The sequence below is a fragment of the Diadema antillarum genome, unplaced genomic scaffold (genome assembly GCF_040938485.1).
Source record: "Diadema antillarum isolate AM-2024a unplaced genomic scaffold, OU_Dant_1.0 seq00000471_RagTag, whole genome shotgun sequence".
Classification (NCBI taxonomy): domain Eukaryota; kingdom Metazoa; phylum Echinodermata; class Echinoidea; order Diadematoida; family Diadematidae; genus Diadema; species Diadema antillarum.
In genome coordinates this window covers 28,906-100,994 of record NW_027271439.1, presented here as the reverse complement: position 1 = coordinate 100,994, position 72,089 = coordinate 28,906, and the positions used below count along the sequence as shown (strand labels likewise).

Genomic DNA, 72,089 nt, shown 5'->3' with positions numbered 1-72,089 from the left:
CTTTCTCTTGGTAGTCAATAGCTTATATCAATCTTGACGTGAGGTATTCTGATAGCAATGGTGACACAGTCCTAAGTGGAAAGCCGGGAGTTTCAGATTGTCAGTATTTCGTTGTTACTTCCTTCAACCTTCCATTAAGAGGATAATGCATGTACAAGAGTAACGGAACATTGTACCAAGCATTATTATGAGACTTAAGTAAGGACTAAAGACAAATTATTATGCATTTCACGTCAAATCTGATTTTATAATAATTTCTCAATTGAATTAAAATCAAATCAAGATTTGCCATTTTGACGTAAGGAAATTAAACTCTAACCTTTGACATTGCATTCTCTGTGCTATTCTTTTCATGCATTAAGTTTGTCGGAACGCGGCGTGTTTCTTGTGCGTATGTTTGTTATCATTTTTTCGTTGCTTTTTGTATGTTTTTATTCTATATATTTCTATTATTATATATCATATTTGCTATACGAGTGAGAAAAATGTCAAATTAATTTACCCATGTCGTGTAAGAACTAGGAAACACCGCAAAATAGGTACTACTTTAGGACCACTATATACGCAACTAGTATTATGTTACGGTAACATAATACTGTTTGTTTCTGGTGTCCTTTAATGGAGAAATAAGAAGAATTTTGAAATCATTTGGCACAAAGAAATGAGAAAACAAATGAATCTAGGATAGGGCAAAAAATATTCTTGATGGGAACAAAATATATTGATATTGATTCGGCTGCCATCAAATAAACTTGGTAATGGAATACTCGCCACGAACGTTTCATTTTGATAATCACTATATTTTATACTCAGTAACCTTCAGTTGCAAGACATAAAAAATTTGAAAATTAACTTAACAGAAAACACTTTCAACACTATTATGTTCACATCGTGAGCATGCACAGCGTAACAAGAAAGTAACACATGTATTGAAAGGTGCGTGAAAAGCAAACAAAATGAAGACCACGATTTTTTAATGTTATGGCCTTTCCAATGTCTGAAGGTTGTCAAGTATGGTGTTCAATAAATTGTCATTGACTCTATAGGTTTTCTCGTATACATCGCAAGCTATACATATCATTGGTTATAGCCATACATATACAAGCAATATTCGCGATCAAGTATATTCATTTCATTTTGGTTACAATAATCAATGTATTCTGAGTAATGAAAAATATCATACATAATAATTTTCAATCCAGTATATACCATCTCAAACCTTTAGTCTCAGGATGTAATAGTTTTCAACCATGGCTGTACGCAGTTTTCTTTTCTTCATTTTTTTCGGAGGGGGGGGGGATAGTTCAATATATGTATATATATATATCTTTTTTTTTCGGGGAACACACAAGTGGGGGAGCGTAGTGACTGATCGGGGATGGGGGGGGGGGGGTGTGGGAGGAGCTCCTCTCACATGAGGGAGCTTTTTCCCATTCAGAACTGAAATTCAAGGATATAGTGCGTTCTAAGTTCAGGTGGAACATTTGACGATTTTCAATAAGAAAGTAAGAGAAATAATTCTTGTTGGGAAAATATGAATGTCTAAATCATGGTATACGCGTGTATGTCTTCACAGTGTAATCCTTATAAGTGGAGATGTATAGCGCTCACCGGGTCATGTCAAAGTGAATTCGACAGTGAATGGAGTGGTGACAGAATTTAATACATACGATAATGGCATGCGTATTTTCACACCATGATGGTGAGAAAAAAATATCTAAACTTGTCGAGTGCTTTTTTAATTTACAGATCAAATGATTTCAATATCTTATACATCTAAGGCTAAAGAAAATTCAGGGTTTGAAAATTCTGGGGAGGGGGTGGAGAGGAAACTTCACATCCCCGTCTCCCCATTCCAATATAAAGAGTATGCACAGAAAGTATTAGCTAAGTCAGACATGAGCATGCCACAGGGCACTATACATCGGATCGTATATCGTATAACAATGATTACTATTATTCTCAGTTGAAGTCTGTTCAGCGAATAAAATGCCTTGAATTAAATTGTTGTTGTAAAAGCCAGTTTCGACAAATTGAAGACTAACCCATGTACAAGAGTATTCGCTCGCCGTCTTATTTTCTTTTATGTTCTCATTCTTATTTACTTCGTTATAAAGATAAAAATGACGTAATACTGATTTCCTTTCATTCGTACAGATAAACCAATTTCTGTCGGATGTGCTACAACAAAATGATGTGAATGACCTCTTTAAAAAATGGACAGAAACCTGTCATTCCATGACATTGAGAAAAATGCAAATTCTATGCATAGTACACCAATGTACGATGTAATAAGATATATTATGACGTAGCAATTTGCAAGTGACATGGCCGTCACGTGATCAAAGCAACATTTAGGCCTCAGTGCAGCATTCCGAGGCGCACGAAGACAATATCCATTCAACCTATGATTTGATTTCAAAGAAAATAATGCGTTTTTGATTTATTGTCTTTATTTTCGTTACGATGTCTGTCTTACGCGATTTGTCAGCAAATGCCAGCAGTAGTAGCGTCATTGATATTGTGTTTATCAATACTGCGTGGCTGGATGTTCTACGGGGCTGGCACGAAATGACAAAGAGCACAAAAGACTTTAACATACTAGTGATTAATCACTAGTGCCATCTTTTGTCTAAAAACTATATCCGAGATTTCCATTCTCTTTTGTACATTTCTATAACGTCATGAAGTTCGGATTACATCATGCACATTATGGACAGGGGTGCGCATTATACGTAGACACTGTTGACATACGTGAGTTCATGTAATCAGTAAGTTACATGCTTACCTAACAGCACAAAACGATCAATGGAGGATAGAATATCTTTTTATGCAATGTTTACTTATTTGACATTGCCAGTGAAATGAGCAACAGTCCACTATAGAAATCGTAAGCATGTCTCGGAATGCATCTTACTTAGCAATAACGACGAAGCGGTTACTTTATGAACCAACTTCCATACCTAATCAACAGACAAGCTCTATATTCTTTAATTAGGACTTTGGCTATACTCCGGCAGAAATGAAGACCCTACAACTGCACCTTTAGTAATATACTGTCGAAATTATCTTGTCATATTCATTCTATGTGTTTCTTGTTTATACAAAAATAGTAATACAAGTTCAAGATTCTAAGAACTCATATATAGATATGAATAAGAAACATAAAATAAAACACAATAGTGGAGTATCTGCATAACAGAGAAGTAAAATAAAACTTTTTATGGGGGGGGGGCTCAAGTTACAAGCACATAATTATATATATATATATATATATATATATATATATACACACACATATATATATATATATATATATATATATAATATATATATATCATACGTATATATTAAAACATTAAAACACTAGATTTCACTTAAAGTAGTGTTTCGTCTTGTTCCTGCAGCCATGTCATATGAGTCTCGAACTGAGATATCGCACTGTCATCGCAGGCATCATCAACGATATAAATACTGCAGTCGCTGTCGGTGACGAGCTCGGTCGAGTGTGACGTTGAAGCATGTAAAATTTTTGAGGGACAAGTAGGACAAACAGAGATTGATGTCGGGGTCAGTGGTTCAGTACTACTACAGGGGTCGTGGCTAAGACCGTGGTCGTCACTTTTTTTGTCACATTCAGAGGTCACGCTGATTTCACGTGCAGTTTTCTTGTCAACTTCAAGGGACAGGGGTGTCTCATGGCCTTGACAGTTGAGGTCGTAGTACTCTCTTCCTTTATTGACCGTCGGGCAATTATCAGCCTGATTTTGTGTGGGTTTGCCATTCTCAGCATGAGTTTGCAGTTCTAAGACGTTCGTTAAAATTTCGTCTCTTAACGAGGATGATGACGCGTTCTGGACACTGTCTTGGACGTCAGTCTGGCAGTTGTTGTTGTTGCTATTCTCCTGACAGATTCGCCGCAGCTGGTCGATACTGAAGGAGCAGTCTGAAATGTTTCTGCTGTGACGTTTTGGTGTAGCCTCGTTCATCTCGATCCAAGAAGGTGTGTTGAACCCGGCGGAGGAGGGAATGCCTTTCAGGTATGTTATTCCAAAATCAGACATTCTTTTCTGCATGTTCTGAGAAAACCGTCGCTCTGATGGCGTCATGACACAACAAATGGAATGACGGGGGTCGCACGCCTCGAAGTTTTCGAGAAACCATTTGGTTTCTTCGACGTAGTCGTAGACAGTCAAAAGTTTGCGTGCAAGCTCTACGTCCTGCTCTCGTAGTTCGACCTGCAAGATGGAAATAAATAAACATATTTGAACAATTTTTTTTTTTTCAGAATAGTCACAGTAATAACAACGTCAACAGTGACAGCTTCGGCTTTAAATAGCAATTAACGGCTGAACGGCTTAACAGCTTACAATAGTAATTTGGTCAACATACTTGATAATGTCATAACGGAATGAAATTCATTTCATTCCCATCAAACTAAACACATCTTTTTTTTCATCAGGCATATGAGATAATATAATATTTAAGAGCGAAAAAAAGGACAGTACTTTTTTATGAACTTAAATAGTACAATCTGATAATTACGCTAGAATTGGAGAGATCTACTAAAACGTTTGGCTTGTAATGGTAGAACAAAATAATACAAAGCTTTCAACGAACATGTGAACGAAGTGGATAACCACATCAGAAATCATAGAAATACAGTACAATATAACAATTACATTATTATACACTGCTTATCAAATTTTGCTGATGGTGAAAAGGGCGCAGTTGCTAAATCAGCACCTAGAAATAATGGAATATCTATGATCAGTCCTTGTTAAAGTCCTTTCTTTCTGTTTATTTTGCCTGACTCAAGATACTATGTAAATCTAAATCACAAGACATGGCCTTGTCAAGGAAAAGGTAGGTAAGAAATTGCCAGTATGGCCATTCTGACATGAACATTCGCGAGTCCAAACGAACACATTTTTAGTGTTCCACATCAGGCGCGACCTTCTTTCACCCGTCACGTTCGCGGCACAATAACCCCCGCTGAGATTTTAAACTGCCACATAGCGTGGTCTAGATAGGGCAGGGGGATTCCCTTGTGAGCCCAACGAGTTCAGTAAGTGTGTTGGTACAGCAGAATGCAAATGCGATGTACGTCTTGACGAAGGATGTGAAGTGGGTGGTTGCCACTGAACTCCTGTGCCGGTGGCGACCGCCGACTGGTGAGCCGCGCGACGTATCAAAAGAAATAATGATACTATAATGAACTGTTAAAAGTTAAAAAGAATGATACAGCACAAGCACCACCGCCAGAATTTCAGGTGTTTGAAGACATGTTGAACATCTTCTTTTTTTTTTCAAACAAACGACTTAACTGGTAACTGAACAACATAGCAAACTAAATGGTATTCACATTAAAATCTTTAACATTATTGTATACAATGTATATTAGCTTATCCTTATCAAAATGAAAAAAAAATATTATAGTCATATGCGAAATACAAAATAGGCATACAAGCTGACCGCTGAAATCACATAACAACATCTTTAACACAAATTGCCCAGTGAGTCAACATGCATTAGAGTGTATACATGTTTAACTACAGCTAATAGAAGACTACGTATTGGTAATGTGCAGCATATTATGAAGAGTTGGGGATGGGGAGGTAGAGAAAGACTGGACCTGTAGCGCTGTATGACAAGTACGATATTTATTCCCAATTCTTCAGTAGCGTGGCAAATCGCCTCAGGTGGTTGTTTTTGGGGTAAAGTCTTCGTCGACTCAGGTGCGAGGTAGTTTGAAATTGACTTGAATAAGTATTTTGACCTCAATTTGTATCCTCCTGTAAAGATATGCCTGTGGGTGTGATTAACTAACATTTCTCAGTTCCCATTTAACGAGCAAGAGCAGGAATCGGTGCAATCAGATTTTATCATGCGACAAATGATTCGAGATTTTTTGTTCCTTTTTGTGACCCTCCCCCGCAGATACCCCGATCATTCTTTATAAACCTCGATGAATACTGAGTATATACTTGATGTCATTCATTCACTGACTATAGCTGGGGGTATTTTCTTTTCCGTATTTTGGATTTCTTAACGTAAGCACCGATGCGCTTCGATGAATGCATGCATGCATGTGAGCAGGGAGGTTTTTCGTCTCACCTCCCTGATGTGAGCTAGAAAAAAAAAATCCCCCAGTTGGACTATAAATTAGTTAACTTTTCAATTTGAGTCAAATGCTAATCGTTGTATATAACTTTGGCTACGTGTTTGTTCTCATCGTCAACAAATTTTAAACCTTGGTGAGCATTGTATTATTGATATCTACAGTCGCTATATAGGCACTGGATGACAGCATGCAGAAAAAATACTTTATTACTTACTCTAAGACCAAAAGCATTCAATTCACGTATAACAGTGTTCAAATTTATGAGCTTTCATCCTCTCTGTATTGATGGATAGTCTCTCGATAGGAAACGTCCAATGGCGGCTATAATGCAGATAGGATCTCAGGAGCTATACGAAATTGCAGTTATCGATTTGAGTCTAATAAAGCGACAACACTCATGCCTTGTAAAACACGAAGCAAACTGTTTGGAGATAGAGATCGAGAAAGAGAGCCTCGCATTTATCACGTCACACCTAATTGATCATGGCATTGATGTTTGCAAAACCCATTTATCAGCATCATGACTGACGTCATAACCTCACTCCTTTATTTGAAATCGCTTGTGGATATATGCCTGCATTAACTTCATCCATAGCATCTCATAAACAGTGTAATAGACAATGATATACATTCCAGACTTTTCAAACAAGCTTATACTCACATATTCAGGAACACGGAAACACAGATTGGCTTATGGGGCCTAGCTCCTCGAATTCTGCAAAATTTATCTAGAAATCACTCGGCAGACAAAACTTTTCTTTCAGACAGTATGACTCGACGAAATGCTCGCTAAAATTATAAAAACTCTTTTTTTTCACATGACTTTGAAAATCAAAACGCTTCACAGGAATAATCGTTGTATGATATAAACAATGATATAGCTGTCGCATATTATCTTAGGTTTATACTACACTGAGTTGCAAGGGGCTAAACATAGTGCATATGCTTTCGTAAAGATGATCCGTCTTTGTTCAGGGGGGGAGGGGGGTGGCAGACAGGCCATGGCAACAATTTCCTGTACATAAACATTGAGAGCAACACCAATACTAAAATCTACTACGTGGAAAATAGCGCTGGTTACGACTGAAGGTTGGTATTGCATCCAAATATTCGGAGAGCGGATTAAAAGTACATGTACATGTATATAGCATGCAGACAAATTATACATAGTGTTCAATAGTGTACACCTGGCAATAATACGTTCATTAGCATGATTATTATGAAGAGTGTTCGCAAAAACCGATAAGTCTATTTTTGAAGATTTCGAAGTACGGTCTCTGCCATAAAGTACAAAATAATACCTTTTAAATGATATATTGATCACTATATATAAAGGTACATTTTTGAAGTTATGGTCAAAAGAAGCAAAAATGTTCTTATTATTCTCTTTATTTTTCTTGACCTTTAATCGCAAATATCTCCATTTGGCAAATATGGACTTATCAGTTTTTGCGAACAAACTCTTCATATCTAAACAGTGAAATGACCGTACGAATAAGCATTATTGCCGGATGAAGGACCATAGTGTCATCATGGTCATATAAAATGGTGAAAAATGTTAAAACATTGAACGCACTGTGCATGTGACCGTTGTGGGCATTGTATGGAAGCTAAACACTCGCTTCACAATTAATTTAATTATATCCACATTTGATTGTAGGATCCTACAGGTCTCCATGTTATTACGGTGATCGATATCTATATAGCGTACTCTTAATTGAGTCCTATTAAAATCCCCTTGAACAGTGCATGTTATTGGCATTATTATGTGATGTGATTAACACGACAGACCGGATGTATGAAAGTAATAAATACCATTTGATAAGCAGAACGCTTACTTCATCGGAGAGAACCTACATTATTAATCACCTGTACGAGAAGAATGCTCCGTCCATTTAATGATGCATTTACGCTGGCGAACAGGTGATATGCCTCTGTTGTAAAGGGAGCTTGGTAATAATGTCGGCCCAGTAAAACAGCCTGTACAAGCCTGTGTCTTTCTTTGTGTATTGTAACCTGTTACTTTGGTCTTTGTTAATGAATGTGAATATACAGCATAGTTTTCTTATAGGATAAAGTATGCATGCTATAGTTATATAGCTGAGATTGCAAACAAAATCGTCAATTACGCTGATATTCGAACGAATAATGATACAATGTATAGGCCTACCTGTAGGACCGTTATTTTGTTGTTGTTTACTTTGTTGTATTGTTTGTCTACTTTCCCTTTGTTGTCTGTCTAGACATTGTATTAATTTGCATTGGTTTGCTTTTCAGTACTGCCCAATTGCAGTCTGGTATTAATTCAATTAAGTTAATGACATTAAAGGGATGGTACAGTATTGGTGGAGATGAGAATTGGGCTTTTAACTTTTTGCGAGATATCAAGAAAACACTTATGAAATAGTACAGAGCATACCATTTTAAGAGGAATTCAAAGTTTATTTGACGAATATCGGGTTTGGAATGACTGAAACATCCAAAAACAAAGTAAAACAAAGCGATCGTAATAAAGTGTGGGTCCCACACTTTATTAGAATCGCTCTTTTTTGGATATCTCAGCCATTTCAAAACCAATTTTCATCAAATAAACGTTGAATTCCTCATAGAATTACATGCTCTTTCATATTTCATAAGAGGTTTCTCATTATCTCACCAAAAAATATTAGAAACCTGAAATTAGGTCTCAACCAAAACTATACGATCCCTTTAAATTGTCACCCCATGACCAAAGCTTCAGATATATACCTTCCCTCTTGTGCAGTTTTGTAACCTTCATTCTTTCGCAGCTGTTCAGGTGTGTTCACTCATTCCATCCCTCACCTGATTCTTTAGTTGAGGTCAGACAGGCTTATGATGTGATCATCTGCTCCTACTTCTATCATCTTATGCTCTCCTTTATATATTTGTTGATGTATTGAATTAGACAGCTCCACTTCACTGAAGTCGTCTATTCCTTTTATTTCACTGGTTGTCGTAGATAATTTGAACATAAACTATGCAAACATCGTTTATGTAAATCATCTTCATTCGGACGTTTGCTTGCTGAGGGCGAATTGCCCCAAGAATAAATCAGAGCACTATAACCAGACTTCATCGACTTCAGTTCGTCTTATTTGCGTCATCTCAGTTCTCTCAACATTTAAGTTATCTCCCCTTCTTCAAAATAGAGCACGTCTCCAATAACTTCTCAACATCTAATTACAACACGCTATACTCGGAGTATACTTGCTAACTACAACTTTACGTGCATGTCTGATGCCATGACATTTGCGTAACTGCTGTATAGCTTTCATTCTTTCATTCTTAATGAAGATTGCACCATGGGTTTAGTGTTCTCCCTCCACCTCTCCGTCTCTTACATACATAGGGTCACCACCCAACGTATGCAGGTTTTAATTCCAAGGAGTAGGAATACTTCCCATTGACAGATTGAAGATAGAAATTATCATAAACCATCAAGAGCGCAGATCACACATGCATTTCCGTCCCAAATCATCAAAACATCTCATAATAGTTCACATCATGTTTTTTGTTTTTTTTTTTCTTATACAGCCCACTACGCTGATATTTCAGAAGTTACTATCATCGTTTCAAGTAGGCCCTACAGTTCTTTTTCTTTGTTTAATTTTGTTTCGTCATTTCTATTGGTGCAAAGTATATAGTTTGCACGTCAAAGTACATCCATTTTGATTCTGTTTTGCTCTGTGGTCTCTATCGACGGGTCATTTCTACCCTCTGAGCACCAAATTACCGAGATAGTGTTATATTCAGACTGATATATACGACAAATTTGCAACAAGCACGCCATATAAAAATTAGCCTCTTTGTTTTTAAGCTGAGAAAGACACAGTGAGCATGGTATAAGGGCGCACCTATTACAACGTATTACTCAACGAAGTTTTCGTCTGAGTAACAACAGTGATGGACACATTCATTGGAAGGGTAACATCTAGAAGAAAACTAAGTGACTGAGAAACCTATTAAAAGTTCTTGTTCTGAAAAATCTGTTATGTGGACACTTCATTTCCTCGAGGTTTATCTCCCTGTGACTCATTTCGTCTCGACGTTGTAGTTCTCTTATATACAATTATGCGTTTATTATTTCAAATTGACAGTGAGTGAACAGTGATTCCATTATAGTGACGCTTAGAACCCCCCCCCCCCCCCTCCCCACCAGACAACCAAAAGGAACAAAAGGGATTATGTTCAACAAATTAATTGCGTTTTTTCTATTGTTATCCGTTATATGAATTTATTCGTTTTAAACATTGCTTGTGTGTTTTTTCTTTCTTATATGGGTTGAACAATTTTTAAAATTACGTTCCAAATTTCAGTGCCTCAGTAGATTGATATCTCTTCCTGCATAATCTATTCAACATTGAGAAATGGTCATTAGAACTAACTAATAATGCCCAACTGGTACGAGTTTGGGAAATATTATATTTGTTGGACGCACAAAGAAATGAAGCACCAAAGGATTGAATAACGCGTACTCTTGTCGATATGTGTGTCCTTTTTAAGACAATAACATTTCAAATGTTTGATCTTTATCCATTGTCATAGGTGGTAATTGTTAATTTTTTCCGAAATATTACGTTATGAATAAGAATAAAACTTAAATGATTTAAATCATTGAAACCCCATGTTTTAAACGCAGTTCAGGTGTATATTGTCTGGGCAAATATGAAAACAATCTCGCATCGGGTTTACATTTGCTATATATCCCAGCACAATAACTGAAGCTTCCATAAGTTCGCCATTGTATATAGATATAACGACATATTTACGTCTTTCGACCATCGCTTATATAAAAACTCTGATCAACAAGTCAAATATCAATTCAGTCTATAGACGTTTGCTAAATTGTTTGTTTGGTTATTTCGAGAACATCAGGGCTCTTCAATTGATCTGCACTACAATTTGATACGGACCATGCAGAAACATGGACTAACTTCAGGAAATTGAAATCATGATGTGAATTCTGACCCACTGTTTGAACATTCACAACCGGCCATTTTGTAAATACTGTTGTTGTTTTTTTTTAACGGAATGTCAAGTCGCTTATAGAATACACGCAATTCATAAAATTCATAAAGGACCTTTTTTTTTTTTGCCTTTCACACAGCTTGCAACAATTATGCAAGAAAAGGAGAATGCAACCAAAATAACACGAGGAAGTACACTATGTGCTTAATAGAATAGCGAATGAATGCCTACAAGTGAGACTTTGATTGTGTTTTCAAAGGACACTATGTCTGCTGGTTTTGCACTTTATAATATATGCCATTTCGAGCAACGGACATTGCCCACATAATAACAGTGACAGAATAATTTGCGCACACGGAAATATATCAACATTCACTAAATCGATGAAATCCGGGAAATTCTCCAGTAAAGTATACCTGCTGACTTCCTCAATAAGATATTGTATACCCACTATTTCCGTGCATACCCTTCCGTAAATTGAATTGAATTGCAAACCTCACAATCATTTGCACAGTGTTTACGTTTTCAAAGAAAAAAAAGAAACAAAAGAGAGAACAAGGGCCTCCGTTGTTAAAGGGACATTCCGGACGATTTTCATAATTTCACATCATGTTATATAGTACATAAATCAACAGCTCCATGTATACATTCTTGGAATTTGTTGTGGTCCTTGAGCAGAGAAACCAATAAATTGAAAATCTCAAACAAATTACACTGAACAGTGTTGATGACATTAGAGCCTCATATATTTCAGAAATGTAGCAGTGCAATTCCATCACAATACCACTTGCTCAACAAGTTCACCTGTGAAGAATCTTTGCATGCCTTTTTCTTTTGTTCTGCTTCCGTGAGCCCCAACTTATGCATTCTTATGGTGAGGCTGCCATGTCATCGTCCTTGTTCATTGCAATTTGTTATAAATTTTGAAAACATTCTCATTCCTCATCCCAATCACTATAAATTCTGAAACTCTGTACTCAGTTTAGCTGATTTATAGTTGTTCAGATGTAAAAGTCTGAAAATCATCTGGAGGTCCCCTTTAATTCTGCATTGCTTATTTCAATCAGTCACCTCTTCGGCGAATGGTAAGCAAGCGTGATAACAATACAGCAAGCTGATCATTACGAAAATACAAGGAAGGCTTGGTGAATCCTGGCGAAGTAATTAACTTGTACCTCTGCTGCCTAGAGCAATCATAATGAGGGGCGAAAAGGGACACGAGGGAAGGAAATAGCAGCTCAGTAATGATGACATAGGAAACATATTGTATGTGTATGATAGCCATATACGTATATATACATAATTTATATGATTTATCATACATATTATGTTTATAATGTGTGTGTATGTGCGTGTGTGTGTGTCTGTGTGCAGTGTGTAATAATACCTAAGATCTACAGAAGAAGAGATTGAAGAAATATATTGTAACCCCATCACCCTCTCTATGCTGCGACGCCAAGACTTCGTGTCAACTGTAATACTCAAGAGTCAGTATACCGTCCTTCAAAGATACAGTCATCCTATGATAATAGTAGCATAAGCTTATAGTTCACTGTGGAATGTCACCATAACAGTGCAAGTAAGGTTAATCAGTCACTACAGGCTGAAAGGAACTAGCTATCTTATCTACCTTCAATTATTTTCATGCATCTCGTGTTTGTTCTATGTCAATACAACTCAGTCTATTATCATAAATTATTTCGGTGAATCAGTTCCGCAACCACTGTTGACAGAAGTCATATATTGTGTAATCTCTGTTCAATACATCACTCAGACTGTATAAATTGTTTATTCGCACAACGACGTGCGTTCTGGAAGATGTCTTGACAAAGGGAGTTAAGACCATGGATTACAGACACTATAGTATACCGTTGTCGTCTTAGAGGCATAGACGCTTGGTATGAACAAGAGTCAGTGACAAGGGGATAATAGTGATAACTACAACATCGACAACGATAACAATAAGTGTAGGCCCTACATAAAATAGTAAAATACACGTTACTGCTCTTCCTCATACTGTTCTACCACTCCTCTCCGTCGTCATATCAGTTGGGTATTTTAGGATAAGTAACACATTTGGAATCTATACGTATCTGCATGGTCGATTGCTTATCCATAGGATTATACATTAAATGAAGAAAATTCAATAGCCAAGTTTGTCCATAATAGTTGTATGCGTCACAAGGTGTGTCCAATAAGTGTAACTATGACAGGACTTTGCCAACAAAGAAGCAGCAAGCGGTGTAATTCACTTCTAATCTTTCTCTATACATTTTTACGGTCTGCAGATATCGCAAACAGTTCGTGATGCTACTCGTACTTTACGAAAGCGTATGATGATAGGCCGGCTAGTTTCTACCTTAAATCCTTAAATTAAATTGTAATCATGTTCACATGCATTTCAGCATATGGTAAAGACAACTGCATTTGACATTATAATCTGTTTACATAACATCAACAGCATTTCCATAACGATATGTCCAATGTGGGAGGAGATGCAATTAGAAAATTAATATGTGTGAAATCAACCGGATCCACACCTGCTCAACAAATCTACACGCATGTGTGAACAAAAGTTTAAGGTGTATCCGGCATGTTCCTCGGTCTGGAGAAGCTGTATGCTGCGGACATACTGGCTTGCTGGTTTTGTCATTGATGGAGCTATGCGATCACTAATTTGCACCACCATACATCAGTCTCTCGCCGGAAAGGTTACTGAGATGGTGGAAACAATAAGGATTGGGGTATATTGTATAATAATGTAAACCAGACTTGTCAGCATTGCTATACCGACAGCGCAAACCGGAACAGATGAAATCCAGCTAATGACATAGCCTCATTTTAATCGCGCCCGTGTGAATGTGAGTCGAACTGTTACACATGATATGATTGTATTTGTAATGTTAAAGGACCGGAATTTTTATAACTATACATTTTGATATCAGTGTGACACGTGTCACTAGTGAAATAATAATGTCAACATTTGCAACCATTGTTAACGTTGTGACTGGTAAATTGGAATTCGATTGCAAGTCTTTGCGAAGATTTCACTAGAAGTTCATTCTTAAACGTGTTTTTGCAATAATATCTAACACGTTGACGGTCAAAAGTGTCCCATGAACGATGGTTAAAGTGACATGCCAGTCACGTTCAAGCTGAATTCGGCAGATCAAACTCCAGCAAATACAATCTTAGCATTACAGCTTCTCTGAAATCGGACATGATTAAGAAATTCTTTACTTAGATATCGAAGCAGACTAAGGAGGTTCATTTTTCTGAAAATGCGGAAAGATTGTTTGACATTTGCAAATGAAATTATGATGAGAAAATATTCGACACAGAATAAGAATAATGGCGTGGCCATGACAGTTTTTGCTTTGTTTGGAGACTTGCTGTATAGGATGCAAAATGGATATACCGTACTCATATATGCTGAAAAGATTTATTTGTTTCTTTCATGACCATTGCATAATAGAGGGTATCATCTAATGTGAGTGCTTGCAGGGCTTTTACATACGTAGGGCCTATACGTAAACCACAAATTTTCAGAGCTTTTACACGGAAAAGTATAGTTCCAACAAAACTTAATCTATAACTCATATACTGACTGCAACTGTTGCCTCCTTCCTTTTTCAGAGAAATTCTGTCACCAGATCTGGGTGTCCACATTTGTCTTGCGTGTATTATGTTTCATACATCAGTAGTTTTTAATGTCTTCCATGCACAGCTCATGAATATAGCAGGTGTACACTAGATTTGCTGGTGATTTCGAAAACCATCAACTTAGATATCAAATCAATGGGTTACAAGAAAAAAAAAAACAATTTGTCCCGAAAAAATAAATAAAAGCAAACGCAACAACAATCAATCGTATCTGTCATGTTTATAAGATAAGTTGATAGATAGCTTTGTCTTCATGGGATTTTCGGAATGTCCTTGACTTTTAATCGACAATATCGTCAAAATAAATGTGAATAGACGTTGAGATTTTATCAGAAATTGTCACACTGCCAAAGTTATAAATGGATTTGATGATGATGACACCCCATCCCCCATTTAGTCACGAAAAACGGTTCTGTATTTCCTCAGAAAGTTCAGGTGTTATTATAGGCATTGGCGTATGTTATGCAAAGGAGAGGAAATATCGGTGATTTCATGTTTCACAAGCGATGGGTATGCAAGGCAGGTTAGGGACGATTTCTTTTTCGTTTCGGTCACACACAGTCATAGCTTAAAATGTTGCACGTTCATTAAGAGAATAAGAGTAGATATACACGAGTATTCTGAGGCTGTCCTCTGTAATGGTTAGACAGTATTTCATTTCTTTATTACGATTAACAAAGACAGTCATTCACTCATGATGAAATTACACCCCCCCCCCAAAAAAAGGAGGCAATAGTAAGACTGACTCAAAATATGCCATGAATGTCTTGTTTTAGGAGAGAGGATACACAGATGCATAATAAAGTCATATTATTTTTATGTTAGTTTAAGTTTGCAGTATGAAAATTCATCTTAGGAATTAGTTTTGTGTGCTGCAGTATAACCGATTTCATTATGATTGTCTACTTCACCAGAAAGTTCGATGTTTATACAAAATCACGCCTATAAAAACGTCAAACAGATAAACAGGTAACTGAACATTCATTACAGTTGAGGGATTTCTAAAACTCACCATTGATTGTCTGAGACGTTCAATCTTTTTCGATAAGTTGGACAAGCCATATTCGTCGGAGGAAGAAGCAGTTGAAGCGATAGAGACTTTGTCTTCGACCGAGGTCTCACTCATTGAACAACCTGAGTCAGGACTGCGTCGAGTATTTCTGTCTTGCTCATCATCCAAGTCGATGAGGATGTCGTTTAGGCTACTTACACTGACGTCGGCTTCGTAGTCCTTGTTTGACACGGAAGGAGGACCAACTAAGTCGTCTCTACTACAGATGCCTCCTTCTCCCCTACTATCCTCGAGTTCAGCATCGTCTTCTTCAGACGTGCAATGTCTGTTTGAATTATTAACTTTCATTTTGGTCGACTCCGGTGACTCGAAAAGACAAGGATCTGAGAGAGTTGGACTGCCTGTCGTCTCATGCGGTAAAAGGAGGAATCGAATACATGGAGGCATTGGGCCGAACTTCGCCTCAGCCTCGCCAAGCACTTCATCCAGAGGTATAATCGACTCTTGGCTCAACGGTTCCATCTTGTCAACCATGACCATTTTCTCTCTTTTCCTTTAGCTGTCGACCAACGCATAAAATGCGGACTTTGAATAATTCCTGTAAAATTTCCGCCGACTAAGCTGACGTGATGCACAAGTGCGTGAGTCTGCGCCTTATCACGAAAGATGCAAGCCACTTCCGAATCCTAAACACTGTTCAGGTCTCTCTGATCGTATGACGATATTCAGATCTGGATAAAACTTGGCGACCGATTACAGCGTTCGCTTAACTGACGACCTATTCGGATGTCATTTCGTGGTCTAGCGCGAACTGTAAATGACATGTTTTTCTCTACCACCTGCTCGAATGACTGAGGCAGCACCACTATTCAGTCTTTTATCTACGTGACAACGCACAGAGTGCATAACATCCACTTCGAAGCTCGACGTACTTGCACTGCGTATTAAAGTCAGCGATTGAGCTCGATGCTCCCGCCTATAAATCACTCTATTTGCTCAGCGTGTATGCTTTCTCGCTAATAACGTGAGATAAATGCTGATATGACGAGGGCCGACTAATGTATATCGCTATACAGATACGGATACCGTCAGCCAGAGGGACTAAAAAACGACGGAATGCATGTTGCTATAGTGCTCGACTATGCTATGCAGCTTTGTACGGGGGTCTCCTCGCTGGAGATCTTTCTGCCACGCACCAAAGTGGCGTGTTCTAGGTGCGCTGGCCAGTTTTCATCTCCCTTGGAAGATGAATCAGGCCTCCACTTACAGAGTTTTCCCTAAATAGAGCTTACTGACTGAATAGGCCACAATTACGTCAGATTGTGATAACACGACAGTGCTCGGAAAAGCAAGGCGCGTTTGATAATGAGTCTAAGAGTAAGAATGATTATAACTTGTGTGTTATTGTCGTTTTAGAAATCTAGAAGTCTCATGGTGATTTTCATTTTTGTTTTGTTCTATGCAGAACCAATGAAGTCAGAGTCCCCTGATTATCATTCCTTCTGCATTCAAGCCATAGTCACCGAGAAATTCACATTCTTCGATGACTTTAACGTCTTTCCTTTTCTTCTTCTTCTTCTTCTTTTCCTACTCTCTCTCTCTCTCTCTTCTGTCTCTTATTATGTATTTTTATGCAGACCTTTTCGCGCGAAATTAATTTGTCTTTCTTCGTGCGTTTTTTCCGTTTTGTGTACTGTGTGGATATAATCATCAGAGGTGCAATCAATCATGTGGGTCGTTATGTCAACACTGTTCTTTCCTGGCATTGATCACAGTGATGTTGACGATACATTTCCTTAGTACTCACAGAAACATGTTTTTTACGTGTCAAACCTATACCGTGGAGTTTCTTGCTAATTAAGATCACATAAAATGCCGACGTGTCGTTACAATTAGCTGATATTGAATTTGCAGTAAGCCCGACCCTACAACATGAACGAGATAATAATATTATGTCCATGATGCTTGAGCACTCCCGACTGCCTGTGCCTCTATCCTTCGTTCCCTTTTTATAGTTCGTTAACTGCATGGGGACTGCGATTTCCGGTATGATGATCATCCCTCAATACAGCCAGCATAGGGTCGGGTATCGTTACGTCATTTCCCCCCATGAATTGTCCACGGCAACATGCTCTAAATAGTATAGTTCCTACTACACGTCGTTTGTCACTAAACATTAGTAAAACATTCATGACATGATTTGCCATTGGTTATAACAATTGGCGCCAGGTTACAGTTATTTATTTTGTTAAATCAGGGAGGTGTTAGAAAAGGAGAGACAACTCCTGCTCTCCTTTGAAGTCATGCACGGCACCGCCGAGAAGTTATGCGCTTAACTAAAGGTGGAAATCAGGTGCTTTGACAAAAGAGAGCATCAATAATCGGGACTAGCGCTCTCACATCTAGAAATACTTGCCCCTACTGCACTTTGCTCTCTATCTTTCAATGTGATGGCAAAAATGAATTTGTGTACCTTGAATTGGAGCAGCGAATCAAGATGCAGTGTAAAACTGACAATTTTAACAGCAAATAGTTTAAAAGCACGCTGGTGCATGCTTTAGCGGAGTACTTTATTTGAAAGATCAAAATATCCCAGATTAAAGGATAGAAAACTAACATGCGGAAAATGTCATGTGCGCATTATTAGAAAAATATTAGGTTTTTAGGTGGCCTAATTTTCATTTCATTTCAATTTGCGCATTACGAAGAAACTAGAAATACATGTTTATAATATTAAATTCTTTCCTAAATTATTCTTAATCAATTCGAGTATTTCATTTAAAATTTTATGGTGAAATAAAGCTTGTAATTCAACGAAAGGTGAAATGCGTTCTTCGTCTCCGAACTTCGTCTTGCAACTAGAGCGGTGCAGAGCATGACTTCAAAGCGTATAGTGGAATGCTAGACATCCCATTGTAACGCTTTGAACCAAAACATGTGTTTGCATGAGTTACGAAGAGTTGTCTCTCCTTTTCTAACACCTCCCTGGTTAAATTGCATGGTTACAAAGTAAAACCACGTAGTTTTGCACACGAAACCAGTAATCACAACAACTTGCATCTGCAAAATATAGCATGCACTACACTTCACTAATTTCTGTTTTATACGGAAGCCACAGGCCTTATGCAGTTTGGTTGCTTATGCACTTTGTTGCATAAAAGATGGAAAAGACACACTTTTCAAACTATAAGATTCGTACCCGACAGGTGAACATCAAAATAAAACATTCACATTTAGTCCAAGGATATCAAATCACTAGTAACTTCATACTATGTGTTGATCAGTCAATATTAAAACACACTATCATGGTTTCGTATGCGAATTCTGGACATCATTAGCTCATAAGCACAGGACAGCATCCCGACATCGCAACTGATAGGCATCAGGACTGAAACATGGTGATTGATAGCGCTAGTTCATATAACATGGTCCACTTGATTACATTTTCTTCCGTTGTTTGCTGTCTTGCCTCAGAGTGGAACTGTTAAAAAAAAAAAACGATGAGCGAAAAATCAAAGGACATTTATCCATTTAGTTTTCTATCTATAATTAGGTGTCATCTGCAACACGGCAAAATGGAAATGATAATCGACGTGGTCAAGTGGTAGTAAACGAAGGTTTGTGTGAAAATATCGAGGTAAAAAAAGTTAAAAGAGCGACAATGCCAAGGGAAAAATTGCCAGAGGCAACTAATGATATGTCCCATGCAGCTACAAATGTGAAAGGTTATATAGCGTAAATTTTATGCATGGCCAAACTACTCCACAATGCATGTAATCGTAATTATACATGTACCAGCACGAGTGAAAATCATTGGTATTTAAAACACGATATTTTATACTATAATTTTATGTTTGGTTTGGGGGGTTTTTTCCGTGAGGCTCGCTCTTTCATTTTCTAAAATACTAGTAAAGAGAAAAAAAAAACCGAAAGAGAGGGAATCAGCGGGAGCAGCAGAAATGGTGCATCGTACATGTCGGCCCTATATCTCTTCTGTATTCGGTCCACTGGTAGTGGAATGACTACAGTAATTACGCCAACAGGGTTAGACAAGAAAAGGTAATAAATGTACAAAATCCCGATGTCCTTCAGTGACAGAAAAATTAACTTATTCCCAGGCATGATTCCTCGGTGTTTACCTTCGCAATAAAGCGAACTATCTATACATTTTTCGGATCGAATATTTGAACAGACTTGTCATTCAAGGTTAGTGTCCATGATGCGAATTCCACTGTGAACATCAGATCTAATTGATGATGGGGATATCTTCCTTCGGGTCTAGGGCAATTACCTCCTGGGCAATTACCCCGGACCATTCCCCTGACCCTAACCCTAATCCTGATCCTGAACCTAATCCTTACCTTAACCCAAACTCTAACCCTAAAAATAACCCTAACCCTAATCTTTACTCTAACCTTACCACTAACCAGTATTTAGCCGGGAGGTAATTGCTCTCTGGGGGTAATTGCCCTGATACGCTTCCTTCTTCTGATACTGTTATAAATTTTGCAGAACAGCATAACAGAGAAATGGCAAATCACAGTGGACATCACCAACGGCGTAGCCAGGATTTCATCTTAGGGGGGGCGGTGAGTCTGCGAGGGAGCGAAGCGACCGAGCCCGAGCGAGCGGAGCGAGCGAGGGGGGGGGGGGGGGAGGGTGTGGGAGGGGGGTGTCCCCCCTCCCACGGTAAGAACTTTTTGCATTTTGATGTTGTAAATGGTGTAATTTGATGCATGTTTTTGCGCGTTTTATCGACGTGAAACAGTACCACTTGTTTATGGTAGCAGTTTATTTTGATGTAGATTATTATGGAACAATTTGCCTATAAAAGGGTATAATTTAGATACACTTCTTGTATTAATTCTTTTCACTGAATATCATGAACGCGACTGAACCCGAGCGAGCGGAGCGAGCGAGGGGGGGGGGGAGGGTGTGGGAGGGGGGTATTCCCCCTCCCACGGTAAAAACTTTTTACACTTTGATGTTGTAAATGGTGCAATTTGATGCATGTTTTTGCGCGTTTTATCGACGTGAAACAGTCCCACTTGTTTATGGTAGCAGTTTATTTTGATGTAGATTATTATTGAACAATTTGCCTATAAAAGGCTATAATCTAGATACACTTCTTGTATTAATTCTTTTCACTGAATATCATGAACACGACTGAACCCGAGCGAGCGGAGCGAGCGAGGGGGTAGGGGAGGGTGTGGGAGGGGGGTGTCCCCCCTCCCACGGTAAGAACTTTTTGCATTTTGATGTTGTAAATGGTGCAATTTGATGCATGTTTTTGCGCGTTTTATCGACGTAAAACAGTCCCACTTGTTTAAGGTATATATTAATAGCAGTATATTTTAGTGTAGATTATTATTGAACAATTTGTCTATAAAATGATATAATTTAAATACACTTCTTGTATTAATTCTTTTCACTGAATATCATGAACGCGACTGAACCCGAGCGAGTGGAGCGAGCGATGGGGGGGGGGGGGGGGAGGGTGTGGGAGGGGGTGTCCCCCTCCCACGGTGAGAGCTTTTTGGATTTTGATGTTGCAAATGGTGCAATTTGATGCATGTTTTTGCGTATTTTAACGAGTTGAAACAGTGCCACTTGTTTAAGGTTGCAGTATATTTTAGTGTAGATTATTAATTTATTGAACAATTTGCCTATAAAATGATATAATTTAAATACACTTCTTGTATTAATTCTTTTCACTGAATATCATGAACGCGACTGAACCCGAGCGAGTGGAGCGAGCGAGGGGGGAGGGGAGGGTGTGGGAGGGGGGTGTCCCCCCTCCCACGGTGAGAACTTTTTGCATTTTGATGTTGCAAATGGTGCAATTTGATGCATGTTTTTGCGTGTTTTAACGAGTTGAAACAGTCCCACTTGTTTAAGGTTGCAGTATATTTTAGTGCAGATTATTATTGAACAATTTGCCTATAAAATGGTATAATTTAAATACACTTGTCTAGTCTTCTTGTATTAATTCTTACACTGAATATCATCAACGCTGTCTGTTCAGCAATCAAACAGAAAAAGCATGCACACGAGGGTGTAGATAGGGGCATATCCCCTGCCACACGAAGGTGATTTTGCGTTTTCAGACCTGAAATTCAGCGATCTGGCGCAAATTTTTGGTGCAATACTTTTTCATCGAAGTGTTAAAATCACGGAATTTAGCTCTTATTCCGAATGTGCACCATCTGTGTGTATGTATAAAGTCTAGTGAGGTAGAGCTTAGGGGAAGGGGGAGTCCCCCTCCCGCTCGTGGAGCTTTTGCGTTTTTAGAATTGAAATAAAGCGATCTGGGTATAGCCACAGTCTACTTCTATGCATGGCGGGGGGGGGGGGGGACGAGCAGGGAGAAGGCGTGGGCGAGTGTTATCTCTACCCTTCCCTTCCGATGGAGCTTTTGCCTTTTTAAGGTTGAAATTGAGATATCTCGTATACGCATATTTGATGGAATCAACATTTGGGAAATCACCAAAAAACAAAAAACAAAAAAAAATGATTGGGGGGGGGGCTGAGGGAGGAAAGGGTCGATTAAAAGGGGGAATTCCCCTTATACATGAGGGAACCTTGAGTTTTCGGAATATAAGTGATAAGTCTTGTGCACTCAGAATTGTAATTTTTTGTAAATCTAAAAAGTGTACATAGCTAGGGAAAGAGGCACAGAGGGGGAGGGTTTGGGAGGGGGATACCCCCTCCCAAGCACGAGAGATTTTGCATATTTTGAATTGAAATTCAACGATCTGGTGCACACTTTGAGTGAAATATTCAAAAAAAAATATCTTATTTGATGAAAGGTTGCAAAGGAGACCCGCTTCATGTGCATGCATACAGCATACACGCATTTTTTTTTCCGCCTCCCAAATCCCCGGTCCAAATCTTAGGGGGGGCGACCGCCCCCATCGCCCCCCCCCCCCCCCCTGGCTACGCCAGTGGACATCACAAACCTTGCCGTCTTAAAGGCTGTTATCCAAGTCAAGCGAATTGCTTATCGATAACGGTCTCCACCATCTGTATACTTTAAGATATAATATGAAATAAAATGTACGTATGCCATCACATAATTATATATTTTTTATGATTACTATTGTTTATATTTTCATGTGAACTTTATTGATTTGCCATTCTGATTTCTTTCATACAAGTGGCGAAATAAAGCAAACTGAAACAAACTATAAATCTGTTAACCGTGAATTTATCCGACCGTCAATCTTCATTAATTCACCTTATCGGTGAAACAGCATTTCAGTCCAGTGTGTTCGCCTGGTGTTACAACAGAGGTAAAAGCGACACAGCCAATACTTAAGATCGGTGTCAGTCAGAGACGTGTGGTGCATCCTCACATCTGCATGGTGCTAATGACTCGGGTTTCCCGAAATATGAATACACCTTTATACCTAGCTGCACGGCATTGAATGAGATTTATAGAACAATGATGGCGAGATTGACAACCGTCGGGATTACTTGTGCGAAGGTAACGCAAGTCAGAATTCTACACATACACACACAAACACACCCTAATCAAAGTACACACAGAGACAAACATTATGTACTGTCACACAAACGAAAACAGTGATCCATGATTTCCATGCAGGTACATAATAAATATGAATAAAGACAATTTCAAATGTCAATAGATAAATAAAAGACATGTTTTTGCCGTTTTCCACGTTGAATAAAGATTGTTTCATACATCATATGCAATTACATAAAATCAGGAAATGTGGACTTGACCTCTTTTATTTCCTGATTCTATGTTATTGCATCTTATGTGTGTGTGTTTGTGTGTGTGTGTGTGTGTCTGCGTCTGTGTTCTTTTTTTGTGTGGGGGTGGGGTACACGTGTTTATGGACTCTTAATGAGGAAAAAGTGAACTGTTGCAGAAAAAAAAAAATGAAATAACCAAGAAATCACAATAAAAATAACAGATGAATTTGAAGGAAAATTTGACGAAAATGATGGCTAAAAGACGAAATTGCTTTTGTCATTGTGTGCGCAGCGAGTGTGACGGACAAATTTGAATTGTAAATGACGAGAATGTGTGACAAATGACTAAATTGAATAGACTTTTGTAGAAAATGATCCACAAAAGACGAATTTAAAACCAGGATTGGCATATTCCAGATTTACCGGGACGAAATTGAACTACAAATTCATTAAATTGAATGAAAAAAAGTTTGAAAATAAACGGGATATGGAGGAAATAGTGAAATTTTACGTATTTGACCTTGACCTTTTGACCTTTGACCTTGACCATGTGCAAAACCTACATTTTCATGAAATTGCAAATAGACTTTAAGCCAGCACCTGTCATTATGATTCCCGACCTCACGGAAAATATTTGTGCAACAGAAAGCGAGAAGAATGCCGTTATCCTTTTTATTTCGAAAACCTAACAAAACTCCCCGAACACGCCTGATATCTGTGACATCACTGAATTGAATCAGTAAGCAAAAGCAGACTATGCCCTATAAGCAATGCACAGATTCAAAGGTGTACCTGTTTTCCTAGGTGAGCATTGTATTGATATTTAGCCGGGATAAATGCCATACCAATGCAAAGTGAATCTAACGGTTCCGTGTCATTTGAATAATCTGCTTTAAATATATCAACAGTAACTGCAATCTATCAAATAAAAGGTAAAATTCCATGTCTCCCATGCACCTTGCCCGCCCCGAACACTTTGGCCAAAGTCATTGTCAGCATTCGCTTGGTCTTGCTGTTATGCATTATGCATTCAGCCGGGTTGTTTGCTGTTCATTCACATTCACCATTGTTAGGCGGTCTTTTCAAACTCGAAAATGCGACGGCTCTTGCCAGGGAGGTGCTAGAGAAGGAGAGACAACTACTGCTCTCCTTTGAAGTCATGCGCGGCACCGCCGAGAAGTTATGCGTTCAACTACAGGTGTTACCCATGTGCTTTGACAAAAGAGAGCATCAATAATCGGGACTAGCGCTCTCACATCTAGAAATACTTGCCCCTACTGCAATTCGCTCTCTCTTTCAATGTGATGGCAACATTGAATTTGTGTACCTTGAATTGGAGCAGCGAATCAAAATGCAGCGTAAAACTGACAATTTTAATAGCAAATAGTTTAAAAGTACGCTGGAACACGCTTTAGCGGAGTACTTTATCTGAAAGATCAAAATATCCCAGATTAAAAGATAGAAAACTAACATGCGGAAATGTGCGCATTATAGAAAAAATTAGGTTTTTAAGAGGGCCTAATTTTCATTTCATTACGATTTGCGCATTACGAAGAAACTAGAGATACATGTTTATAATACTGACTTCTTTGCTAAACTACATGTATTCTAAATCAATTCGAGTATTTCATTTAAAATTTTACGGTGAAATAAAGCTTGTAATTCAACGAAAAGTAAAATGCGTTCTTCGTCTCCGAACTTCGTCTTGCAACTAGAGCGGTGCCGAGCATGACTTCAAAGCGTAGTGGAATGCTAGACATCCCATTGTAACGCCTTGAACCCAAACATGTGTTTGCATGAATTACGAAGAGTTGCCACCCCATCTCTGTAACACCTCCCTGCTCTTGCCTTCTAAAAACGTTTATGCCTTTACAGTGATGGTTAATAATATAAGCCAGGCACTGGTATAGTAGCGTTCTGTGCAACCTTCTCTTCGGAGAATATCTCAATTAGCCTGGTTCGAAGTAATTTAACCTCTTCTTCAGAACCAATGACTGCACTTATGATATTTGTTTTTGCTATGACGCGTCGTCTCCTGCTGTTAGATTGGTCCATTTTATTACGTCAGTAAAAACTTCGCCAAATTTTCCCGAATTCATCCGACGTGCTTTCAATCTCGTAGACATCGTTTGAAAATTTATCTTTGCTCTTGTTGCATTCCCCGTTGTGGAATGAGCAAGTCTTACATTTTGTCATTTCCAAGATTCTAAACACAGCATGTAATGTGTGCCAAGATGTAATATTCCTTGAATTTCCATTTTTACGAAAGTATACTTAATATGGAAATTTGTAGATGCATGCACGTGTCTTCTAGGTCTGCTTATAGATGACAAATGTCCTGCAAGAAAAAAAACGAAAACAACAACAAACAAAACACCCCCTAAAACAAAACAAAACAAACTTCAGTGATAAAACCCGACACAATGTACACTGTATCCAGTAACCCTTTTGCATAGACAAGAACTAGGAAATTGTAGAGATTCGACTGACTAAATGAATCGTCCTTTTTCCTCATGTGTTTATAAACTTGACTCGAGTATTAACACGGCATGATTTTCGCTGACTCATGTATTCTTGTACTGACATTATCTGACTTTGACCTTGCAATTCGTCTCCACAGGCATACAAATATGGTAGTAGGATTAGATCACAGACACACAGGAAGTCGTTGATCAGCCTTACATGTCTTTGTTTTCAAACCACTCGGGGATGAAGTGGATTTTGGTGGGGAGGAATGGCGGCTGCACGAATCGCTTTCACAGATCAACGTGACTATTATTTCTACCCCAGGGTGAGGGGAAAGAACTAAGAATTGCATACAGCTGATGTTCCCCTCTCGGGCTTGTTCGTGCTACGGGCCAAGTAATTTTTGCACTTCAACCAGACAAGATTTTACGAAAAAAAAAAATTGGAATTCTCTGTTACTCGCAGCATCTCGTTATCTCTCCGTAATATAAGGAAGTAAAACGGCATAAATGGCACTTTACGTATTATATTAGGGGTTGATTTTTGTTGTTGTTGTTGTAAAAACAGGTCTGTTTTTATTTATATTGCTGCAGTCTTTCTAAATTTCTCCTTGACTGTCTTCCTATTCAACTGATAATGTAATTACACTTTTACAACTATGTTTCTCACACACCACTGGCAAGCATAAATATTCTTGTAGTCATCTGACTTAAATCACTGGTTTGGCTGGGGGTTCAGTATTTTTTTCGAGGTATTTTAAAACCACTTTCCCTTCACCTAACGTTCATACATATTCATGCAGAACATGAACTATGTATCTCAGAAGACATGTGTGGTGGTCAGTTGAGGACCAGCAGCCAAAGGTGACTTGAGTATAGAGGACATGTATTGTGCAGAATGGAAGAAGATTCAACGAAATCATACCTCATGTCATATATCTCTCACAATAATATCTAATACATGTAATAGTTATGGTTGATGTCTGAGCAACTCCACCCTCTCATATTCTAAAGCCATTACTTCTAATATATCACAGCTCTGAATAACATGATGCAAAGCACATTGATTGATTAATTTGAATTTATTTCCACTTCGTGTTCACAAAAATCCCACAACAAGCAATGCTGCTATGGTGACTGGTATGCCTCTGCCATATGACATTATTCTCCCATGTGTCAGTAGAACATCTCGACAGTGTGAGACTACAGTTTCACGATTGGTTAAAAATCGAAATGACATGCATGAAAATTTGATGGTACAATCCCAAATGTGTTAAGTGTTTATATATAGATTGCTAGAACCAAATTTCATTTGGATTGCTAAATTGTTTCAGAGAGGAAGTATTTGTGCATTTTCACTTGACTTTGGACCCCATATGGCCCAAACCTTCCCTTACAGAATGATTGTGCAGTACTATTAGTACATGTACATAATACCTAGATTAATTAGAAGTGTGTGCATGGAGTAATTTTCAAGATACAGAGAAAATAGTGTAATTTCAACACTAAATAGCACATTTTTGGATTTTCACCTGGCCTTTTACCCTTGACCTTTCACCCTGTGACCCCAAAATTTTCTCATGGGAACATTGTTGGGCAGTTCATGCATACATACTAAGTTTCATGAATAAAACTTGAGCCATTTCCAAAATATGGGGGAAAATTGAAATTTTAGCATTTTCATGACCACATGTCCCAACATTTTCTCTAGAGTCTTTACATGGTTATATATGTATACATTAAGTTTTATGAAAATACTGTCAGGCATTGCAAAGATATGGGGAAAATAGTGAAATTTTAAGAATTTGACCTTGAGAGTGTGCACCCAAAAGTTGCTAGGTACAACTTTGTCCACTCATATAGATATATGTTTCATTTGGATACCTAAAACAGTTTTTACCAGTAAGTTACACTGTCCACAAAATCAGTTACAGATGGAAGGACAGACGGACGGATGAACCCGGGGGACAAACAACTCAAAAATATACTGCCTCCGGCAACACTTCGTACTGGAGGCATAAGAATATGACTGAAACATATAGTGGGTTGCTATTGCACTTCAGGCAGTAAGACTGATTTTTTTCTCTTTTATGAGCAAAAGAAATTGGGCATAAATGCATCATATTCTGATCCTATAGAGTCATGCATCTTTCGAGGTAAATTTCTTTTATGGTGCTCTATTCATTGAGGTAGGCAAAGATTCATAATACACACATACTTCTTTTTAGTTTCATCTATTTGATTACTTCTGGTGTATTTCAGTTCCCTTACACAGTACATATAGTGAAAGGGGCATAGTCTTTGCACAAAGTTCAGATTATGCCTGTATGTCGGATTACAAAATCGCAGCTTTGTCTACTCTGCTGGTCATCATCTGTATCCATTTTGTCTCCCTAAGACTCATGTACCACAATGATTTGGAATGGAAGAATGTGTTAAATACTTTCAAAGTATCTACAAACTCATCAGATCTGATGCTTTTTAAGCATAACATTATTGGCCTAACCCTGGTGTGCTCCTCCCACTCTTTTTAATGTGGCACTCAACAAACTGATGTTGGCCAGTCACAGGTGAGCAATACATGAAAGCATTCTACTCACACTCCTCAGGTGATCTTTATCACTGACCTTTACTCTAAAATACGTGAAGGAAGTCCTCTGTATGATGACAACAACTCATGCCAGAAATCATCCTAGTTGCTACAATCATATCCTCAGTGCTCATCACCACCATGGTCCTAACATCACAGTTTACTCTCTTTTTTTTTCTTAAAGGCATTGTTTACCATTTGCAGATGAAACAAAAACTCAGCTTCAGCCAATGTGAGTCAGGGATAGAAACAACCAATGTAAAAAATTTGATCAGTATAATCAATGTTAAGTATTGTTAAAAATACAAAATGTGAACAAGTTACAACATTGCTTCTTGAATAAACCGTCTACAGTTATGGTTTATTGAGGAAAAAATAGTGATATCTCCTAATACTTTAGGCTTTACTATGAAATTTTTATAAGATAGGATGTTTTGTGATACAACTGACCTACACATATGCATCAAATGTGATAACCTGAACATTATATCACTTCTCCAATGGCAAACAATATCTTTAAAGTTAACCAACACTTTTCTCTTGAGTTAGGTTGAGGACAAAAATGAACAACTAAAAAGAGTTAAATAAATAAATTGAAGAGCAAATTTGATCAAAGTCAGGCAAAAAAAAATGTATATATATATATATATATATATATATATATATATATATATATATTCTAATATATGTTTTTAGAAAAAGAAACCACTACAAGGTGAAAATGGCATTGCTTTAACAAGCTATATCCCTTAAGTGAACAAAATCACCTATCTTTTTTTTTTCCTTATAGATCTGTCTTCACAATCCAACTTTACAATATGTAAAGAACAACATACTTCATACAACCCTCTGATCCTAAAGGCAATATATTTCATTTGAAAAACATAAGAGTGGTCCAGAACTTGCCATTCTCACCAAAGCCCTCTGGTTATGACTGGATTTCAACAAGCTATCTATTCCTTGGTCCTTGCCTAACATTATTCAGATTCTCAATGACTCACAACTTTTTTTTTCTCTCCATTTGTTCATGCTTTACATTAAGTAGCTTGACATATATGCTTGTGTTTGCTGAGTTGCCCTTGTGCCTACTATGACATGATGCATAACTTACATAAAAATGTCTGTCATCATTTCATAGCCAATCTGGGAAACAAACTGCATGGATTTCTAAGCAGCTGGCAACAATCAATCATGTTGACATGTGCAATTTGACCACTTATTAAATCTGATTTACAAGCAAAATTCCGTACACAATAGAATTTGAAAAAAATCTAGTTTTATTGACTGTATTGAGTATTTTTTTCTTCTTACAAACACAAATATGTGTATCATTGCACGAGTCACAGTAAAATGTCTGAAAATAAAGGCATTTGGAAAATTAAAAAAACTTAATCACACTAAATGGAATCAGTCACATTCTGCAAGAACTTATCATTACATCAATATCAACCCTGGTGTGACCCTATGATCTCACTAGGTCAGTTTACTTTCTTGTCACTTTATAGTACAATACACAGTCAACCTTGCCTAAGACAAATCTATTCGGACTGAAGAAATAGCTTCAACTTAGAGAAAATTATTGACTTATGAGGGATTAAAATCAATAGAGTATAAAAAGAAGAGGACTTGAAAAGATCTTTGACTTAGGCAATTATTCGACTTATGCAAGGTTTACTTCAGCAAGGTTGTATTAAAATTTCATCACAAAATACTTTGATGAGACGAGATTCATTAGTCCGAAGTTCATGTTGCTACAAGTAGGGCATTCTCTGGAGTTATACTTCTTTCTACATAATAGACCAGTTCAGTTTTAAGTCTGTGGTTCCTGAGGTAGAGTAGTCGACCCATGTCCAAGACTCGCTTGCACTTAAATCCAATCATCTCGCGATCAGGGACCGAGAGCCCAAGGGTACTGGGTGGCAAAAGACAAGGGGGAAGTACAATACCATTCAGCAATGTCAGACACAGAATGACATATGCACAATATCACTTTTCTTTGAATGGATACAAAATAGATATAAACCAGAGAGAAATTAAGGTGTATCTACACGACAAGTACGGTGTGCCAAATACTTCGGCTGGAATGCCTATGGAGTGGCCTGTTTTGAGTTTGTAGCCAGCTCCAGCCTTATGGAACAGATTTTTGTCAGACAAGAGACACCAACACATACATGTCTGACAACTACTCTGCACCAAACAGATATACAAAATGATTTTTTTTTTTCAAAGTCAGTCATACACATTTTTCTTAGAAAAAAAAACTTTAAAAAAATGAAATACAGAAAAAATATGGAGAGAATGATACAAACACAAAATAAGGTAGATATTCTTGCAGGAAGGAGCCTTCCACTATATTTTGACCAAACAAAATGAAAATCAGTAAATAAATCCTGGAAGTGGAAAGCTATCATATCATGTGATGATTTTTTAGGATTTTGATCTGTAAATAGAATTGATGAATCACTTGGTACAGAACAAAAGACACTTCAGTGTAGGCAGTCAGTCAGTGAATCTGTAAATAGCAAGCAAGTGATTTTGCTCCCACCTCAAATATGGAACCTATCATGTATAACACACTGTCTTCATTCCCTTTTAGTGGAATGAAACAATCAATGGGTGACACCCAACATCTTTTCACATCGTGATCACTTCATGAGGAATCATGTACCTTACAATGGACTGTTGCTCCACAGGATGTTCGCTGGCTTCTTCTTCAGATGACTTGCCTCGATCCCTGCCTCGCAGAAAGAGGTCATCACCATGACTACTCCTCCCACCATCAGTCATAAGGTCATCTTGAACTTTCTCATCTCTACCTATTCTCTTTATTAAATTCCCTGGTTCAGTTCCTTTCCATTCCATGCAGGTAGATTGTCTCTCTCCTTCCATATACGACTGACTCACTTTGGTTTCATGAGCTTCACTCACACCAGAAAGTTTATCATCTCCAGACTTTGTCAAGTTGTTTTCTGTTTCGGCAGAACCTACACCAGCTTCGTCCTTAGCATCTCTTGAGCCACAAGTTGCCCAGCTACTCATACGCACTATGGCCATGAAATCCCTTGATGAGATTCCAACTCTGGTCAGAAATTCCCTTCCAACATATGACTTCCAAGAACAGCGATGGTGGCAGCACATTGCCATGACGACACCCTTGATGCAGTGGGCAGAGAGCGGATGTGCTGTGATCACATCACCTGTCTTGCATCCCCTGTTAGTTTCATAGGCAGGGTCTCCAGCAACAGCTGGCTCTGCATTTCCAGCTGAGGGAGCCCTTGCTTCACCATTGGTCCTAGCTAGAGCATCTCCATTACTCACAGCAGGAGTTTCCATGAGGCACCTCAAAGCCAGATCTGCATGTACAACCATAACACACAAAATTTATGAAAGTTGGGTAAATATTGGATAAAGCATTTAAAATGCAGAAGAATAAAATGCTAACTTTAACCACTGGTCCCCATCGTAGCTACCCATAGATGGTGCCCACTGTGGCCACAACTGTCACTGTCATGAACACTGTATATCTCATATTCTGTGTCTCTTACAGTGCCTAAATGTAATCAAAATCCATTGTGCTCCTTCTGGATCTAGAGCAGATGGTTCAAATTCACACCCCTGGGTCCTGTAGGACCACATGTACAATTTGAACAACTCCATATCCCCTGCTCCAATGAATGAGTCAAATCAACCCTGGTTCAGTCTGATACTGAGTTTTAAAGGATAATAGGAAGCCATAGAATGTTTATGAATGGCAAGACGACAGACTTCACACAATGCATGACAGATGCATGTCACAATGTGACTGCAACAGCTGCCGTAAGTCTTCACTAAAAAACTGACTTTGACTTTATACCTTCATTATATATTTCAACACAACTGAAAGCAAAATATTTTTGCAGCATTACATTTTCACAAATTGGAGCTGACAGCCTTTTTCACAGTATGGAATTTTCACGAAATGGCACTAGCATTCAATGCATATAGTGTAGACAAGATCTTTTGCCTGCATTTTAATTTTGCCAATCTTAGCTCTCACGAAATTCATGAAATCAAAATGCACGCGAACATTTCAGGTTTTATAGTAATTAGAATTGTGTTATGGCTAGTCAAAGAGCAAATTGGATAATTGCATGTAATGTGATAATTTGCCTTTTGAGCTTCACTCAGTAACCTTTTGACTTTATCATTCAGTCATTTCTGTTTGATTCTTTAATAGTCATGCAAACATACAAGAAGATTCACAATATTGTTGTACATCATTTTCAGGGCCCCATTTCATAAAAGATGTTAGGATGACAACTCTTGCTGGAATGACCACTTTCCACAGCAAACAGCCAATCAGGAAGCTGTATTCTTGTCGTTACCATGACAATAGTCATTCCAGCAAAGAGTTGTCATCAGATAAACTCTTTATGAAATGGGGCCCAGATGTCCATTGTAACAAGAAACCATCAAGTAGAAACTGAACAACGAATGGACATGACATCTGTCACAAACAGGATGTGAACATCACTACACACTGATACATGAACATCATTACCAGTTGCTGCTCCACATAGATGCTTGGTATAGGCTACTATTGGGGCAGATGGATCACTGCAAATGGCTGGAACTTTCCCAAGACACAAATTCTCAATGTCCATGTTAATGCGCTGGTAGGTGGGTCCTTCAGCTCCACGCTGGTAGAAAACATCTCTCTGCATTTGATTAAGGAAAATCAAAAAATACTATGACATATGGGGATTAACTCACCTTGTTAGTTCTCCATTATTAATTGAATATCTTACATTCTGTAGGAGCATAGCTGATTATATGATCTTTGATAGCATGGTGTTGTGAATAACACGACTACAAGGAGAGGTTTGCAGTTTGACCATGTGAATAGTTCTGATAGAGACTGGAGAGAGAAGAAATGAGGAGAGTGGAAAGAACTGGCTCCTAGTTTGATCCCATCCCAAGGGGGGCCAGCCCTGGATCCACAATAAACAAAAATTCACTTATTTATCTGAGCATTTCTGGCTTTACGTTAAAGAAGATTTTCGAAAGATTCTCTAATTTGGATGCATGGTGCAATTTGCATGGATAAAAAAAAAAAAAATCCCTATGCTACCTGCCAAGTTTTGTGAAAGTCTGTTATGGCCTTGCAAGAAGCTATATATGTAAACATTGGACCCCAATTTTGCTCCCTACTTAAAGGACAAGTTCACCTTCATAAACATAAGGATTGAGAGAATGCAACACTATTAGTAGAACACATCAGTGAAAGTTTGAGGAAAATTGGACAATCGATGCAAAAGTTATGAATTTTTAAAATTTTTGTGTTGGAACCGCTGGATGAGGAGACTACTACAGCTTGTGTGTCATATGCGTACAACAGTATAAAGAAAATGTAAAAGAAAATTCAACATATTTTCACTTTTTTCGCATAATAAAAGAGCTCTTGACTTGCCTCTTTCTAAAGGCAGGGGGAATAATATTACACATAACATTTGTCGGTAACGAGTCAGGGGAATGTGTACTTTTTTTCAAAAGATGGCATTTTGTGAAATTCTCTTTATATTTACCTTATATTGTTGTACGCATGTGACATCTAAGTTATTCATACACTGGAGTAGTCTTCTCATCCAGCGGTTACTGCACAAAAACTTCAAAAATTCATAACTTTTGAACGGACTGTCTGATTTTCCTCAAACTTTCAATGATGTGTTCTATTAATATTGCTACATTCTCTCAATCCTTATGTTTATGAAGGTGAACTTGTCCTTTAAAAGCATTTCTGGCTTTATGTTAAGGAAGATATTCACAAAATTATCTAATTTGGATGCATGGTGCCATTTGCATGTTTGTTTGTTTGTTTGTTTGTTTGTTTAATTTCCCTGCGCTATCTGTTTTGTGAAAGTCTGTTATGGCCTTTCAAGCTGAAGATGTAACAAGGCAAGTGCCGTAATGTGTCTCGCCCACAAACGTACAACACCTTTTTTTTTTGTGTGTGTGTTCACAAATGGACCTATGGATCAAAAGTTAGGAGTCATAATTAAATGCACAGTACATTGGGCCCTAAAAGTTCACTGACCCCTGCCTGTGACCTTTGACCTTGTGGTGACCATCAACTCCCAAAGGGACATCTACCACTCAAGTTTAGTCACAAACGGACTTATGGATCAAAAGTTATGACCCATAATCAAAACGCGCCCTAAAAACTTAACATTGGGCCCTACAAGTTCATTGACCCCTGCCTGTGACCTTTAACCTTGAGGTGACCTTCATATTTGGTAAAAGGTAAAACTTCGTATGACCACTCTTCCCTCTAAGTTTGATTCAAATTGAAGCCCAGAGTACAGAGTTATTCAAGTTTTTATAGCGTTACGGACAGACGACGGACGGACGACGGACGGACGGACGGACGGAGGGACGGATGGACGGACAGACACCGCAGGCGATCCCTTAGTCTCCCCTCACCTCCGGTGGGCTCGACAAAAATTGGACCCAAATTTGGTTCCTACCCCTTCCCTGGGCCTAAAGAGCATTGTGCCCATTAGAACAAATTACGGGAAGACCCCATTACCCTAGGAATGCTGCCTGCCAAGTTTGGTGAAAATCAATGTGGTTTTCAAGAAGAAGCTAAAAATATCCAATGACATCAGCGCTGTGGCATAGTTGATATGACTCCCGACTCCCAAACTGAGGACCCCAGTTCAATTCCTGCCTAGTGCTTATGTCCTTAAACAAGATGTTTTCACCCATCACATCCCTCTCGACCCAGGTGTATAAATGGGTACCTGGCAATGCTGGAGTAATAATGGCAGGGCCCTCTGATAGAGGCTACCCTGAATGAATAAGACATTATTATTATTATCATTATTATTATTATTATTATTATTGTTATCTCTATCTTCACAAGATATCTCTTGGAGATTAATATCACGTCAAGTTCCATCCTGGAACCTTAGACTTCCAGTACTTTTCTCAGGATTCGTGCCGTCCCCAGCAATGCTGCTTTTTGACAAACATTTTTTTTTAATTATTATTATTATTATTATTATTATTATTATTATTATTATTATTATTATTATTATTATTATTATCATTACTATTATTATTATCATAAATATCATTATTATTACTATCATCATCATCATCAATATTAGCCAGATGATGAATGATTGCAATAGCTTCTAGCTCCCTTCAGCCAAAGGTTCAGGTGAGCTCGCACACTTTTCAATTGTAACAAACGCAAACAGAAAAACTGACCAGAAATGAATATTATTTATTCGAGCACTGAGAATTTAAGGTTTCTGGGACGAACACTGATCTAGGGCTTTCTATAGCTCAGTCGGTAGAGCACCAGGCTAGCAATTCGGAGGTCTTGGGTTCGAATCCTGATGGAATCACATTTTCTTTGCTCAATTTTCCACTTTTCAATTGTGTCAACTTATGCAATTTGCCAACTTACAAGATGTCAACTTTTGCAAGGGGTACTGTATGACAAACTAACAAAACAGATTTCAATTCTAATTCAAATTTAATTTTGACTTTGTGAAACAATTAAAAAAAACAACAACACAGAAATGACAACAAGGAAAATGAGATTATGTAAATGAAAGCAGGGGATGGAATTGCAACAGAGAAGACCTGTAGCACAACTTCAACCTAGTACTGTTAACTTTGGTTCACACCGCTCCTTAAATGTACCTTGGGAGTGTTTGAATTTACGGGAACATTTCAAATACTTCTTCTTTACAGCAAAACAAATTCACAGCTGTTTGTGTCCTTCAGACAGAGGTCCTCTGATTGCTGACTAACCTTGTGTCTGACAGCAGCTCTCTCCACAAGCAAGAACTTGGCTGAACTTGCATTCTCTTCCAAGGCCTGTTGTACCCACTGTGACAATCTACCTGTCAAAATTGCAAAGTATGATTTGTCCAGTAAGTGGATTTGGTTCATTAAAAATCAAAATATCCATCACCAAATTACATTATGGCAAATGCAATGTGAAGCACAGTAATTTCTAAGAATCTTCAAAAACTGCTACTTGTGTTTGGTAAATATGATGTAATGATAATTAATTTACACATCAGCAAAATGTTCTTTCACAGCTCTTTCAGAGCTCTTTCAAATCTACCTGATTCTAAAGTTTTGATGTTCACTAAAATTATAATGTACATGATTTGCAAATAATAGAAATGTAAGAAGTTTGTATTTAGTCCCATTGACTTTGGGTAGAAGCTCTAATTTACAAGTGGGGAATGGTGTCCATTTATATACAACGATGTTTTAACACCCTAGTGATAATAACTGCCCAGTTTGGTGAAAATCTGACAATACATTTTCAAGAAGATGAAGATGTGAAAAATTGGACCCTTATCCCCCCATTACTGTATATGCCATATATTTAGCGAGTCTAAATTTGTGCGAATCTGGACTTCCCAACAATTTAGTGAGTGGTCAAATTCACGATTGTGGAGTATACATGTAGTACTGAATGGAGAAATGCGTGCATGCACATCGCTTTCATATTTTATTTTTGTGTTTTTACAATCAAGAGTAGCACTTGATTTACAAATTTGTGAATATAAAAACCTTGCAAAATATTTGGCATATACAGTAACTGATCTGTCATGAACAAAAGTGGAATTACAGTCAACAACCTATATACTCATGCACTAACTTAGCTTGAGGATGACAGAAGATTTGTAACAAACACCAACAACAACAACACAACAACAACAACAACGACCACCACCCTAATAATCTGGTGGGCTTGTTCCCCCTCGGGGCATTGCGCCCCTATAGGGCCCCCTAAATGGGGAAATGATGCCTATTTGTACAAATACTTACTATTCCATCACTCTAACAATAACACATGCCATGTTCGGTAAAAATATACCATGCGTTTTCAAGAAGATCAAAAGGTATAAATTTGGGTTTCAATTCCCTCCCCTACCCCCGCCCCAAGGGGGTTACCCCCCAGATCCGCCATTATCAATGTACTTATTCAAAGCACTAACTAGCTCTATTACTTCTGGTTTTAGAGAGGAAGAGTCTTAAAGATTCCTTAATTTCTGGGCTCTGCCCACTCCACTTGAAGAAATTGAGACCCTATCCCCTTACGGATAACATCTGGTAAGTTTGGAGAAAATCCATCCTGGGGTCTCTAGAAGAAGCTGAAAATTTAAAAGCTTATGCACAATGCACTACAAACACTTGCAATGAGATCACAATAGTTCACTTGAGTCTTTGGCTCAGGTGAGCTACAGAAAAACCAAAACCAAATACAAGTACAGTAAACCTCGCTTAAGTCGACAACTCGCTTAAGTCGACACAATAAAAAAGTTCTGATTTTTGCCTTTGTTATTCCTTGAAAATTTCTTCGTCTTAGTCGACATTTATAAGTCGACAACTCGCATAAGTCGACCTGAATTTTGAGTGCCAACTGAGCTGAAATACGTGTTGATTCCCTCGTCTAAGTCGACATTTTTTTTTTCGCTCAAAATCTTATCGCCATTCTCTGAAAAAGAATTGTTTTCCCGCTCCGATTTGCCGCATTTCTAATCGGTAATTCGCTAGTGTATACGGCGCGGTAGCATTCGCGCCATGCGTCCATTGTCTTGTACGCCGGAATAGAAAGGGCATACACCCATTTACACTGGAGAATTACATGTAGTACCCAAAGCAGTTCACTTTCCCCCTTTTCTTCTCCTCGTTATTCTCAAAATGCACAAATTTTGTACACCTATAGGTCCTAGTAGAGAATCATTATCAGAACATGAAATAGATTTTCCCGTTTATCCGAACATTCTAACGTTAATTATTCCGAAGCGGTATTAGAAACCTGGGCCCGTTTTTAGAAAATTAATTACAATGCAACTACATGTAATTAAATGCAACTAAAAATCAAATGCAGGTGTATCAAATCACGAGCAACTTTGCACATGAACGCAAGTGCGTTCCTGAAAAGGCTTGCGTTTGATAATCATATGAAACTAGAAAATAGTTGCACCAACCTGAAACTCAATTGCGTTTAAACGCAACTTCAAAAATCAAATGAAGTCCATCAAAACACGAGAAACGCTGTATTCAAACGCAAGAGCGTTGCAGAGAAGACTTGCGGTTTTCGTAAGAAACTAGAAACTACGTTTAAAAGCATCTTTTAACATCAACGGAGGTGCGTTATTGTTGAAAAGTCTGGCATTATTTTTCATTTCGTACGCAAAATTAAAAATTAAACGCAACTCTGAACATCAAATGCAATTGCAAGTCCATCATATCACATGGAACGCTGAAAAGACTTGCGTTTGATAATCATATAAAACTAGAAAATTGTAGGGAACTTTTTTTTTCAAGTCAATTGCGTTTAAACGCAACTCTAATGAAGTCCATCAAATAACGCGCAACGCTGTATTCAAACGCAAGAGCGTTGCAGAGAAGACTCGCGGTTTTCGTAAGAAACTAGAAACTGCGTTTAAAAGCATCTCTAAACATCTACGGAAGTGCGTTATTTTTTAAAAGACTTGCATTATTTCTTATTTCGTACGCAAAATTAAAAATTTAACGCAACCCCGAAACTCAAATGCAAGTCCATCAAATCACACGGAACGCTGAAAAGACTTGCGTTTGATAATCATCCGAAACTAGAAAATTGTAAGAAACTTAAATTCAATTGCGTTTAAACGCAATTCTAAAAATCAAATGCAAGTCCATCAAATCACAAGCAATGCTGTATTTAAAACGCAAGAGCATTTCAGAAAAGACTTGCGGTTTTTGTACGAAACTAGAAACTGCGTTTAAACGCATAAAAATCTATATGGAAGTTTGTTATTGTTGAAAAGACTTGCATTATTTTTTATTTCATAGCAGAACTTTCGCCGTGACCGAAATTAGTCTGCACTAGTAGGGGAAAGACATCGCAACATTTACACGTTTCAAACTACTGAAACACATGCTACTTCAAGAAATGTCAATGAAAAAATAGTAGCAAATTATTGTTACAGTTCGCAATGCCGAAGGTTTAAATCTCAGTCCAAACTTCAATTAGTCCGACGATGGAAAGAGATTTGTCGTTACGAAGGTTAGTAAACATGTCGTTTTTGGATTAACAAACTTTTCTTCTTCTTTTTATTTCAGACTGGCCCGCGCCGTACAGAGCGGTAATGTTGCGAATCGGAGAGCGAGAACAATTCATTTTCAGAGTATGGCAATAGAAATTTAAGCATAACAAATATGGCGACTCAGGGAGGGAAAATCACACATCCTATTTCAACTCAGTCGGCACTGAAAAATTATACCGACAGAATCATATTAATTCACACGCATATCTTCGCAGCAACGCACTTCAATTTAAATCGCAAAGTTGCATGCAATTTGAGGAATATGCGTTTGATTTTTCAAATCAAATTTAAAACGTACAGTGTCTAGAAACGGGCCCAGGTTTCTGATCCCGTTCTCTCAAAATCTCTAAAGAAATTTGGAAATTGTGCGTTGTCGTTACTAATCCGCGCGAGATTTATGCATGAACTAAAACATAATTGTTGCTAATGTCAGTAGGCATGTTTTGGCGGCAAAAGGAGTAAGATCTGGGTAGCGATCTTCATCGTGATCTTACTCTGTATAGGGGAAATTAGTTTTCATTTATAAGTCGACAAAATGTCGACTTACGCGTAAGTCGACTTTCGCGTAAGTCGACGTGTTTTTCTCAGTCCCGATTATGTCGACTTACGCGAGGTTGACTGTATATATATTGGTCATATTGCACCATCATTAGTACAGTTTAACATTCACTGAAACTGATCAAAAAAGAAATATAAAGATGTAAAACCAAATTTCATTCATAAAACTGACTGCCGCAATTACTAATTTGTTTTGTGAACAACAAAAAAGAATCAAACATGAAATATTAATTTCTTCAAACCTGATTCAGTATCCTTGGAGGACTGGTAAGAAAATACCTCATTAGCAGTATCCTTTTCAGATTATCAGAAGTGAAATTAATGACATCTCATGCAAAGACACAATATTTAAATGTTGAGATGGCGGTGTTTTATTTCTGCAAATTGTCAGGCTACTTGGCTCTGTTAAACAACTCAAACATCTTTGAAAACTCATTTGTTTACAGGTAATTAACTTTATAGCTCTAGTTCAGACCTACACTTTTATGTTCTTTCTTTCTTTTCCTTCATCTCTATATTTTTCCCTACTTTTGCAACATTCTAGAAATTTCAAAATGCACAGGTACTATTTCTATGAGTATGTGTTATGTAAGACATGTGCATATCATTATTACTATTAGCTGTGGCCAGGTTATTTATCCAATGCTGAGTCAACTTTTTGTTGTTGTTGACATTTTTAACCTTTTGCGTTGGATAATTTTTGTACCTGTATCAATAAGTGCTTTGCAGTTTGACTTGTCATCAACCTTTAAATTGGAATTATTTGATATCTTTGTGCTTTTTGATCTCCATAGACTGTGTTGTTTTTTAGTGCGTAGATGTTTATGTTCTTCATACAACTGTATCTACAATGTTAGAGTGATAGATGCCTCCAGTGCAACACCTTGCCTACACACATCATCTGCTCCTGTACGACAGTACTCTCCCCATCACGAGTCTTGTCTGTTCTGATCATGCACAATTAAATATAATTGTAAGGATTCAAAGTTATATCACAACTCCATTAGACATCTACACATACCAAAAGCATTGGAATTAAGTGTACTCAATGGCATTGTGCTAGGATTTACATGGTAAGACACATGAAAGAGATGTTCATGTATCATACAGAGAAGCCGACCTGCAAGCAAGATAAGAACCGCTCAATGTTTCTTGCTTGTCATAAACTTCAAGTGATCAACCTGTACCCCCTTCATAATTATAGCTTCTCAGACAGCCTTCGAATATTGCTTACAAGAAATCCTAGACGCAGGCAATCTCCCATCCCTTACATTGTAGGACTGCTAAAATCAGCAATTTTCTGTTAGCTGCACCTGTAATGTGATATTTCTTATCGATTTCGTAGTCCTATAAGGGGCCCGAATCATATATTATAATAAATGCCATGAAATACCTCTCCCAGCTCCAAATTCGATGAAGCATAAGTCTGGGTCAAGGAGTCCAACTCGCTGCATGTGACCCAGGAGAGAATCTAACTGGACAAGATGCTTGCGAGCTGAGATACCATTCTCTTCCTTGTTTAACTCTGCTCTCATGATGTCATGGTGAAGAACTTTCATCTTAATGGGAGGAACGTGATCTGGTGGTAAATACAATGAGATTTCTGTTTGAAATCTATTAACAAACTTTGCAATTATATAAGTCCGCTGGCGTCTTTCTTCCTAACCATCATCTTCTATGTGTGACCCGTAACCATATTGCCCCCTCTAAGTCACATATTCTAAAACTAAGGAAACTGTAAAATAAGCTATTCTTACACGTTTGACTGCAGTTTAAAAGAAAGGCAGGCTAATTTCAAATTGGCTTATGTACATAAATGGACAAGATTTAAACTACATTGTGAATTCAGGCAATCTAGTTTAGTTTTGGGAGAACACAAGGTCAGGATAGCCAAATATGCAACCTGCAAGTATTGTCCTTAGTAAAGAAAAGTCTAGACATGATTGCATGTGTAGCCCTTAACAATCAATCTGTGCACTGGTTAGACTCATCTTTTAAATCTTTTTTCTAGACAGATATAGCAAGAGTGTAAATACATGTACTACAATTTCTCTTGCATTTTATGAAAAGAAAGTATCACAGGCATTTCGCATACAGCCTTGTCACTCATACTGACTCTAAATATTTCTAGTTTGTACTGAGCAGTGAATAACATGTTGTAAGGCATGTGCTAATATTGGGCAAAATGGCATTTCATTAAAAAAAAAAAAAATATGGAGCCTGTTAATCGGGTACAATTATCTTTATTCATTTATTTATCTATATCTATATCTATAATTTTTTTTTTTTTTTGGGGGGGGGGTGGGGGTGGGCGCAACAACTGTCTTCATCTTGTACATCATTACTTGCTGTGTCTAGGTGCTTTCAAAATACTTTCATCCACAGTGATGAAGTGAGACAATGATATCAGTTGTGATAATACAGAAACTAGCCATCCTTGCTCTGAATCAAAGAGTTACAAGCACCTTCCTTTCATTGGGCGGAGCCATATAATAAACCAATGCTGCACACTGGCACTGCTCCGACGGTCCAGGACCAGTAAAAATCACTGTTGGACCAGTAACTTTTTCAGAAATGGACCAGTAAAAAATGGAAAAACTGGTCTGACAGACAGGTCAAACCAGTAGAAAGAATAGGTTAGTGTGCAGCCCTGAATTTATAAACTCAAAGTGTAGATTAAAACATACCACAACATAATGATTACTGTGAATTGAACATACCACTTTATGAACATGATGCTCATCATCATAAATTCAGGATCTATGGGCCATATTAGAGTGCTAATTCAAATATTGCATTAATCGAAGAAAATTTACCTGCAAAGACTTGTTCGACTTTAGCTATGATGTCCCTCAGCTCTCCCAAAGAGAAAGATGCAAGATGAAGCTGGCAATATTAAAAGTACAATGTTATACACTGTATAAATGTACTTTGTTCATATGTGCCCTCTTTTTCTTTTTTTTTCTTCAAATTTATACAACATAATGGTCTTTAGAAACAGTACACTGTTCAGTATGAGAACTCTTGATGTAAAGTCAGGCAGAAAGAAAACATCATACATATGCACTGAAACATACATGAAACATTACAGCATGTTTGCACACTTGAATGATAAATGATGTACTTTTACATCTTGATTTCATATGATATTGACAAATAAAAAAAAAACCTAGAAATGTTGCTATGGCGACTGGTATGCCTCCGCCATAATGCATGATTCTCCCAATAGGTGTATAGTACAATGTCTTCACAATGTGTGATGACAGTTTCACATAACTGGTAAAATACTGAAATGACAGAATGGTCAGAAATGTCTTGAATGTTCACTTTCCTTGAACTAGGTTTGCTATAATTGTTCGAGTGCAGGTACATGTATTTGGGGAATTGAGGATTTTTACTTGACTTTTGACCGACCCTTTTATAAGTTTATGCATTGAATAATTTTCAAGGTATGAAGAAAAAGTGTTATTACAGTATAAAATAGACTCTTTTTCTTTTTGCATTTTAGCCTGGCCTTTGACCCTTAACCTTTGACCTTTGACCTTCTGGCTGGAAATTTCCCAGAGAATCTCCAGTAGGTAATACATGTATATACCAAGTTTTCAAATAATCCTGCAAGCATTGCATATACTTGAAGGAAATAGTGAAATTTTGAGGAGTTGGCCTTGACCTTTGACCCCCTGACTATTGACCCATGACCCCTAAATTCCCTGGATAATCCCTGCCAGTCAGTATATGTGTACAGTACAGTGTACCAAGTTCCATGAAGATACCACCATCTGCGAGAAAAGTGAAATTGTAACATTTTCACCTGACCTTTGACATTTTGACCTTTGACCTTATGACAAACTCTCTCTCTCTGGAGAATCTTTACACAGTAGTACATGTCTACACTAAGTTTCAAGAAATACCTTCGGGCATTGCATAGATATGGGGGAAATAGCAACATTTTTAGCATTTGACCTTGACCTTTTGACCTTTGACCTCTTTTCACCTTCACTTGAAAACTACGCAATTAATTGCCCCATCATATATCATCCTTGGACCAAGTTTGGTGAAATTTGCTTCATCCAGTTTTAAGTTATCACATAAACAGATAAATTTTAAGATTTGACCTTGATCTTTGACCTTTGTCCGATTTCACTCAAAAACTACTCAAGTAATTGTCCCATCATACATTAACCTCGAACAAAGTTTGGTGAAATTTGCTTGATCAAGTCTTGAGTTATTGCGTAAACAGATACAATTTAATGATTTGACCTTGACCTTTGACCTTTGGCCTTTAGCTGATTTCACCCAAAATAAGTAATTGCCCCATCATACTTTATACTTGAACCAAGTTTGGTAAAATTCCAGTCAATATTACTCAAGTTATCGCGTAAACGAAAGCAGATGGACGTACAACCAGAAAACATTATGCTTCCAGCACCACTTCATGGCAGAGGCATAAAAAAGCTTCTCTTAATATGGTAGTAGCCATAACTATACACATTTTTGCTCCTCTTTCTGTCAATACATGACTAGGGTTTGCAGTCTATTGTAGTCCTTGTGATAAGTCTTGTGCATATGTATTAGGTTACTGCAGTCTATTAGGGTGTTGCAAGAAAGTTGCAATCACTTGCAACTGATTGTCACTGGCCAATCAAAATCTTTGTTGCATTGTCTAATTGAGCCAATCAGAATGGTTGTTTCAAAATTAGCAATTATTTGCAAATTGCAAAACACCCCATATGGCCACACTGTAACTCATCATATTGTCAAAGACTATTTGCTGGATTTGCAGTTGAGGAAATGGTCAGAACATACACATATATGCTGAATAATGCTATACAACAACTTGACAACTGAAATTTACTGCTTTGATGTCTTACTGCTTCAATATCATCCCGCATGTCCTCAGCAGTTCCAGCATTGATACCTTTCACAAAGTAGTCCTGAGGAGGAAGAAGAGAATCCTGATCAAACTTAGGTACCTACTCATGCTTACACATGGCAGACAGTTTAATACTTGAGTTAAGTGACTGCACACAGTCAGTATCCATGCCTTCATGAATGGTAGAAAAACAAAACATCACACCCAGTGGGTCCAGTGCTCACCTGAGTATCTAAAGTTCACCCTTCATGCACTCCTATCTAGACTTTACCAAAGAAGAACGTAGCAAACTTGAGTAAATAGAAGTCTACCAAGTGTGTAGAAAATGTCACCATGTGTTTTAAAACAGAAGATCAAAACATTAAAACTGGCCCTCTATGTGGTCCCAGCTCTGACCTCATAATTTTCACTGCTTGTGAGGTCAGAAGCTAAATGAACCTGACATAAACCTACAGGATAAAAATCATCTTGGGGATATAATGCAAGGGATTACCGAAGTGTTGCAGCTTTTGTGTATATGAGGATAGGAAATGCACACAATTAGGGAAACTGACAAGAAATATGAAATTTGAATGAAAATGAGCAGAGAAAATTGATTCCACTGAGACTTGAAGATTGTTGGACCAGCACTCCTACTGATTGAACTATGGAAAGTCCTAGCGTGTTGTTCGTCCTTGAAACCTTTAAATTTCCTAGAACTCTCAAGTCTAGCAATCCGTAGGTCTCCGGTTGAAGCCTGATGGAATCCCTTTTCTTTTCTTTTCTTTTTTTTGCTCATTTTAAGTCATACTATATATTTCTGGTCAGTTTTCCCTTTTTCTTTGCATTCATTAGACAATCTTGATGTGGAGAGACAAGTAGATTAACTAAAGACTGACAAAATAATGAACAAGGAGATAAAATGACTGGATGGACAAGCTCTGGCACCCATGATGCAGAGAAACAAAATGTGACCCGCTACAACAAAAGGGTCCTAAAGTCGCGCACGGTCGAAGCCGTGAAAATCAAGTTTGAAGTCAGAGCATCAAAATTGGTCAAAACTTACGATTTTCTGATGTTGACATATTACTGTAGTCTGACATATCTTCTACCATCTGTCGAAATTTTGAAGCAAAATGGTGAAAGGAAAGACCAAAAAATAGTGTTTTTCTGGGCGATGTTTTTTAGCGTTTCAACGAAGCAGAAACTGGTTCCAAAATTTGGATTGAGCGCCACAGATAGGCTCCGCCCCTGACAACGACCAGAGTGATCTCATTGGTCAGTTTGCTGCTTGCCGCTAACCGAAGCGTGAAGCTCACACACTGCCCAGTCGACTGGTGCATGCAGGCGGGGTGCGCTATGCCCAGCCGCTTCTCCTGGCATCCTGGTCACTGATTGGTCGGTGAGGAGACCGCCGACGCTGTGCATGAATGAGCATTTCGGGAGTTGCTAGGGCTTGCCTTCTATTGTCCGGAGGTGAAAACTGACTTGCGTGTTTCTTGATCGCGATTGCGTCGCAAGGAAAACTTTTAGGGTGCTTTTCTCGAAACAGTGATTTCCCAGACGTCTCGACATGCTCTCTTTTAAACATCGATACCTCCGCAGCCAATTATTTTTATAAGATGTTTAAATATCAATTTAAAGCAGAAAGATTAGGAAATTAAGCCATGCAATTTTCAAATAATTGACCTCGCCCGACTTTAGGATCATTTTGTTGTAGCGGGTCACAAATATTTGTGACTGAATCACATAAATTATTCCTTGAATTTATCACACTATTAAACTTACAGGTTGCTCTTTAGGCCTTGAATTGCAGACTTTGAGGTGCTTGTCCAAATGTTTTGTGGCAACAGTGCTTCATGGAATAAACAGTAAAATCATTAAATGATTCATAAGCTTGCAAATTCATTCAAATGTAAACATCCAGTGCTTACATTATTAAAGACATATTATACTCAGTATTAACTCACTGTGACTGCAGTTCAACTAATTCTATCACATTTAACATTGTAATTTCTTGGCCAGAGTACTATGTCACACAAAAGGAATGCACTTTGACTACTCTCAAGTGGCAGGCTGATAGAACATTAAAGTGACACAACAACCGTTCCCTGCATGTATTACAAGAGAGATCATTACCTGATACCTATTGGAAAAGAGATTTCATACAATTCTATGAGCAGAGCTTTATCCCACAATCAAAAAAAAAAAAAAAGAGAGAAAAGAAAAGAAAAGAAAAGTAAAGAAAAGAAAAGGAATTGCATAGAGCAAAGTAGCAATGAATTCACACAGGCTTTTTTTTTTTTTTTGATATTTGCATAAGATAAGCATGCACCATTTACTCATATTCTTTCCTTAACCATTCATGGTCTCCTATTTTCTATAAAGGTGAATGTCACACTGCTTCCAATGTATTTGTAATTAAGCAGATTCAGGAGCTGAATATCATTTCCAGTACATGGTGGCAAAGGTGGAAAGTAAGGTACATTGTAACCCATTATAAACATGCTACCCTGCTGTGGGACACACTACTTAAAGGACAAGTTCACCTTCATAAACATAAGGATTGAGAGAATGCAACAATATTAGTAGAACACATCAGTGAAAGTTTGAGGAAAATTGGACAATCGATGCAAAAGTTATGAATTTTTAAAATTTCTGTTTTGGAACCACTGGATGAGGAGACTACTACAGCTTGTGAGTCATATGCGTACAACAGTATAAAGAAAATATAAAGAAAATTCAACATATTTTCACTTTTTTCGCATAATAAAAGAGCACTTGACTTTTCTCTTTCTAAAGGCAGGGGGAATAATATCACCCATAACATTTGTCGGTAACGAGTCGGGGGAATGTGTACTTTTTTCATAAGATGAAATTTTGTGAAATTCTCTTTATATTTTCCTTATATTGTTGTACGCATGTGACATCTAAGTTTTTCACACACTGCAGTAGTCTTCTCATCCAGCGGTTACTGCACAAAAACTTCAAAAATTCATAACTTTTGAACGGATTGTCCGATTTTCCTCAAACTTTCAATGATGTGTTCTACTAATATTGCTACATTCTCTCAATCCTTATGTTTATAAAGGTGAACTTGTCCTTTAAGTTATAATGTCAAATGGTAATGTGCTTGCACATTTTTGTCTAGTCACACTGTCTATGCACACTGTCATTAATGTGACAGTGATTTATCACTTGGTCTACTCCCTCTTTTTCTAACAGACATTTAGTCTCAACCCACATGGTCTAATCCCGTTTCGTCTACAACTAGTTCGTCTAATGACCATTTATTTTTGTTTCGTGCTCTTGTGGGGTTCGAACCCGCACGTGTGCAACCTCACGTCTCTGGCGACGTCGCCTTTAACCTCTCGGCCATACGTCTCGACGTCTAATGACCATTAGTTCAATTGCCACTTAGCCTCATTACCAGTAGGTCTACTTCCAGATGGGCTGCCAGGCATGCTCATTTTGTCTAATAGCCACATTTTATTAGACAAAATGGGAAAAATTATAGGAGACAAAATTGCAATTACACCATCTGGTCATTAGACGAAAAGATAATTAGCCAAACTGGGCATTGGACCAAGTGATGATTAGACCAAACAGGCATTAGACGAAACTGATAGTAGACCTAACGAGTTTAGGCGTAGTGGTGTTAGAAGACTAGGAAGTAGACCACCTGATATTAGACCAAGTGGCAATAAACCAATGTCACTTGTTCAGTGTAGGTTGTTAATTGTATATGATTGTTTATGTTTGTAATTTTTCTGTGTATATTCTCTGTTATTCAACTGTAAAATACTGCCTTGCTATAAAACAGCTATTCAGCTGAAAGCTGGCTTTTGATCCATGTAAAATAAACTAAACTGAAACTCAAATTCAACGCTTGCTGTCCCATGCTACCATTTGCAATGTCTTCTACTCATGTCTCTCAACTTTGACCTGCAGAAAAAATGTGTGATGTTGCCAAATTTCAATCTTTCAGAATGGTGCAACACTACACATTAACCTGTTGCAAATAAAGCCAATTGTGCACTTGTTTAATACTAAGTGTAGTTCTGTACTGCAGTCATGATACCAACTCAACTAACAGCACCAGTATCTATAGTTATCTTATTAAACTGCATGAAATTTACAAAAGACACATAAAATGGAAAGACTGCCACAAGCAAAGACTGGACAGTCCCATGGGGTACTTGGCATATATGACTGAATACAGAAATTTCACCATAAAGAAAAATAGTATTTTGTAATAAATTACCATACTTTCACATGATGAGAAGGACCCAGGAGACTAATGGCCAAAATTTAAGGTGTGCAATCCATAATTCTAAAACCTATATTAATCACACTCATGTCACAAATTTAGTATGCTGGACATCCACCAAAGGGTGTGAGAGCAAGGAGAGTTCCTGGCTTGGATGCGGTAATTTCCTCGAATGGTATCTGACCAGTTGATATGAAATATTCTATGACAGAAGTATTTAAAACATTGAAGACATACAATCTTTGAGATACAGAAAGTACAGTCAAAACCTGCCTTAGCAGCCACCTGCTTATAGTGGCCACTGAAAAATTCCCCGTTCAAAATCGTTGTATTATAGACCCCCTAATAAAGCTGCCACCTGCCTAACGCGGCCAGCAGCTACTCATTTTCTATCCCGTGGTGAATATATAACTGCGCATAGCAGCTGGTGATAAGCACAATCAGGGTATGCAATCATGGTTTTCTCACTTTAAACTGTTGTAACTTCTAAAAAAATGCACTGACTTCAAAATTCACATGCAGCATGCTTAGACATGAATAATTACATGGGATAATACAATAGCTAATTTCTTATTTACTGGTAATTACTGAACATTTCTTACCAAAAAGTCCCCCCAAACCCGTATAATGCATAAAAAAAAAAGCGTTTTACAACTTACGTGAAATTAAGATTTTAAAATTTTAAGTCTACCCCTATGTGTTTGGTATCAAATTAATGGATTTTTTCCTGGCATTGCTTGCATGCAATAAAAAGACAGTGGTCAATTCTGCTGGAGAAAGTTATGAGGTCTGAAGTCCCATCATGGTAGGAGTGTAATGCCGGCTTATTTCTGTGACATTGTGACTTTTTTACCCATGCTGTACAGCTATACATGGAGAAACAGCTTATTTTTCTGCTTTTCCTAAAAGTACTGAAGATACACTGCAATATGTGACTGTGCATCACAAAACGAACAAAAAGTCGCACCCCTGATTTTATGTGAAGACTGAAAAAAGGTGAAATGGGTCAACCAAGTCAATCTTGAGTTTTTCATATTTTCTGACAGAGCTATCCTTCTTCTACATTAATCTTTAGGTTGGGATCATAACATGAATGGAAAAGTGTGTTTTCAGCAATTTTTCTACAACCCTTTTTTTGGGAGAATAGAATGATCAAGTATGTCTCAGAGTCCCCCTTTCATTTCTTGAACTCCTTTACACACTCTTCACTTTTTAAGTCTAATAACTTTTGAAATGCTAACTCTTCTGCTTTGAAAGTTGGCATTAATCATGGACAGAATATGTTAATGGAACATGCTCAATGTCATCCTAATCTGATAATCTCTTCATTGTTGTTGCTCCTGTGGTTTACATCCTGCGTTTTGTCCTTTTCATTGCACAGCTAGCACGGTTTGGTAAAGATTAAGTGCTTAATAGACCCTGTACTTCAAAGCCTCTTTTCTCAGTTCACACTTTTCCAGGGTGTGTGCTTTTCTTCTAGTATTTTGATAGGTTAGGGGAGTCCATTTGAATTAAGTTATACATCATTTTAAAGCTTAGAATCTGCTCTTTAAGAATCTGCCCTTAACAAAAAAAATCCATGTCTGGCGACTTTTTGTTGGTTTTGTGATGCAGGGTCACACATATGGTGTGCTGTTTGCCAATTTAATGTTTAGCCAGTTTTGAGTTTTGAGCCATTTTCAAATGCTGAGGAAAATAAGTGCAGCCGTTTTTTTAGTATTTTCAGTGAGGCATATTCCTAATTTGACAACTTAAAAGAATCTTTTCCCCTTATTCAATATCCTTGTTTTTTTACCCATAAATTGTACATATGTGACCCTGCACCACAAAACAAACAAAAAGTCGCCAGACATGGATTTTTAGTTAAGGGCAAATTCTAAAAGAGCAGACTCTAAGCTTTAAAAATGATGTATAACTCAATTGAAATGGATTCTCCTAACCTACATATTGTATATAAATATTGAAAAGAAAGCACACACTCTGGATAGTGTGAACTGAGAAAAGAGGCTCTGCAGTACAGGGTATATTCAAGTGCTTACTCTATAGTAAGCCGTGCTACCTGCGCAATGAATGGGACAAAAATATGATGTTAACCACTGTAGCACCAACAATTAAGGGATTATCAAATTAAGCTGAATTTGAGCATGGTCTATTACGACATTCTGACCACCATAAATGTCAGCTATCAGAGCAGTAGCATCATCCTTTCAAAAGTTATTAGAGTTGAAAGTGAAGAGGGTGCAAAGAATTTTCAAGAAATGAAAGGGGCCTCTAAGAAAAACCTGATAAAAATACTCTACCAAAAAAGGGTGGTAGAAAAACAGCTGAAAACCCAATTTCCCATTCAATTAATGATCCCAAACTCAAGAATAATGTAGAAGAATAGCTTTTTCAGAAAATATGGAAAACTCAAAATTGACTCGGTTGACCCATTTCACCTTTGAGTCCTCATGTAAAATCAAGGGGGGGGGGGGCGACTTTTTGTTTGTTTTGTGATGCACGGTCATATATGTAGTAATCTACTGTGTGAAAATTTGAGCAAATTTGAGCAATAAGAACTTATTCTTTTATATATTTACAAATTGCTGAGGAAAAATAAGACTGATCATCTTCTACTGCATGAAGGTCATATGATAAGTGTTCAGTGTTCTTATTTCAATGCTTTTTTCATTTTTTAAAGATATCATAAGCAAAAACATAGTATTTTGGCTTTTAATATGTCATTGTTTGAGTGTCACAGCTTAGATATCAACTCAAGTCAACATAAATCTCATATTCATTCCTCTATCTGTGTTTATAAATGTGAGAATGGAACCAAACACTATGCGCACATATATGAATATTCAAGGTCAAAATGTAAAGATAATTCTTTTGATGAAAAATATCATATCTTCCAATATACCAGCCCTAATTTCATAAAACTTTGTAATAATGGCCAGCATATGTATGTTACCTATTCCTGAAAGTTTCACCTCTTTTCTCTTTGGCAAAAGTGAAATATTATAAAATATATAAAAGTGGTTTTATATGAATTCAAAGTAATGCCTATGAAATTGATCATCCATTTTGGGTAGTGAAAATATGTCATGGTTATGTGCTAGTGGTGAATGAAAGAGGAGTTTATAAGGAATTTTATCTAAAAGCAATTTCAGATGAAAAAAGCATTTCTCCTTTTTTTTTAAATGAATTTTTCCAATATATTAGTCATTTTACTTTAATTTGACATTCCTGATTAAAATGCTAATTTATGTGCATTTCAATGCAAAATTTTGACTCTTTCTTTACACGAAACAAAATTTGTACATTCAGTTACACCAAACAGCAAAAAACACATTTTCACCAAAGTTTCTCATTTTTCCCCTGATTACGCATTTGCATACCCTGATTGTGCTATTGACCAGCAACAATATTTTTGCTCAACCGCCGTTAAAGGCATTATTAACCATTTGTAAATGAAACAAAAACCCAGCTTTAGTGCTTCAGAATAGTTTTAAAATGTGAGTGAGGGATAGAAACAACCAGTGTAAAAAATTAATCAGTATAATCAATGGTAAGTATTGTTAGATAGAAAAAATGTGAACAATAGTTATAATAAAATTGTTTCTAAACTAAACTGTCTACAGTTGTGGCTTAGTGAGAAAAGTGTCGCTATGGCAACTGGTATGCCTCTACCATAATGCATGGCTCTCCCAATAGGTCTATAGTACAATGTCTTGACAATGTGTGATGACAGTTTCACATAACTGGCAAAATCTAAAAATGACATGTTTATTGTCACAAATGTGCTGACTGTCCACTTTCCTTGAACAAGGTTTAATTGGATGAACGGCTATAATATTGTCTATATAATGAGAGCAGGTATTTGGGATTTGAAGATTTTTATTTGACTTTTGACCCTTTTATACATGTAAGTTTATGCACTGAGTAATATCCAAGATATGAAGAATTAGATATATCGCTACGGCGACTGATATGCCTCCGCCATAATGCATGGTTCTCCTAATAGGTCTATAGTACAATGTCTTGACAATGTGTGATGACAGTTTCACACAATTGGCAAAATATTAAAATGACAGGTTTGACACAAATGTGCTGAATGTTCACTTTCCTAGAACTAGGTTCAATTGGATGAATGATTAAAATGTCAGAGTGCAGGTATTTGGGGAACTGATGATTTTTACTTGACTTTTGACCCTTTTATAAGTTTATGCATTGAGTAATTTTCATGGTATTGAGAAAAAGTATAATTTCAGTATCAAATGGGAAAATAGCATTATCTAAACCTGGCCTTTGACCTTTGACCTCACACTTCCAAAGAGAATCACTGTTAGGTTGAACATGCATAAATATGTAAGTTTCATGATGATACCTCGAGTTACTTTTGAGATATGGAGGAAAAAGTGCAATTCAGCACTTTCACTTGACCTTTGACCTTTTACCTTTTGGCAAGAAACTTCCCACAGAATATATATTGGGTAATACATATACATCAAGTAAAAAAAAAAAACCTTCAGGCATTGCATAAATATAAGGAAAGTAGTGATATTTTGAGGAGTTGATCTTGATCTTCGCACAGCAGTCTGACATATGCTAGTGTTTAAACGTTGTAAACGATCGTCGCTTTTGACGGCAAAATCACATAAAATGTCTTTTATTTTGTTTGATTTTAACAGTAAGATGATTTTTACCACTCACCTACATCGTATTTTGCTGATGGTTGAGTTGAATTTGGTGTTTTGTTGGTATCCAGACCTTATCGTTCAATTTTTCAGAGTAGATTGTGCGATGATTCACAAAATCAACGAACTACCACGAACACTCAACCGGAAGTACCGTGGTAACATTTTACGTACGCCAGTGCGTTTTGTGTGTTACCTAAAGCTTGTCATCTGCTACGTACATGTATTTCCGCGCGTGCTGCTCTCATGATCTGACCTTTGCTGCGTCACTTTCGCTCCCACAAGGTCATCACTTCCGCCCCGACTAGGTCATATGAACTTTTCCGACTCACTACGTTGTAGTATACGAGAGTGATTGCCATTCAAATAACACGCAGAAGATGAGGAGTGCTGCAATACGGACGCTTACAGACCTGATTTTAATCATGGATTTCGGTGGGTTTTTGACGTAATTTTTTTTTTTAAAATCGCATGCTACCGATTATTGAATGAAAATCATAGACTATGGGGATTCCTTATATTTTAGTTTTCTACAATAAATAAAGATATTCATGAAGGAAACGTACACCCACCGCTGAAAATGACGTCTACAAGAGGGTAGACGTGCAGCTGCGTGTAGTTAATCCACACATATATGCATCAAATGTGACAACTCAAACACTTTTTTTATCACTGTTCCAAACAGTAAACAGTACTTTTAAATAAGCCATGAATACAATGGTTTTGCGTTCATTGCGAGAATTCTCCAGAGTCCTAGCTCAGTCACAATCACACAGACATGATTGACAAACGCAGCTCTTTGCCATGAAAAGCCGTCTTGCCGCTCACTTGACTAGATCTAGGCTTCATTAATGTCAATGTGAATATATGCTACAAAGGCAGAGACAGCTCCTAATAACATCTTAGAATTTTACCAAAATGTCCTCAAACTAGTGATTGAAATCCCTTTGAATATAAAGAACAACAGGATACTTGGCTGGGTATTGTTTGTTATTTCTGTCAACTTTGCACATTATCCATCCCCTCGAACTCGCTCATGAACCCCATTCATGCAAAACGGGTACGAACCAGCTTGTCAGGCATGAATTAAGAGTCGAAATGTTATTTTAAAAATAAAAACAAAAGTAGGCTAAAAGAACCATTTAAAATGAAGTAAATTGTACCCCCCCCCCAGAAAAAAAACCCATCTTGTAGCTGCTCATGCACTTATTTACTTCTTTTTTTTCAAAGATTAATATGCAGTATTTATGCTCTTATCCAATGCAAGTGTTGAAATTCAAATGGCCACCGACCTGTCTATAGTGGCCATTTTTGTTGTTTCCCTTGGGCGGCTGCTATGAACAGGTTTGACTGTATGTAGTAACATTCCATTAACACGGACATCTAGTTGTATGCACATTTAATTTGTGGCGTCTAATGGCTGCTGACTGAATACAACCCTACTACAAAGGCAGTCAAAAACTTACTGATGGGGGTCGTAGGGACATGGTATTCTCTTCAAGCACGACGGATCCTGAAAAATTGAAGAAAAATTATGAATGAATGGATGGATGTCACACAACTTTTACTACGTTCATTACAAATGTATTCATGTCAATGACAATTACAAATAGATAGAAATACTGCTAATAATATTGTACTAATACAATAACAATAGTACTCAAAAAGTACAGTCTACAAATGTCTATCTTCATAAAATATACAAACTAGAGAAGCTCTCTAAAACTGTAAGAGCGCAGACCTCTGCCAAGCAGCTCATATCCACCACTGATCTTGTTCTTCCATAGTCATAGAGATTGGTGATTTCCACTCATACATTATGCATATATTGAAAACGACCCAATTTCCCATTTTTTATTTTTTTTTAAACATAGTAATAAATATCCTAAGTTAATGAGTATATAGGTATGAAGGTAAACATATAGTTGGATATATTTGTTTTTCATTTTCTATACGTCTATGTATGTGGGTTTTGGAAGAACTAGGTGCAATATTTTACGTCGTGGATGTATTTTTTGTTATTGGGTGTATAAATTTCTGTGTTACCGTATATGTAACAAGGAAAAGTAGAAATTACGCGGTGCGTAATATATGTCCCCGCCAGAAGTAGCATTTTGTAGCAAAATGTGCAATATAGGTAAAAAATCAAGGTCAAAGGTCAAAGAAGTCATCAAAGGTCAAAATTCTGTGTAAAAGTTTTGAAGCCCTCACCTAGTGCCATCACATAAAGCAAACGGAATCGAAATCGGGTTAGAAATGGCGAAGGAGTAGCATTTTATAGCCAATGTACAATACAGGTCACAAATCAAGGTCAAAGGTCAAAGAAGGCAAAGGTCAAAATTCTGTGTAAAGTTTTGAAGCCCTCACCTAGTGCCATCACATAAAGCAAACGGAATCGAAATCGGGTTAGAAATGGCGAAGGAGTAGCATTTTGTAGCCAATGTACAATACAGGTCAAAAATCAAGGTCAAAGGTCAAAGAAGGCAAAGGTCAAAATTCTGTGTAGAAGTTTTGAAGCCCTCACCTAGTGCCATCACATAAAGCAAACGGAATCGAAATCGGGTTAGAAATGGCGAAGGAGTAGCATTTTGTAGCAAAATGTACAATATAGGTCAAAAATCAAGGTCAAAGGTCAAAGAAGGCAAAGGTCAAAATTCTGTGTAGAAGTTTTGAAGCCCTCACCTAGTGCCATCACATAAAGCAAACGGAATCGAAATCGGGTTAGAAATGGCGAAGGAGTAGCATTTTGTAGCAAAATGTACAATATACCGGTAGGTAAAAAATCAAGGTCAAAGGTCAAAGAAGTCAAAGGTCAAAATTCTGTGTAGAAGTTTTGAAGCCCTCACCTAGTGCCATCATATAAAGCAAACGGAATCAAAATCGGGTTAGAAATGGCGAAGGAGTAGCATTTTGTAGCAAAATGTACAATATAGGTCAAAGGTCAAGGTCAAAGGTCACGACTGAAATTCTGTGTAGAAGTTTCAAAGCTCCCATGTAGTGCTATCATATAAAGCAAACAGAATCAAAATTGGCTCATAAATGACAGAGAAGTAGCAAATTGAAGATTTTGATCACACACGGACGCACACACGGACACACGGACGGACGGACAGACGGACACACACACGTACGGAGCCCGTTTCATAGTCCCCTGCTCGAACTCGTTCGGCGGGGACAATAATGAATTACCGTAATGAAAGGTGTGCTGTTTTGTTATCTTTTGTGTTTCATTTTGGAGTGTGTGCTCTCTTTATGTGTAACACATGCCACTTGATTCATGAAGATTTTGCATTTTATGGACAATGAAATAAAATAAAATGAATGAAATGAAATATTGAAGCCTTTTGTTAACGTCATAAGCTTCCAGCTGCACGGCGCCTAGCCCGACCACACGCCGTGCCTGTCGCTATTACTAATACTATACAGCGACTGGGCCGTGTACAGTTTAATACATGGCGCCTTGCCTGAGCAGAGCACGCACTTCAGTGTGCGTAGTGCAAACCTTAAATATGCACAGCTTGAATTCAAGTTCATTGAATTGACTCTTCCTGCCAAAATATAAAAAGTCCTTCAAAAATTCAAAAAAATTCCTGGATCACTACCAAAATTTAATCATGAATCTGTTCCATATGTCATTCTTAATCTGATGGTACAGTATTGGTGGAGATAAGAATTGGGCTTTTAACTTTTTGCGAGATACCAGGAAAACACTTATTCTATAGTACATAACATACCGCTTTAAGAGGAATTCAAAGTTTATTTGATGAAAATCAGGTGTGGAATTACTGAAACATCCAAAAACAAAGTAAAACAAAGCAATCGTAATAAAGCGTGGGTCCCACACTTTATTAGAATCGCTCTTTTTGGATATCTCAACCATTTCAAAACCAATTTTCATCAAGTAAACGTTGAATTCCTCACAGAATTACATGCTTTTTCATATTTCATAAGAGGTTTCTCATTATTTCACCAAGAAACGTTAGAAACCTGAAATCAAGTCTCAACCAAAACTATACAGTCCCTTTAAGTGTCATCCATATTTGTTCACAATTTGAGTTATTTTGCACAAAGACAAACACATAGAGTAATAATCTTCTTGGTAGAGGTAATAACAAAACAAAAAAAATCTTGCTACCCTAATGGTATCTAACTGTTCATTGCTTGACATCAACTGGTGAGTGGCACTGGTATGGTATGCTTCGCCATCCAGCATGCAAATAAGGTTCAGCAATTTTGGACTGCAGCACTAGCTAGCCCTAACAGACGTCGTGCGGAGCATGGCGTTTGTACAGCGACTGGGCTGTGTATACCATACTTAGGACAGCAGATGACATCAAATAGACTCTTCATCGAACTTGTAGTGGCATACTCGTGAAATAAGCCCCACCACTGCACTGCGTGTCCGTACTATCTACTAATAATATGGCTCGCCCGTTTATACTCGTGAATTCAGCCCCACCGTGTGGCGTTCATCGGTAGATAAGTACGGCGGTGGGGCTTTCTTCCACAGTATAATACTCGTGAATGCGGCCCCACCAAACGGCGCTTACACGAGATTGATACAGCGGTGGGGCTGATTTCCACAGCTCACTCAGCATGATTACAGTACTGCATAGCATCTTTCGTCCTCCCTTTCTCCAGTTCTTTTCTTTAGTCTTCAACTTTTTATTCTCAGAAGGACTCCCTAATTAATGTCCTTCGACTAATTTCACAGGCAATTTACTCATGATAAATACAAAAAATACAACCCTACCTAACCCTAAACCCTAACCATGCTAACCTTGTCCTGGCTTGCACGGGTGCACGCGCACAGCGGTGGGGCCGCGCCGGCCGATTTTCACGATTTTGCCCTTGTAGGCCTAGTGGAATCCAATTCTACTTGCCCAAGAATTGATTGTTATGAAAGTATAAAGTGAAAGAGCTATAGTATTGGGAGAGCTTTGATTTGATCACAAATGCCCATGGCATAAACTTTGTACCATTGTCCATGGTCTACACAGTCTAGTTTGAACGACCTTCGTGAATTCGGGCCCTTGAGTGCCTAGAGTTAAGTAAGGTCGTAAGGAGTGACTGTGCATGGTTTAAAGGTCTGGAACCCCGAATATTTTAACGCCTTTACGTAATTTTACAGCTAACTGTGGTAACCGATACAGAAAATGTCAGCCGTCGCTTCCGTGGCTGCTTGTGCTCTATAACCCCGGATCGCGGTCGGGCGCTCCATCCATTGCATTGCACAGCTGTGTATTAAACGTTTAGACTTACAATAATTGTGCATTTACTAGCTGTGCCTGGTGTTTACTGTGGGGCTTCCCGTCCCCAGCTGCCGAGTTAGAACCTAGCCGTTACCTTGTTTTGCATGCCGTCACCAGCTGCCTTTTCGTGGTTGAGGTGCTCGCCACAAAAATTCTCTCCTTTTGCTGGCATCAGTCTGCAAAAACGCTTCCTTTTCGTAACAAAAAAGTTACACTTGCGTTTCTCACACTCTGCCATTTTCTCGTTGTGTGGCGGGTTGGATGTGGCGGGTTGGATTTTACCGACGACACGAGGTCTTGTCACCACCCCAGAAAGTTGGCCTGTTTGACACTCCGCTATTAGTCTGAGAGCTGGCTGCTGGTCAATTTACCCCATCAAGCCCAAAAGGTTTGACCCCTCATAGTTGCTGGGGCCACCCTCCTCACTGAAAAAATGAGCGTCATGCAGCCTGGTCCCTGAGGGCGGGTTCGGCCCCCAGGGACCCCCGGGCCCCCGAAAAGGCCCTCCGGCGGGTGTAATTTACCCCATGGAGCCCATGGACCAAACTTGGCCTAAATGAATGTCCTATGGGTGTACATAATTAAAAAATAAAAACTGACAAAATATCTGGTCGGGAAAGGGGTTGCCAGACCACTTGTTTGGATGCATAAAACCTTGTTTTCGGTCAAGGAGTCTGCGCCAAGACTACACTGTCCCATATGCCCTGTAGCGTCTCCCACCAGTCTCCTAGTGCATGTAGTAGTCTTGGCGCAGACTCCTTTACGCCCAACAAGGGTTTGTGCCTGCAAACTACCAGCTGTACCCTGGGAACCAGGGGAGTTTGCATGCACAATTTGACCACACACACACACACACACACACACACACACACACACGCACACGCACACACGTACACACGCACACACGCACACACGCACACACACGCGCGCACACACACACACACACACACACACAATGTTCACACATTACTCTATTGTATATACCATAACACTAAACATGTTATAAGTGTAGGTTTCTCAGTAATACAGCCATAATACCTGGCACACAATTAATGTCAGACCTATAAGATGTTCACACCTTTTGAAGTTTTACATCGATACTATCAGTGTACCTTCAAGCAGGTACACTGAGGAAATTTTGAAATTTGTGTGAAATTGTATTGTGTTTTACTGGCCACACAACCTGCTTATTCTTTGTTATGTATCCACCTTATAAGAAAACAATATATATATATATATATATATATATATATATATATATATATATACACGCATGTATGAGTAGACTTCAGTTATATATGCCTCAAATCATGCATCATACTGTATGATAGACTAAAATATGAAATTATGTTTGATGTTTGTATGAACAAACATGCCAAATACTGTTCAGTTCAGGAATCATAGCCTGCGACTGTAACAGGCATGTGCAATGCTTATCAGGCCTACATTATGTAAATTATGTAAGCTTTAGTCTTCCATAGAGTGCAATGGATGGCTTGATGTGTAATTGCCAGTTTTGAATGGCAATTAAATCATAAACATGAACTACATTGTAACTGTACATGGTATATTACATCCTGAAAGTATTACCTTTTTTTTTGGGGGGGGGGGAAGGAAGGGGAGGTAGACAAAGTATCTCATAAATGAGGAGTTGACAAAAATTCTGATATAAAAGAGAACACAAGAACACAACATGTAAATGCTCTCAACGTGCATAATATTGTTAAAGAAAAGAGATTAAGCGAACATTTCATTTAGCTGTTAATTTTGTGTTTCAACATTGTATGTGTATGTCCAGGGTTAATGGCAATCATACTATATATGGTGCGCTGTTTGCAGTATGTGACACCATAGGTTGAGTTTTGTTTGTGTGGGGCTGGGGAACTAAAGATGAAGTATCTCCAGAAATAAGGAGTTGACAAACATGCTGATATAAAGAGACCACAAGACCAAGTTGATACTCTCAGCCTATATGCTATATAAAAAGAGAGCTATTTAGCTGATGATTTGATGTTTCAGCTTAGTCACGGTGTACTGGTCACGGTCAATTGCAGTGTTTGCAGTATGTGACACCATTTGTGTGGGGCTTAGAACTACTATGAATAAAAAGTATCTCCAGAAATTAGAATTTGACCAAAAAAAAAAGTGCTGAAGATATAAAGAGAACACAAGATCAAAGTAAATGCTCCCAGCCTTTTATTTTCATTACAGAAAGTTAGCATTCTATTGTGAAGCTTGTTATTTGATGTTTCAAGGAAGTTCAGCAATACATGTATACAATTTATATAGAACACCATAATTGTGTTCATAACTCTTATGCAGATATTTGTCCCAAACTATAAGGTGTCATGTACTGCTGAGTATGAAAATGGATCAATATCTTTTCCAAAACCATTAATCTCCTTCCTGAACATGCTGAATGTTATGTTATGCAGTTTATTCCGATTTGGAATCTATTAGAGTCAAATAAAGGAATGTTTTAATGGATGCTGTAACCCTTGCCTATTTTATACATCAAAGGGTGGTTTTATTAGCCAAAAACACAAAAAGTTATTAGTTTGAGGTTTTCAAAACAATCTTATATGAGGATATGAGGATTGAGACTTGTTATTTGTACATGTATTTAAAAGAGGATATCAAGCAGGAGAAAGAGAAGTAATCCAAGCTAAATCCGACTTTTTGACATAAACTTTATTAAAGGTATGTTTAATGCACTGCAGTGATGATGAAAATGTTTACTTAAATGTGTTATACAACTGGCCTTTAGTGCTGTTGTGGTTGGTCTGAAACTGAAGTCTATTCATAACAAAAGTTTTATTTCAGCATTTTCTGAAAAGCTCTATTTGTGTCTCATAAGGTGAATACATCATACAGAAAAAGTAGGCTGTGTGACCAGTAAAACAAAATACAACTTCACACAAATTTCAAATTTCTTCAGTATTGATAGTATCAATGTAAAACATTCAAAAGGTATGAACATCTTATATGTCTGACATTAATTATGTGCAAGGTATTATGACTGTATTATTAAGAAACCTAAATAACATGTTTAGTGTTATGGTATATACTACACAGAGGCATGAGTGAGCATGTGTGTGTGTGTGTGTTTGTGTGTGTGTGTGTGTGTGTGTGTGGTCAAATTGTGCATGCAAACTACCCTGGTTCCCAGGGTATAAATGGGTAATTTGAAGGCACAAACCCTTGTTGGGTGTAAAGGAGTCTGCGCCAAGACTACTATATGCACTAACTGGAGACTGGTGGGAGACGCTACAGTACAGGGCATATGGGACAGTGTAGTCTTGGCGCAGACTCCTTGACCGAAAACAAGGTTTTGTGCGTCCAAACAAGTGGTCTGGCAACCCCTTTCCCAACCAGATATTTTGTCAGTTTTTATTTTTTGATTATGTACACCCATAGGACGTTCATTTAGGCCAAGTTTGGTCCATGGGCTCCATGGGGTAAATTACACCCGCCGGAGGGCCTTTTCGGGGGGTCCCTGGGGGCCGAACCCGCCCTCAGGGACCAGGCTGACGCGCATTTTTTCAATGAGGAGGGTGGCCCCAGCAACTCTGAGGGGTCAAACCTTTTGGGCTTGGTGGGGTAAATTGACCAGCAGCCAGCTCTCAGACTATATAGGACGTACATACTACGGTGTAGTACTAAAGTATTCTGACATCGCGCGCTGCTTCGTAAGTACGTCACATTCAATAGGCGTTTTCACATCAGCCCGAAAAAAAAAATCCAAGCTCGAGATATTTTTTAACTTCCCACGTCAGAAAATAGCGCGCTATTTCGAAACAACGGGCTGTTGTGAAAACGCCTACTGTGAAATGTAACAAAGCAATTGTGACAACAAGAACAACAACATCAACAACAACAAAGCAATTCTGACTGGACATCGTGCACTGCTTCGTACCATTCATTCGTTCGTTCACTCTATGAAATCTAGCAAACCGATTGTGACATCACAAAGCAACTCTGACATGGTGCGCTGCTTCGTATTGTCACTGATCCCTCCTCATAACATCGCCTCCACCACACAATTTCTCGCCTAATTTCCCATTCCAAACAAATACTGTACCTAATTTCGAGTTTCCGAATAAAACTATGTGCAGATGTGACTCCGAAATGGTATCGTTTTGTAGTCACCTTGGTGATAGTCCCATTTTGGCACAAAGCACGGGAGTCATCTCTGCCAATTACTTGGGTAACTAAGGGGGGTCACCGTGCATCCCCGAAGTCACGCCCATTTTTGTAACGGAATGTCGTCCCAAAACGGGCACAATTTTGTGCTTTTGTGTCCTACACACAGAGAAATTACGGTTCTAATTTGCACCCTACAGGGTGCATATCGTTGTAACACCAGCGGCTCCATTTAGGGTTCTATTTTTGGGGGTGCTTATTTAGCACCCTATATTTAACACCACATATGGTGCATATTTGCACCCCTCCATTGGGTTCCCTTTCTGCACCCAATAGGGTTCATATCGTTGTAACACCAGCGGCTCCATTTAGGGTTCTATTTTTGGGGGTGCTTATTTAGCACCCTATATTCAACACCATATCCGGTGCATATTTGCACCCCTACATTGGGTTCCCTTTCTGCACCCCATATGGTGAACAAAAATTCAGGTGCAAATTTGCTCCCTTTCTGGTTCATATCGTTGTAACACCAGCGGCTCCATTTAGGGTTCTATTTTGGGGGGTTCTTATTTAGCACCCTATATTCAACACCCTATAAGGTGCAAATATGGACCTCTATACAGGGTTCCCTTTCTGCACCTCATACCTGCACCCATTATGGTTCATATTGTTATTGTTGTAATTTTGCACCCTATGGGGTGATAAAGTCACCGCAATATAGGATGCAATACAATTTGCACACGTCTCTATATAGGGTTACCTTTCTGCACCCCATATGGTGAAAATTATAACCTTTTTTTTTTAAACCAAAATAATTATATACTGGATGCCTTCACTGACTTCACAAACAATTACCTAATGTCTACTGGATGCCTTCACTGACTTCACAAACAATTACCTAAGGCAACACTCCAGACATGACGCAAAATAGCATGCATAGATTTACACACAGTTTCTCAGTCAATTAAATCCACAATCTTTCGAAAAATGAAGTCAGAGACTTCAATTCAACAACAAATAGAACATAAACATGATGAATACAGTGCATACTTACATATAAATTATTAACATTTTAATATATGTCTAATGGAAGAGGGACAAGTTAACAGCGATTTTCTTTTTCATGGTTTACTTTAAAGTGAACATCAAATATACATTGTATTTCTACAAATTCTAATACGAGATGCATATTTTGTCATAAAAAGGGCAATGTAAATCAAAAATGTATGAAATTTGGTCAGTACATTGAAAAAGAAAAAATATTTGTTCTTTCCATCAAATGATTACTTTTTCTTCTTTTAAAGGAAGTTACCACATTGACAAAAAGCACTAATTATTTTTATTTAAAAAATCCCTGAAGCTTGTGCAGAGTAATAGTAAACTATGTGACAAATATCTTTCACATTGTCCTTCTACTTCTAGAATGGATCATAGATATGTACCTTGAATTTACCGGTACATCTTAAGCACCTTTATGTGTAATCAAAAGACGCTCTTATGACGCTCTTAGACATTAACAGCGATATGTCAACTCTGATTTCTCGTACACAAGTTATTGCCAAAACAATGAAGGGTATGGCAAAGTTCTGTCATATATATTTGAAACTCACTACTTGTACTGACATATTCCATCCAATTCCAAACTTGAGAGCTAGCGAATGTGCGCCATTATACAATTAGTATACTTCACATTTTGTTTTTCATATACAATTACACCAATGATAAGAAAGGTGAAAAAAAGAATCAAAAAATGAAGAATGCACATCTAAATTTGGTTACTTTTTTATGCACACAGCTAAAGATATGTCCCAGTTATAAATCTTGGGCAGAATAGCACATCTGAAAACACTTTTCACTGCATCAAATTAACATTAACAATTCCACAGAAAATGTAACCTCAGAAAGGGAAAATAAAGTTAACCAATCAGTGGTATGACAAACTGGACATAAAGAGGAAGGAATATGTCTTGTGAGACAAGTTTAAAAACAATTTTTTTTGATACATTGTTGTTGTTTTTTCAAGCGATGGAAACAAGAAGCACATTGTACTCAGTAGACCATAAATATAATTACACAATGTATGCAGTTTAGCCCCAACATTCAAAATATTGTAAAGAGCAGTCGATTTTTCACATTCATAAAGCAGGTATTGGTATTGGCACCATCACAAGCATAATGATCAGAAGCAAAATATATTATTATTACTATCATCATCATTATTATTACTACTATTATTATTATTATCATTATCATTATCATTATTACTACATGTATTACCATCAATATTTTACAGAGATTTATGATCATGCATGAGAAATACCTCAAGTGTTGATGTTACAGTCTCACAACTCTTCCAATCATTTTAACACTTAATTTTCACCAAACCTTACACAAATATATCAGCACTTTATACAACCTACTTAAAGAAAGCTTAAAATTATAATCAGAGTTAGAGGGCAAGTCCACCTTCATATAGACCTACATGTGGATTGAGTGAATGCGCAGCAATAAGCCAGTCCGGAGATAGCTCATGTGCACATAGGTACAACTGACCTTTCATTTTTCTCAGTTGGTTAGGCACTTCACTCAATTCAAAGTGACATAATGCAGCAGCTTGCCCACCATAGCCATTTATGGAACTCATATTCAAACAAAGAATGAACCTAACCAGTGTAGATGAAGTGACCAGTATGGTTCGTCAATCAACACTTAGGGAATCATCTATTTTATTAAGTGCTGTTTTGAATATGTTAACAAACTTTTTTTGTGTGTTAACATTGCCAAATACCAGGCTTGCTGTCAAGTGGATGTACTGGCAGGCACCATTTATAAGGATTCCATGAATAATCCTAGCATTACAGATGCTTATCTCAGTGAAATTAAAAAACCAACCTGTCTCTCGGTACAAATAACCTTTTTCCGCACATGCTCAAACTGGTACCCCGAACTGGCTTATACTATTAGAACACATCAGTAAAAAAAGTGAAAAGCGGACATTCAGTTCAAAAGTTAATAATCTTTAAATCATTTGTGCAGTCGCAGCAGAGTGAGAAGAGTTTATGATGTCACATGCGTAGAACAATTCAAGGAAAACCTAAAGAGAATTTCACTTTTTTTTTTCTTTTAGGTAAAACATGCACATTTCCTCAACAAGTCACTAACGTATGTAAGGGCAATGATAATACATGTAGTTTCTGCCTTCTTAAAGAGTGATGTCCAGTGTTCTTTTATATGCAAAAAAAGTAGATATGATATGTTGAGTTTTCTCAGGTTTTGGAACAAACTCTATTTTTCAATCCTTATATACATAAAGGGTTTGTGAGAAAATCATGCTTCTATCAAGTGTCACAAAGCTACTCCACTTATGACATTGCATTGCCAGAGATTGCCCAAAATTGACATACATTGTGTGGCTGTCTACTACAAAAAACAGCAGGCGACTTATTTTTTTTTTTTGTTCCCTACTTAAACAATCAATTCAAAGTGTGCATGTGTTATTGAAGCACTGAGGCTATCGATGGTGAAGAAATATCTAATATATGAACAATACAAACTAACCCCATCTAGTATGAAATATAATGGAAAGCATAATTTGAGTATTTCATATCCATTAGCAGATTCATATTTTCATCCATAATCCACCCCCCCCCCCCAAAAAAAAAAAGAAAAAAGAAAAAAGATAAAAGTGAATAGAAGTCAAGTTCTCTTTAGGTTGTGTTTAAATTTGTAATTTGCCAGTTCGTTCTCTTGTATTTTTCTATTATATATTTCTTTAGAGTACTGGTATTCTTGTAAATATTCAAGCCCAGTGCATTCTAAGAAAGGGAATAACCTGACAACAGTTTAGAAGACAGAATAAATAGTTATCGTTATCTATGAAATTAGACATTTTCACATATATTTTGCAAAAAAAAAATGCTAATCTTCATTTCATGGAGTGGCTTCATGCTCACCCTCGGCTAAAAACAGGGAGGTGATTACTTTCTGGATTAAAATGGAAAGATGTTTCTAGAGCCGTGGTGTTTAGCAATTCTAATGGGGGGGGGGGGGGATTCAATGTGACCCGTCTCAAATTGTATATGGTTTAAACATACATGACATAGCCTATGACATAGGAGTCTCATTATTATGCCTCTGCCCTGAATGGTGCCGGAGGCATATGTTTTCAGGTTGCCTGTCTGTCTCCCGGTCTGTGCGGATGTATCTACGGAAAAATTGATGGGCTTTCATCAAACCTGGTTCAGGGATACTACATGATGCTGATGATCTTATTGGCTTTTGGACTATATCTGCTAAAAGTCAAAGAAAATTTGAAAATAACGTTTTTGCTACTTCTCTAGTCAGGGAAATCGGTGTACTCGTGTGTACTGGTTGGTTGGCGCATTCAGTTGGGTACAGCAAGGTTTCATCCTCTGCTTTCACAGGAAAGCCGACTCCCAACTTCTTGTTCTCGTAGTCAAGGTATATCTGATCCTCTGCTTCAGCAACCTGCAGCTTGGTCTTCATAGCTAATCTCATCTTACGCTGCATAAGTCGAAACTCCTCGAGCTCTAGTTTTTGATGCGTTTCTATAGCACCTGCTTCAGCTGCCAAATAGTATGCCCTTCTGGCCATCACTCTCAGAAGGACTGGCATGGCTTCCACACTGACTCAACGAGGAACCAGGATTGACATCCTGAACATCTTCCATCTCCAGCTCTGGCATCCTATATGGCTCACCAGTCTCTCGAGGTTGACCTGCATCACTCATCCTGAAGACCATTATTGAACTTGATGCATAGTGAACTCGATGATGAATAATCACACGGGCAGGTCCCTTTGGTCCAGTATGAGACCAAGCTAACACCATGCATCAGCATGGATCAGCAAGGCTCAACCTGTAATTGAATAAAACAAAGTTCAACATACAATCAATATTGCAATATCTACCTGCTAAAGTATGGGATCAAGTAGTTGTACTTCTGAAGTGATTTACCGTTTACATACCTTGTTTGTGTGACTTATTTTATGTCATGTCTAGCACATGCAACTTCTCCAGTAGATATTGAAAATATCTAAATTCACATATCGTGTATCATTGCTTATGCTCTGTGACTATGGCATTGCTAATTTATAACACACATTCTATTTTCATTGATAGACAACGAGGAGTCAAGGCCAACCTAAATTTTCTGACTTCAATCTTCATACATGTCTTAAATTCTCCTAAATGAACCAGGAACGCTATTTTTCTTCATTAGGCACATCATACATGCCTACATCGTTCTTCGTGTCAACTTCACAGAAACCAATATCCAACTGAGCCTCAACTCGGCTCAAACGTAATAATTCCTATTAACGAATATGATGCGACTATATCCGGTCACCTATTTACGTACGTACCTTGGTAACTGCGTCCGGCAGCCCCATACGCATAGCGTAATTACGCTATGGCTATGCGTATGGGGCTGTTGGTCGTAGTTAGTACCTTGGTTGAGGCTTTCCGTATTACTGTGCACTTTCATTGACTTATTCGCTATGCTTTACTGTATGTACCTGATATGTATGATCGCACTTCTGACATGTTAGTACACATGTACCTCGATACAACTCTTTCGCATCAGTTTTCACCACTCAGCATTCGATTAGCATAATTCACACATATCATCATCGATTACTGTGAAATATTTTCAACGGAATTATAGTACAACTATCTACTCACAACGGTTGGCTCATCAAAAAGATTAATTCATCATCCCAACCTCACGGTCGTCTGTCCATTTCAAACGAGGAACGTCAGTAGTATGCACGTACGTACGTATACCGCGCGACCAACGGCGTGGCGTGCGCATGCGATTTTAGCTTTGCCATTGACCAAGTGTATGTGCTGAACGGTCCACGCGTGCACGCATAATACGTGTACTCTATGATAACGTCATTGAAATGATATTCTTGATCCCGGTGCGAGAAGAAAAAACAAATGTTTAATTCAAGTAGTATTTTTTTTAGTACAGTATTACTGATGACACTGTTACTCTTTAACAACGTGTAGTTATATTTTCAAATAAAAATATACGATAATATCCAAAAATAGTGTGGCATTTCAAGCAAACACCATTCAACACCCACATGTCAGCTTTCGGGAAAGACTATGGAATGGTTCCAAATTCGAACCCTTAAGACTTGGCTCCCTTTAGGGTTCGGATTTGCACCCCTACACCCATCCCGAACCCTATAAGGTGCCTTTTAGTTAGATTTGCTCGTAGGGTGAAAATATGAACCCTAATAGAACCCTAATTTCTCTGTGTGTATGGAAAACAGTGCTCTGTCATGAAAGTCATGAAAACCTGATTATTTTTACAATTAATCACTTTCACTGATTAGTTTTGTGCTAATTATGGTAGAAAAGTGGTCAGTGACAATTTCCAATAGAAAAACAAAGAAAAAACAAAAGTTGAAAAAGTTGAAAAACAAAGAAATACATAAGAAATTATGAAAAACAATAGAATACATTAAATTTCACCTAGAACAGCCACTTTTCGCTCCTGTTAACATCTTGATTATGTTTTGGTATGTCATGAGGATCCTGAAAATGTAAGTTTCGAGGAGTCCTGGGGGGATGCACGGTGACCCCCCCCCCCCTTAGGTACCCGACTAAATAGCACCAGAAACTCTCAATTTGGCAAAGTATTTGTATAGTACAATGTCTTCTTTAACATTACAACTGCAAAGCGATTTATTCTTGAGTCATCACGTTTAGCTTTTAATAAATGCATAAAAATGTTATACAAGTTGTGCACCATGTTCTCTGGTAACTCAACAAGGAGGACTATTTTTGTTTCTTTTTTGGACCCCTAAGTGTGACTCCGCCGGAAGGTATAATAGGCAGATTATTACTTTGTAGTACAGTCACAAACAAACACTTCGTCTTATAGACAATAAACACGTAAAAACCACGAACAAAAGCGGAGAAAGACTTAGGGCCTATGTGAATTCATTGTCTGAAATTGCATTTGTTCATTCATAACAAAATAAAATGTGGTTTCTGGAGATAAGGCAAGGTTCATAAAAATCACTTCCCGAGTCTCACGATGTTGTCAATGAAGGCAGCCTACATTGTATGTATAGAGCAGTTTGTTCATCCTGAATGATATCCTCTTCAATTCATAACGACCTAATTTTGTCCACGTATACCCCATGTTAGATTCAGGGACTAAGTGTATATTGCCTCGTTTCTGCTCGAAAATATGCTCTCCCTGCATGCTTTGAGGATTGCACATAACATTGCTTCTAGATTTTCGATATCATTGGTTTGGAGCTGAAAGGATTCCCGCTTCCCATACACGCGAATAAACAAACATATACTGACAAACGAACGATGCAAAACTAACAACAAACAAACAAAATGGCGGACCTGCTTGATATCATGAGCGAGAGGAAGGTGACATCACGACATCAACAGATATAATTTCTGCTATTTCGACGAGCTATATAAATCTCATTTGCGTATACTCTACACGAATGCATTTATCATCAGAATAATTGACAAATTGTGGCTAGTGTGTGCTATACAAAAACGGATAGTTATGAAAACATTTTATAGCTAGTTTGATTGACTTGCAAGGACTTCAATTCAATTCAGTTCAATTCATTTATTTCCATACTTCTCATTTATGAATATTACAACAGAAATAATAATACAGGTTCTTTTACCTTATAAACAATGTGCAGAAAACAAACAATATACATGATAACACAGCAATTGTAATAATAACTGGTCAAAATAGAAATGGGGTTGAACAAAGAGAAGTATGACGGGACCTGTGAAAGCTAATTTGTTTGGCTGTAAGCCCCGAGTAATCAGTGTTTGTGAAAAAGAAACGGAGAACGGATAGAAGATAAGACCAGGTGATTTAATGGTACAGAATAAGAAAAGCGGGGTATGCCTATGTGATAAAAAAAAGGAAAAAAAAAACTATACTAAAATGTGAACCATTATCATCATACTGTGACCGAGCTATCATTCGTTTCCGGAGTATAGAACATGATTTGCATATCAAAGCCTATACTTTGGTATACACTATAAACTATATATTGTTGCATTAAAACTATCACAAGGTTATGATCAGTAAGACACAAAAAGTAACATGTACAGCTATTAAGTCATTTGGTGTCTGCCGTCAAGCTCTGGGTAGAAAGTGAGAGAGAGATAGAGGGAAGGACTCGGAAGAGAGGGAAACGAAGTAGAGTGTGGAATTGCTAATGATGAATTTGGAGAACCTGACGGCAAGGCGCAAAATGCAATCTGCAGCGTGTTGACAAGAATGTTTGATCGGACAATAACATAACACAATATTACATAAGACATTAAAGATTATTCAGTGTCTGCAAGATATCCATGCCCTCAATACAGACTCTTTTAATTTGCGTTTAAAGGAATATAAAGACGAGCAGCTCGTTATATTTCGGGGGAGAGGTCATTCCAGTACAGTGTATCTGAGGCCCGTATACATTATCGTTTTTTAGCGAAAATTGTTCGAGTACGTGGAAGGTGGTTGTGTCACTTTGGCGAGTAGGATATACGATAATCATGATTCAAATAGTTTTTCCTGAACATGTGAGTAAAAACATCCGGCAACTCCTTGGCAAAAAATTTGTACATGAATATGCCGACGTTATAACCGAA

General features: G+C 37.8%; 2 protein-coding genes across 2 annotated transcripts; both read right to left on the bottom strand.

Annotated features, from left to right (window-relative positions):
• Positions 1–2,365: 2,365 nt before the first annotated feature.
• LOC139733310 (uncharacterized) lies at positions 2,366–16,524 on the bottom strand. Its single transcript, XM_071644147.1, has 3 exons — positions 15,789–16,524; positions 3,378–4,238; positions 2,366–3,217 (listed from the first exon to the last, which is right to left on the bottom strand). Exons 1-2 carry the CDS (start codon positions 16,326–16,328, stop codon positions 3,378–3,380), a joined length of 1,401 nt encoding a protein of 466 aa, XP_071500248.1. The 5' UTR covers positions 16,329–16,524; the 3' UTR covers positions 2,366–3,217.
• A 13,096-nt stretch (positions 16,525–29,620) lies between these two features.
• On the bottom strand, positions 29,621–59,533 carry LOC139733336 (tRNA:m(4)X modification enzyme TRM13 homolog). Its single transcript, XM_071644174.1, has 10 exons — positions 59,376–59,533; positions 55,496–55,542; positions 46,869–46,935; positions 45,100–45,162; positions 43,045–43,114; positions 41,622–41,807; positions 36,366–36,457; positions 33,103–33,259; positions 31,231–31,915; positions 29,621–30,474 (listed from the first exon to the last, which is right to left on the bottom strand). The coding sequence occupies exons 1-10, from the start codon at positions 59,517–59,519 to the stop codon at positions 30,306–30,308; spliced, it is 1,680 nt and encodes a 559-aa protein (XP_071500275.1). The 5' UTR covers positions 59,520–59,533; the 3' UTR covers positions 29,621–30,305.
• Positions 59,534–72,089: the final 12,556 nt, after the last annotated feature.

Bases quoted from the DNA above. Each gene is read 5' to 3' on its own strand.
- LOC139733310 (XM_071644147.1), bottom strand. From the start codon at position 16,328: ATGGTCATGGTTGACAAGATGGAACCGTTGAGCCAAGAGTCGATTATA. The intron at 4,239-15,788 runs GTGAGTTTTAGA...TCCATCTTGCAG, and splicing joins AACGTCTCAGACAATCAATG to GTCGAACTACGAGAGCAGGA.
- LOC139733336 (XM_071644174.1), bottom strand. From the start codon at position 59,519: ATGGCAGAGTGTGAGAAACGCAAGTGTAACTTTTTTGTTACGAAAAGG. The intron at 46,936-55,495 runs GTAAGTTTTTGA...TATTCCATGAAG, and splicing joins TGTCCCTACGACCCCCATCA to CACTGTTGCCACAAAACATT. The intron at 41,808-43,044 runs GTAAATTTTCTT...ATTTACCACCAG, and splicing joins AGTCGAACAAGTCTTTGCAG to ATCACGTTCCTCCCATTAAG.